The sequence below is a fragment of the Nansenia antarctica genome, assembly GCF_963989245.1.
Source record: "Nansenia antarctica genome assembly, chromosome: 1".
Lineage (NCBI taxonomy): Eukaryota > Metazoa > Chordata > Actinopteri > Argentiniformes > Microstomatidae > Nansenia > Nansenia antarctica.
The window spans coordinates 44,093,302-44,164,239 of NC_137674.1; the positions used below are offsets into that span (position 1 = coordinate 44,093,302).

Consider the following 70,938-nt stretch of genomic DNA (forward strand, 5'->3'; position numbering starts at 1 on the left):
AACCCCCCCCACCCCATAGCCCCTAAGCCAGACTGTAACTCAGCCTCCTGAACCAGATTAGGCCTTTCAGCCACCAGTTACTGGCTACTCCCCCTTTATCTATTTCACACAACAAAGACAGGGAGACAGCCTGTAAAGGGTAGCAAAACAGAAGTCAGACCAATAAAATGTCACCATGGTTACAGGTGCACACAGAGCGTTTGCATTTCAACTCTCACTTCTTAATAGAATACAATAGGGTGGCGTACTCTCGACAAAGGAATGTGGTTTACAACCTGTGACAATGTCAACTGCATGTCAGTTGAATGTTATCCAATGTCTATTTCACTTTACCCTCAAAGGATGCTGTCTTTTTCGTACCTTTACATAATAACAAAGCACATTGAGAGATGCTGTCACTGGTGTAACAACAACAGCTTCAGTACTGAAGGGCTAGCAGTCAGTGAATGGAGGGCCTTTGTATATGGTCCTCTATGAGAGGCCTGTAGAGAGCACCAACACTGGCTCGACATGAGCGATCTCTTTGTTTGAGGCCCACGTGTGCACAGACACAATTGTTGCCTCTGTCAATAGAAAGGAAGGCTTGGTGTTCCCATCCTCTCAATTTTATCATTAAACAACAATACAACTAGTAAAACGAACAGGCGTGGCCCCCAAACCCCCCCCCCCCCCTTCCACGCCGCAACCTTGACTGTACACCATAACCATTCCTTTGACTCACAGAGATCAAAGGGGTCTATTTGGACTGAAGTACAAGAGTCCGCTGACCCTCTTTCCTGGCGCGGTCGTTCCTCTTTTCTTAAGGCATTTCCTGCTGTCAGACTTAGCGAGCTGGCAGAGGTCCTCTGGTATTGTTCTGTCTCCAACAAACACAATCTAAAGACGGACGAGATCTGCTCGGTCTGGAGAGGCTATGCATCACCTTGACCGATGCTCAACACACTTCCTGACGATGTTATGTTCCTATTTAAGCATCTATTCTGGTCCGACATCATGTCTGAGACATAAATACATCTTTCAGTGGAGTTTTACTGAGGACAATGTCATTAGTCTTCCTAACAAAGAAACTCACTGTGTTTCTTTTCACTGTGTCACAATGTTTCTATGACATTCTTAGTATTGTAAAACAAATATGAACATTAACGTTACATTAATTTTAATGGTAAGATGTGCTCAGACATTTGTTTATAAATGTGATTCATTCATTTTGACGTATTAACACAGCAGCTGTTTATTTAATGTAGACCTGAATGGATCTATCATTATAAAAGCTTCATCTCATGTTTTGACAGGCAGCTTGGTGGACTTCCTCAAAACACCCGAGGGGGGCAGTTTACGCATCACCACCCTCATAGACATGGCAGCTCAGGTAACTACTACCCTACTGTCAGTATCTCACTGGGGCTCATACATTGTTCTCAGTCTCTATTCCATATTCTCTCTATTCCATTTTCTCTCTATTCCATATTCTCTCTCTCTCTCTTTCTCTCATGATCTCAGCATTAGACATATAGACAGGAAACCAGCTCTTGTTAGTATAAGACTTACACTCAGCTATCATCTTAGAATCAAGGGAGACCTATTTGTAAAAAGAGGGGTTTAATAAACAAATTATGTGTCTACACAAATACAACTCTGTCACCACAAAGACACACCTTAAGTTGCTTCACACACATAGTGCAATGTTACATGCATGTTAATACGTACTGTATATGACACTCATAGTGACAAATACACTGATACTACCCTGTCATCACAGAAACATGTAGTTCATCATAGTTTGTGTAACACAATCCAACAGTCAGACGTGCACATGCCCCAAGCACCATAAGATCATAAAAACTGATTTGTTGTTACCTATTGCAATGGAAGGAGGAAAAGCATTACTTGTGTGTGTTCTTTGACTACCAAATACAGGGTTAGGGTTCCGTTAAGGTCCACAATAAACATCATTGGGAACATCTAATTACACAAAAATCTAATTATTCTAATGTACTAATGAAATGTTATGCTTAGATTATACCACTTAGAGTAATTGATGGTAATAAAGACACAACCAGGTGTCCAACTTTGGGCCAACTCTCAAAGCCACCTTAAATCCTACCCTGACAGATGAAGAGTCCACACTGTAGACACTCTGTAGCGGTATTACGGAGGGGAACGTTCCAGAACACTGACACCATTCAGCGTCGCATATGTGATCGTTGCCATCATGTGATTGGGATTTAGAATTCAAATGAGTCCTGGACAGAAATGATTCTCGCCCCAACAGTGGAAACTCTGTGTAGGGCCTTATCCTGCTGAGAAACAAGTACTCTATTTCACATCATCTGAACATGAGAGTAGATGGGGTAACAACCCCCACATCAGCTGTCTCTTCCAGTTGAAGACTCTGTGTGACTGTTTGCTCTGAGTGTCTAAGACAACATGACCCCTGCAGCAAGTGAGTGAAATAGACACATATTTGAGCATTCTAGTTCAGCGTGGTGCTTGATGATGAGGTGAAGTTCATACTACACACGCACCTCTCGGTTTTCTGACAAGGGGCCCCAGGCCCCATGACGTCTACCTGTGAGATTCTTACGTCTGAAATGTGCACCATTGCCCCCACGCACGCACGCACCCATGTACCCATACACACACACACACACACACACACACACACACACACAGTCTGTACTTCCAAAATGGATGACTGTTTCATAGAACACACTCATTGCTACCACTGAAGTACATTCATCTGAAATAGCTACCTACCTCACAGATATGCTTCAGAATGTTAAGCTTCTTTCTCATGCATTAAATGAGTCATATCCGGTCAATCACATTCAGTGTCTCGGATAAAAATGTCATCAACTTTTGTTAAGTCTGAATTTCACTTTACACACCACCACAGAGGAGAATAGATAGCTAGGCCATTAGTGCCCGGAAAGAGAGTTGACCTTTTTGCCCTCATCTTCTGCCAGTGAAAACTGGGTGGAACACACAGGTGAAGAGCAAATATGTGACCTGGGAAGAGGGAACTGCCCTGTTTCAGGAATCTCCCTTTGTCTGTCTCTAACACACACACACACACACACATGGACGCATGGACACATGTATGCACACGCGCACACGCGCACACACACACACACACACACACATGCATGCACACACAAAAGACACACACAGACAAACGCGTATGCATTTACACACACACACACACACACACACACACACACACACATTCCCACAGCACCTACACAGATTGCATGGTCGGACACACACACACACAGGTCCATTGCGTTTTACCATTTACCTAAATGCAGGTCGTTTGAACACTTGTAAACAATTGTTACATAAATAATGATGGTTTGTCATTGAACAATTGTAAACAATTGTTACATCTTTATGGTGATGAAGAAGACCCATCTCTTCAGGCTACATCTTGAGTGTTCCTCCTAGTCCTCTTTATCCCCACTACCCCCTTGTAGTTTCTCTACAGTCATTTATTTATTTCTTTTTAAAAGTAGTTTTTCCTTCTTCTAGCATTGTGACTGCCAATGTTCCTTGGTTCTAGCATAGATTTGTTGTTCTTATGATGACTGATGTATAAGTGATTCACTTATAATAAGTACAAATGTACTTGTTGTAAGTTACCTTTAAAAGGCATCTGCTAAATGTCTAAAATGTAAATGTAAAAATGTAACATACACACACAGACGAGGGAGAAAGAGAGAGTAAAAGGAGGGAAAAAGAGAGTACAACTGACCCCTTATCATGTACTGCCCCCTGTAGGTGGCGGAGGGAATGGCCTTTATTGAACAGAGGAATTATATCCACCGGGACCTGCGAGCCGCCAACATCCTGGTGAATGCCGAACTCATCTGTAAGATCGCTGACTTTGGACTCGCACGGCTCATTGTGGACAACGAGTACACAGCCAGAGAGGGTAACATGACATAACTTTAGGCTGCAGACATTATTGTTCCTTTTATATCATCATAAGCAAGCAAAAAGCAAACCTACTATTTCCATCCTTCTTATTATAAGGTGCTAAGTTCCCCATCAAGTGGACTGCCCCTGAAGCCATCAACTATGGTACCTTCTCCATCAAGTCAGATGTGTGGTCTTTTGGAATCCTGCTGACAGAGATAGTGACATATGGCCGTATCCCATATCCAGGTATTTTCATAAATCCCAATATATCCAATATATATTAAAAAAAAATCAAAGCTGTCTGTATCCAATTATATACTACATTTGTAAACAGCTGTCAACAAAAACACTACTGTACAATCAAATCACAATTAATAATGAATAATATTATTGCATATTAGGAGATAATTAATAATTTGCAAGACTACATATCCATATTTGTTGTTTCTTCCCTTTGTCAGGCATGAGTAACCCGGAGGTCATCCAGAACCTGGAGAACGGCTACCGTATGCCCCGGCCCGAGGACTGCCCCGAGGGTCTGTACAACGTCATGAACCTGTGCTGGAAAGAGAGCCCAGAGACCCGGCCCACCTTTGAGTACCTGAGAAGTGTTCTGGAGGACTTCTTCACTGCCACAGAGAGGCAGTACCAAGAGCAGCCCTACTGAGACAGACAGACAGCACAGAATATAACCCTCTGTACTCCAGTGGGGGAAAAAATGTGTTGATGTTGTTGGAAAACAGTTGCCCCTAAAGAATCCCTGAAGAACTGGCTTGTGTACAAACATGACTCAGGTAGAAGCAGTTCAAGAGACATTGGGGACCAAAAAAGACATGTTAATGATACTGAGAGCCTACTGAGAAACGCTGTCAATTCCAAATACACAGACTTTCAATTATTGGGTTGTCACAAGACAAATATACAACAAATGATTTGAAGAATCTGTAAAGGGAAGGCAATGTACAATGTTTAAAAAATGTAGAGCTCAAGCAATGTATATATATATATTTAGTTTTGTATCTTCTACATTATTATCTTAAAATGTCATTTCATATTCTTTATTGCATTATGTACTGTAACCGTGATGTAGGTTGCTATTCTATTTGTATGATTTTTTTCGCAATGCATTTTGAATGATGATAACATGAAGTGTGGCTCTGATTTCAGTATCACTTATTCAGCAATAACACAATTGTCTGTCTATCGTGTATATGTTGATGTTCTTTTAATAAATACATTTTAAAAAACGTATTGTGACTTTATACCAATTGAGGGTCAGAAATGATAAGGTGTGTGTCACTGCCTGCTCCCTACCTGGGTGTTGTGGCTGATGGCGGGATCTCTCTGCCACGCCCTCCAGATCACAAGCTGTGTTCTCATTGGTTCAAGTGACGTGCGACAAAGTATCCGATTGGACCGTTTCTGATACTTGAAGCACCGCCGCCGCTGCTCGCCCACTAAAGGAGCTAAAATGGCGCTGAGTTCTCAAGGAACAAAGAAAAAAGTTTGCTACTATTATGATGGTACGTATTCATTTGTCTATTCGTTGAACTAAACCGTAATGTTTAGTGAATGTGGTCCAGCTGGTCCAGGACATGGTCCAGTTTATTGTCTGTGTAGCCGTCTGCTAGCGAGGTTAGCGTGACGCGCAGCATCCCGTGTCTGGCTCTGGAGACGAGTGGGACAGGGTGGTTGTTGGTGCTCCACTAAATATTTAGTCATTTTCTGTTATCGTTGAATAATGGCAATTAATGTCTAGTTGCGTGTCAACTATCGCTATGTTTTCGATAAACTAAGTGGGACACAAGGAGAGCTCGTTTGCACGAGCCAATCTTAAGCTAATGTCAGCTGAGCTAGCACCCTTAGCAGAGTTAGCGAGATAGCCAGTTAGCCAGCTACTTGCTAACATAGGCGATCTCAAGTCGGATGTAACTAGCTACAGTAGTAGCTATTAGCTTACTTTCGTATGTGCATTCAATTGCATAACTCAGTCAAGTCTAGGCTATTGTCTCTCACTGCAAGTGGTCATCCATCCATTCTGCTGATATCGCTTTCTCGCTAGCTAGTCAGATTTAGTGTTGTAGCTATTGTTTCTGCAATGATGCATTGAGGGCTCAGTCATTCATAGCCTTGAAATGGGCAAATATTCAGAACAGTTAGATTATTTAAAAAGACATGTTAATGGTTGACCGTGCATTCAGTGCCTCTAATGTCCGTTTTTGTCGCTTATTAATTCAAGGTGATGTTGGGAATTATTACTACGGCCAGGGTCACCCCATGAAGCCACACCGCATTCGCATGACACACAACCTGTTGCTGAACTATGGCCTCTACAGAAAGATGGAGATATACGTAAGTAAAATAGGAAAGTTGAAATGTATTGTGAGATTGTAGTCTTGTCAACTGAGTAGGTCACAGTTGAAACGTTTTGTAATGTAGTTCTGTTTGTAGGGTCTCTCAGTAACTAACTCCTCTTCTCCCCGTCTCAGCGACCTCACAAGGCCAATGGAGAGGAGATGACCAAGTATCACAGTGATGACTACATCAAGTTCTTGCGTTCCATCCGGCCAGACAACATGTCAGAGTACAGCAAACAGATGCAGAGATGTGAGTATGGGTCAGGAAATATGCCACAGTTGAAGTATGTGTTATCTGTGTCCCTACCAATACATTGGCTATTAGTACAGTTTCCTCCCGCTTTTTACTGGCTTGTGTTTTTGGGGGGGTCTATGGTTTGGTGTTTAGTTATTTGTATTGTATTTATTGTTGTTTATAATGTTTAGTGTTCTTGTTGTGAAGCATGTTTGTGACATTTGTCTATGTAAAAAGTGCTATAATACATTTGACTGATGGAGAGGATTACATTCAGAAGAATATTTAGGAAATCTCAGGTGTTAGTAATCACGCACATTGGCTTTGATTGAACCTTGTGTCCTTTTTTTATTTTTTTAAATGACTATTTTTCTACACAGTCAACGTCGGAGAGGACTGTCCAGTGTTCGATGGCTTGTTTGAGTTCTGCCAGCTCTCAACAGGGGGCTCTGTTGGTAAGTTTGTGCACTATCACATGTAGGTTTGCCCAGTTTGATGAGACATTGTGTATTCAAATACAGTTGCATAAGAAGCATTTTGTAGCCACATGTAGCCACAGTTCTGTGATAGAGCTCAGGTGTCCTCATATTGATTATGTTCTGTGTCATCTGTACTCCAGCTGGGGCTGTAAAGCTGAATAAACAGCAGACTGACATTGCCATCAACTGGGCTGGAGGCCTGCATCACGCCAAGAAGTCTGAGGCCTCAGGGTTCTGCTACGTCAATGACATTGTGCTAGCCATTCTCGAGTTACTGAAGTAAGTACTACAGCCCTGTCACAAGTGCATGTTTCAATACATTTTGGGACATGGTGTATTGTCACCACAGATTGAGGACATTGTAAACATTATGAGAATAATCATTTCTTCACCACCACCAGATACCACCAGAGAGTTCTGTACATAGACATTGACATCCACCATGGTGACGGTGTAGAGGAGGCTTTCTACACGACAGACCGTGTCATGACCGTGTCGTTCCACAAGTACGGGGAGTACTTCCCTGGAACTGGGGACCTGAGGGTGAGTCTGTTCTCTGATGTCAACAGAGGACTATTACTGTTATTTGAGTGTATTGTCTGACTCCATCTTTTTCTCTCTCCTCCAGGATATTGGTGCAGGGAAGGGCAAGTACTACGCTGTGAATTACCCTCTGAGAGACGGGATAGACGACGAGTCGTATGAAGCCATATTCAAACCTGTGAGTCTACACACCAGTCATTTTCTATGTTGTATCTGCCATGTCCTCAAACAGACCTGGTTATAAAAACCTTTTGTCAGCCTCCATTTCTACAATAATCTGTGTGGTGTGTCTGTATAGATCATGGCAAAGGTGATGGAGATGTACCAGCCCAGTGCAGTGGTTCTTCAGTGTGGAGCAGACTCTCTCTCTGGAGACAGACTCGGCTGCTTTAACCTCACCATCAAAGGTAAGTTCACATCCACATCCACCATGGGGGAAAAAGTGCATAGATGCTGTGTATATAAAAGATGATTTGAGATTGGTCTGCATATACTTTTCTTTCTTCTTTTTTTTTAACATGAATGATATGCCCTGAACATTGTGTGTTTGTGTGTTTTTTTTTCAGGCCATGCTAAGTGTGTGGAGTACATGAAGAGTTTTAACCTGCCCCTATTGATGCTGGGCGGGGGAGGGTACACTATCCGTAACGTGGCCAGATGCTGGACCTACGAGACGGCCGTCGCCCTGGACAGCACCATCCCCAACGGTGAGCTCTCCCAGACGTTTAACTGTGTGCGGTGTGACTGGCTGTGTGGCTTAAAAATGCAACTTTCAACATGATGTTGTACATTCAAGTTAGGATAGGTTGTGGGACTAGAAACCACATTCTTTGGTCTTGGTTGACCGTATTTGAATGTTCCTCTCCACAGAGCTCCCGTACAATGATTACTTTGAGTACTTTGGGCCCGACTTCAAACTGCACATCAGCCCCTCCAACATGACCAATCAGAACACCAACGACTACCTGGAGAAGATCAAGTGAGTCCTTCACCTCTGTCTTTGTTCCTCCCTCCCTCCTTCCTGTCATTCTATTTATTTAGTTATTAGAAATTCTGGTGACGGATTGATTCCTTGAGATGCATCATCTCATGTGCTAGTGTCCTTTTGTTGCTGTGCGTCTTAACATCAGGCGTGATGAGGTCAGGTTAGATCAAGTCAACGTATAGAGAGTGACAGTTATATCAACATGTTTTAGATATGGAAGATTGTTTCCCCCCCGTCACACAGGTCATATGGCAGTGGTTTGGTGTTTATAAATGAGTAACCTAGTTGAAGCCTATGCCATATGACAGCATGTATCTCTGCACTGGGACTGTGGTAGTGTTCAGGCATGTCATGTGGCTCCTCATTTAGTGTTTTTTAAATTTATTTAGTGTTTTTTTTTTTTTAAATTTACCAAAAATGCTGATGCTTTATTTTGTAGCCAATCCAAGTATTGTTGCTAGGTAAACGCCACATAAAACACTATGCACTCTAGGCGGTGAGTGCTCCTGAAGTTTTTGTTAGTTGGTGAGTTAATGTGAATGTTGTGTGTTTGTAGGCAGCGTCTGTTTGAGAACCTGCGCATGCTGCCCCACGCCCCGGGGGTCCAGATGCAGGCCATCCCAGAGGACGCCGTGCACGAGGACAGTGAAAATGAGGAGGAAGAAGACCCCAACAAACGCATTTCCAGTGAGTATCCCAGCCTGACCTCCCCCCCTTCTCTCACACACACACAGGTTGTAAATAGACTTCATATCTGCCTATATCTGCATACATCATATGATGAAATGGCTCCTGTGCTCTGGTTCAGTCCGTGCCCACGACAAGAGGATAGCGTGTGATGAGGAGTTCTCTGACTCTGAGGACGAGGGCCAAGCCGGGGGCGGACGCAGGAACGCAGCCAGCTTCAAGAAAGCTAAGAGAACCAAGACGGAAGAAGAGAAGGAGGGAGAAGAGAAGAAAGGTGAGGAGAAAAAAGGTATCTGAAATCAATCCATTCGTTTTTCTTTTCCTTAAACCAATGACCATCATTGTACATCCCTCTGACTTTTGAGGTGAGAATTACTTATTTGTTTTGTTCTTCTTTGTTGAAGTAGAAGTAAAAGAAGAGGAAAAGGTGCCAGAGGAGGAGAAAATGGACACCTCAAAGGGGTGAGTAAATGTTCAAATGTTAATAATAAAGGATGTTTATTGAGTAAAGGCTATAGCAGAGTAAATTCCTCCTCCTGTCTTCATCCAACAGGCCAAAAGAGGAGTCCAAGACGCCCTGAGAAGAACCTAGCCCCGTTAACACCAATGCAACTGTTCAGAATGGCTGTGAAAAAGTTTTCGGACCAGTCCCCTTACTGGCTGCTGCAAAGGAAATCCCTGAAGGACAATACATTTTAATGACCGATTCTGCCCCTTCAGATTTGATATGTGTTTTTTTAAAACATTCAAATATTGCTGTTCAAGGACTTAAGTCAAATGTTTTTTTACAAGTACTGCTATGTTTTTTGTATGCTTTGTTAGTGTTTTGTTAGTCTCATTTGGTTCTAAATCTTTTTTATCCTATGAAACCGGTTTTCTCTTACCCAAGCAATTCTGTAGTCTATATAAAACAGGCCGGCCCATTTAAGCTTTTTATACATCTCTTGGATTTAATTTATTTAAATCATGGATTTGTTTGCATCGTCGTTGTACCCCCCCAACCTGTTTGTTGTGTATTTAGTTCCACTGTTGTCCTGTGCCTTTGGACATGTACGGTAGTTGAAGCATGACATTTAGGTCCCCTCCTCCCAGGTGTATTTGTTATGTACCGTATTACTGTTCTTCCCTGATAAAGCTAGATGAGCGATATGGTCTTGAGGGTTAAATAAATACCGCTCCTACAGTTTGTGATACAAGTACACATTAACGTATGGGACTTCCATCCATGTATTGTAGAGTTTTGTATTCCCGGTGGGCCTTGTCCAGTCCCTGTGTCCTTGCAGAAGGAGATTCAGTTGAACCAGCTTTCCTGGATTACAGTATTTCACTTGAACAGGGTTTTCATATTTGCCAGAGTTTTTGGTAGGGGCATGAATTCCTTTTTAGTAGGATGTTTACATGTCAATGCTACTCTATTGTAGTAAAATGAGAACTAGGCACAAATGTTATCATATCCAGTGATACTTTTGGTTTTATTCTGCATACACAACAACATTTCTCCCCAGGAGTGCTTGCAAACGTCATACAAATCTGTGAAGGACCACACAATCTCTAAGACTATACTTTTAGACACCAATAAAAACATAATGCTATGAAAATCTATGCACATGAACTCTGTCTTATTAACATGCATCAAGATATATACAGATAGATGTAGGTAGATTGAAGTCGAAAGTTTACATACATCTTAGCCAAATACATTTAAACTACATTTTTCACAATTCCTGACATTTAATCCTAGTAAACATTTCCTGTCTTAGGTCAGTTAGGATCACTACTACATTTTAAGGATGTGAAATGTTAGAATAATGGTAGAGTGAATGATTTATTTCAGCTTGTATTTCTTTCTTCACATTCCCAGTGGGTCAGAAGTTTAAATACTTACTATTTGGTAGCATTGCCTTTAAATTGTTTAACTTAGGTCAAACATTTCCTGGCTGATACATTACATTTTATGCATTTAGAAGACGCCTTTATCCAAAGCGACTTTAAGTGAATCATCTATCCACCAGTCATCGCAATAAAAGTAATTGCTTAAATTTTTATTTATTTTTGTTAATATGTAGTAGAGAAACTGAACAGGGGGATGGGGAGGTTTCAGGAGGGACAGTTAAGGTGTAGCCTGAAGAGATGGGTCTTCAGTCTACAGGGGAAGATAGGGAGAGACTAACATCCTGACAGCAGTGGGGAGCTCGTTTCACCAGCGGGGTGCCAGGACGGTGAAGAGCCATATTGATATTTAAACAATGAACAGAGGAAGAAGAAGAAAAAAAAAGTAACAGACAGCATTACTTCTTGGCTACAGGTGTAACAAAGTCCATATTGACTTAAGTGGTGAATGTCTGACTAGACTAGTATGTGAAATTAATCTTGTTTAGATTGTGTGTTGGTGTTAGTTATCCTGCCAGAAGCCTAGGGTGCTAGTTTCTGTTGAGAATAGACCATGTTTGAATCATCATCACAGAATCTGTACTTCTATCCTGGCTGTCTGCGCTGTCAAGAGCGACTGCCTCTGGACACGAAGATGCCTGACAAAGACAAAAGAGTCCATCAAGTATGTATTTACCGCTACTTGCATCTCATATTGCGTACCATAATGTGCTTTTCCATGTGCTTTCCATAATGTGATTTCTTCCCATTCCTGTTATTTCATCCCTTAGAAGGCGCTATACACCCCCCCTCCTCGCAACCCATCTAATCTAGTTTACCCATCATGCTCAACTGGCCACGACTTTGCAACTGGTCTGGAAAGCAACATCTCAGCCTGCTTCATGTTCCTGGCTCTCACCGAGACATTGCATTGTCACCTAATGTCCTTCACCTGTCACACCTGTCCATGTTACACCTTCGAATTCCATGCTGTTTCTGTTACCTTCCCTGTGTTGTAATTATATATATATTCTATGTGCCTAGGGAAAGGGGGGTGTGGGACCTGTAGCCTGCAAGGCCAAATTCCATTGCAAGTCTACATATTTTCTCTGGGAGATGAGATTTTTCCCAGAGAGAAAGATAGATCATTTGCTATCCTGAATCATTTCTTCGTAACATTGAATAAACCCTAACCCACCTCCCTTCCTCCCTGTCTGCTCCCTGTCTACTTTGAAAAGAAGGTTGACATCAGCAGCTCCTTCACTCAACCAACCGCCAACACTGCCATGCACAAAGTACATTTGCTAAAGTAGACTTGCCAAAGCTATAGTTTGTTAACATGAAATCCGGAGTGGTTAAAAAATGTGTTTTAAAGACTTCAACCTAAGTGTATGTAAACTTTCGACTTCAACTGTACATTTATAGAACACAGGTCCAGGTGCAGTTTGTCTTTGGTTTTCAGTAATGCACAGAGCTTCAGAGAACATACATGGGACCTCACACAATTTCCTCACACAAGTTGTGAACAATATTTGGCAGATTGAATTCTAAAACATGATGATGCAGCACCCAGACTGCATACATACAATCTCATTACTACTCAATGATTGGTCAGTCTAGCAGAACTAGAAAAATATTCCTTTCATTCAAAGGGAAATCATGTAACAATATTGTACATGTTGTGAGGACATCTTGCCAAATGCCTAGTTATCAGATATTTGATAACAGTCTTAGATACAGAAATATCTTCAAGCCAACATACAGAAACCCCCCACCTGCCTCTTGAGTTGGAAGAGTTCAATGTTCACATGAGGAGATCCAATAGCTTCAGACCCAGTTAGGTTTGCTGGTTCAGACCCAGTCACTTCTCACTGTTGGGTCAGTTGAGTCAGGCTCCAACAGTTCATGTCGCTCTGCGGGCTCTGACTCAGACTCAGGTTCTGGTTCTGTCTCTGGTTCTGGTTCAGGCTGGGGTGTAGGGGGAGGCGATGGAGACCGTCCCCCCCTTGGACCCTGAATGCGCACCTGAAACAAACGAAGCCCACCGGGTGTGAAACATGATCCGACACAGACACACACCCTAGTGAGCGATGTCTGACCAGCACACTGCTAGTGAGGGAGATGACCTACCCTTCTGGCGTTGATGATCCGCCTCCTCCTTCTGCAGGGACAGAGGCGGAGGAAGGAGGTGCAGGCGGCAAAACAGCGGCCTGAGAACACCACCTCTACCACGGACATCAGGATGAGGAGAACCCACAGGATAATGGCTGTTCCCTGGGAGAGAGACATGCCAGAAATGGTGGTTATGGGATTGACCAGAGATTATTGCACTTTACAGATTATTTATTATGGATAATTAACGACTAATGTTAAATCTAAGTCTACATTCTGATTCACATTTAAGGGTATGCCATCCAACTGTTGACAGTGGGACCCTATTCCAGTGTTTTTACATTCTCCCTTACATAGATGCGTGTGGGATCAAAAGGGCACTCATTGGTGATGCTGGAGTAGCCAATAGCATCAGGGAACTTGCAGTGCGTCAGCAGGCTCCGGCCTCCATTGATAATGGCTATCACCACAGAAACGCTCAACCCCACGGTCGAGGCAGAGGACAAGAGGAACGACAGCAAACTGAACGTTAACAGGACCCACATCTGGAGGGTTCAAAAGCAGGAGTCAAAAAGATACATATGCATCTGTGATCACAGATTTATTTCTATCAAGATCATTGGAGAATTGATAGCTACACCATGTACAGTAAGTTACATTATTAGACCATTTTATGTCAAAAACAGTTATGTTTTGCTTTGGGGATATTGAGATTTGTCTGACAAGCAAGTTGGAAGTACCGGTATGTCTGTATATGAATGTGTAGGACAGAATGAAATAATGTGTGTAAAGAGGGGGGGGTCCTTTTAATTTTGCATGTTTGATGTCTATTATTTGTATGTGCATTCAATATATCTGTGAAAGCAAGTTTACTTGCTTGACTTGTTCATCAATGACACAACTTTGCACACACGCACTAACACACACACACACGTAGAGGGGCTGATGGTGCAACTTTGGACATGTTTTAACAAGAACCAAGACAAAACAGCATTCATGATAGGAGGAGAAGGAAATGTTGTCCATCTAAAGAGAGAACAGGCAGAGGGAACAGGGAGGGAGAAACTGAAGCAACACTTACCAAAATCCTGTTTTTCTTGTTTTTGGACAAGACAATGGCCGCAATTCCAGCTATAATTCCCTAAAAGGACACAGGGAGTCACATGTTTGGTTATTGGTTGATTGTCTAGAATTGAAAAACAAGTTTACTGTACAGTATGACAGCAAACATGATATACAGTGTCCTGCATAAGTATTTGGACAGTGAAGCATTTTCTCTTCTTTTGCCCCAAAAGTTTGGATTTGAAATCAAACAATTAATATGAGGTTAAAGTACAGAATGTCAGCTTTTATTTGAGGGTTTATGTGTAAATATTGATTTCACCATTTACAAACAGTCCCCCTGTTTCAGGGCAGCAAAAGTTTTTGGACAATTTGACGTTTCTAATGAGTCAGGTTGAGGGGGGAGAAACCAAATAGTAAGATAGTGGTAGAAAGCTTGCTGCCCACGCACAAGCACATGACTAAATGAATGAATGAATCCGTTTATAAGGTGTGTTCTGTCGCTTTGTGCAGGCTAAAGAGAGCTATCAATGTCTAGTGTTGATTCTAGGCATTGCATTTGATTCCAGGCTTTGCATCTGAAGCCTTGGTGTCAACATGAGAACCTAAGAGGTCAATAAAAGGTCAATAAATCCATTATGATGCTGAAAATTCAGAACAGATCTATCAGAGATAATAATACATCACTGTCCAAATGCTTAAGCAGGGCACTGGAACACTGGGTCACATGATGCTACAAAGTATTTGTAAGGCAACTAAATGAAACAGTGTAAACATAGTCACAGACTGATATAGTATTGTCATTGGGCCCAAAACGGACACAAAGTTAGCCTTGATCATAAACAGACAGGTGATAGGCCTACTCTAAACATGGTCCAGCATGGAATGACCTTCCAGCCTCCACGACTCAGACACTCACCACTAGCCCTGCCACCAGGGCGATGACGTTGGAAATGGCGTAGCCCTGGGCCCGGGCCTGGGCGTGCACTTGGATGTGCCTGAAGACTGCACCGTGCACCAGTGCCCCCAGCAGGAAGTTGACATGGCCCACCAACACCAGGCCCAGGCCGATCTTCATCAGGGCCTTGTTGTCCTTCAGGTTGGCACAGCACACACCTGGAGCAGAGTTTATCATCATGCATAAACAACGATACATTGTTGTGTAGTGGCCACAAATTGACCCAACATTCCCCCCACTAATCATATTTTCAGACTAGTTTAATAATCAGTCTTTCTTCAAATCCATCTACAGTTGTGACCTTGACAAGACATTTCAATTGTGATAAATGTTCATTTGATTTCACACTTTCATCTGTTATATAATGCCCAAACGCAGCTGTTATAAGTATTGTATAACACACTCACAGTGTTAATTTTGATTTATTCGTGCTTCAATAAGTGGTTTCATTAACATATTAAATATCCTAGGGCAAACACATTTGGGTTGGCAGGTTAGTATACTGCCTAAGGTGGGCCACTGGTATTGCATTGAGATACGAAATATGACACATCTCAGATGTATAATGAAAGCTGTACTAAATAAATCATGCCGTCTCATTGTGTGTGTATTGTAATATGGTGATGTCAACGTACAAAGAAGAAAATCAGGTTCAGTGAGTGGTGGTACACTCCCTGGGCAGCAAGACGGCGTGGTAGGAGGCCAGGTGAAATTACCACAACAACTCCAGGATTTCAAAACAAGGTAATGTATTGTGTAATCACATTCAACACATGACTATCCCAGACCTGAACACTGCAGTTGTTTGCCATGAAGAACATAGCATAAACCATGGTATAGGCTAGGTGCACGATCTCACTACTTCCTGAAAGGCAACTGGCATGAACATATCCTGTCTCACTCTATTGGTTTAATTGATTAATCAGCTGTGCACTGTGTGTTCCAACGGTTTACCGCACAGCTGATTAATCAATTAAACCAATAGAGTGAGACAGGATATGTTCATGCCAGTTGCCTTTCAGGAAGTAGTGAGATCGTGCACCTAGCCTATTACAATGAGTTAACAAGAGTGAGTTAGAGAGGGTATTTTACACCTTCCCTGAGGCAGATAAGGAGCACAATGGTTAGCCCTCACCCACCTGAAGAGAAAGGCACTAAGGTTAGGGTGGGCCCCGCTGATGGAAGGGGTCAAGTGTCATATTCAAATATTTACCCCACACAAGCCTGAGGGGACGAGATTACATCCTTACAGTGTTACACTTACAGACTTTACAACACACCATAGACTGTTTTAGTTGTTTCTTGAGAGAATTACACAATTCTGCATTTGTTCTCTACTAATAAGGTATCTTTGATTTAAGTCTAGTGCAGTTTTCCATAGCATTGCACCTTGGAAGCAAATTTTCTCCAAATCCTCTAATACCTCCATCATTATTATCCTCCTTATGGACTGTCACTGACAAAACCACCGGTTCCTAGGACCCAAATTTCATAATTACTTGTTGCAGGTTACAACAACAACATCAATGTGGGCAGTCTCCATTCTGTTCATTAATCTCTACAGTAGAGAGTCCAGGACCAATACTGTTTGTTCAGTAGTCCTTTAGTAGGCCTATTAAACACTGGAATTAATCATTCAGGAATAACCCGATTTACTGAGATACCATGATGTTCATGCAGGACTGTGCATCACTCCAAAGCAGACTGAACTCATCAGAATCACATGGCAGTGAACGACAGGCAACTGAATAACTCCGACCCCACCCCGAAAAGTTGCGGTTCACATTTCGCATTTCATCATTCACTTGCTTTATCGTTTCCAATAAGCCGTGATCAACAAATACACTCACCTAAGTTTACCATCTTGAATTTTTGGATGTTGCTCAAGTCATTTTAGAATCACTTTTGTATCGCCATTTTGCTGAAAACTTCGCCACCCGTCGCCTTTGTTCGCGTTGCCTTCTTCCCTTTCCGCTCACCTGTACGCGGCATAGCGGTGGAGGAGCAGAGGCAGACTGCGCGACGCCCCGCCTATTACCTACTCTACTCCAACAAGCCTATGACCTACTCACACAAGTTCACAACTGTATACAATGGAGTAGCCTATCATCATAGTGGCATTATAATGGTAAAGTAGCCCAATGCTAGGCCATTAAACAAGCCTCCATGCAATGTGGTAGTATGTAGGCAGGCTTACATTGAACCAGATTTGATGAATGAAATGAATGAATGGTCTTTATTGTCATTTATATAGTACAGGTACCATACAACGAAATTTGGGCGGGGGTAGAAAATCACACAGCTTACCACATTTGAAATCCCCTCCACTGATGTGATGTCACCTCATGAGAGTGATGTGATTGAGAAATATGGTTTTCTTTTAAAAGGGACATTAACACAGCATAACAGGGTGGACAGTGATCGCAGGGACAAGCAATATTGTAAGCAAAACCTTAATTTTTTTGTACTTTTTTTTTTTTTTAAATGGATAAAAACTATATTTGATTTCAATAGATATTGATCAGGAAAATGAAATAATAATAACATATTTGGAAATGTATATGTTTTTAATAGTTATTTTTGGGATTGAAGTTGAATGAACAACACTGGGGACATCCCAAATCCCATGCAAAATCCAATTTACATCTTTAACCAAAGCTTTTAAAATGTAGTAAACAACAACTTAGAAGCCCATATCATTGTATTCATAATAAATAACAATTGACTATACATGAAAAACCTAATGGAATTAGTATTTGTCCAAATTTAGACAAAATACAACATGTCATGATTTAGTACTGGGGACGGAAAAGGCACCGTATAAAAAAAATGACCCAGCTGGTTTACATAAATAAAGGCTATAATTGGCTATAAAAGGCTATAATTGATCTAATTCAACACAATAAATTAGACTATTGATTTTATATTACAAAGTGTATGTAACAATGTTAGGGAGTGTCCACAGTCCAATTCATGTTCAATGGTAATTTCTCTCTGACTTAATTGTGATTGTCCACACCTGTGCATGGCCATCAAGAGGCATTAATAGATGGTTTCTTCCCACAGGGTCTTTCATAGCAGTAGGTGGTTACTTATAGCTGCTAGTAGACTGTTTCACTTGATTATTTTGTAACATTGCTGACATCTTAAGATGGATGTATTGGGGATGTTGGTTGTGTGTATTATTATAGGGACTTTTCTGCCCGTTATATCAACTTTAGAGGACCAGGTTACAAAGTTATCTGAGGGTTTCCTTCAGATGTCATCCGCCGTGGGTGGTCATGACATCCCATATGACACAATGTTCAGTTCTTGGCAAACTGGAACGCCAGAATTTCACTTACTTACAGAACTACCACCTCAAATGATAACCCCCCAGATTCTGGTCAAATGTAATGGAACCTCGTTGACCCTGCATGTGGATAAGATATTTAATGGCGTTCTATTGAATGGAAATGATTTAGTACTTGGTGAGGGCTGCTTTAGCAATGGAGATTCAGAAAACCGCCTTGTCTTCAATTATCAAGTCTCCCATTGTGGAACTCATCGTGTGGTGAGTGGCCTCAAAGAAATGTTCAATTGCTGTACATGCTTAACAATATCTTGCAATTTTAGGATGTGACCAAGTTTTATTCCGTAGACACATAATGGATTGGATGTATTCTCCAACTGGCTCCACTTCAAACCCAGAAACCCTCTTTACACCTGGTGGCTGGCCCCATTTACTGTGCCCATTTCCTGCACACCACAAAGGTTTGTCTTAGCGGTCAAAAATGTATGTTTTAAAATGCTGTGTGATGGATAGCACTACGGTGTTACCATTTATTTATTTGCACTATTCCAGGTCTGGAGTGGCACCCCCTATACCTGCCTCAACATCACCAAAGAAGGACTGGGGATTTTCCATGAAAGCAATGCACCGTGAGTAGTACTGTCTTAATGTTATTTGTTTTGTGTTCCATTTGACTCATCTCCTTATTAAAAAAAATGTTGCAGCGTCTTGGACCCATGCAGCAGAAACCAACATCTATCAGCGAGGCCAGGTGGTCCACCTCCAGGTGACAGCTAGACCTGGCCCTAACCAGCACCTGTTCATTCAGTCCTGCTTTGCTTCTGCGTCGCCTGACCCAGAGGCCAGACCCAGGCATGGAGTCATTGTAAACAAAGGGTACGTTGGGACAGTGCATCACTTCCACTTATTAGAACACACACACCTGAGCATTTAATTTAGTACATGTTCTCTACAGGTGTTCAGCCTCTGTAGCCTCCCAGTTTGTGGCCTTCAGAAAGGAGGATGCAGTCAACTTCATCCTCAATACATCTCATCTGCCATTAGAGGTGAGTCATCTTCATGGTCCAGCTCAAGGTTCCTACTTTACTATATTATATTAAAGGTCTTCCCTCCCCAAGGTATACCTACACTGCAGTCTGGTCATATCTGACCAGGGTGTCACACCAGATTCTAAATCCTGCAATTACAACAACATAAAATCCAGGTAATTTTACTTTTGATTCTAACAAGACATGTTCTTAGCTGTGTTCGGAATGGCAATAACATATACTATTCATACTAGATATGACGTAGATTTTGTGTATGCAGTGCGTTCACACTGTATAGTATGTGGAATTTGAGTATGTGAGAAATCTAGTATGGATAGCCTACTAGATTTTCCTGAATCTCTGAGTACGCGATGAGACCACACTATTCAACTACTCAATCCCCAAAATGCATTGCACGTCTCTTCAGTATTGTCAAACTGCGTCATACAAACTCGTCATACACCTGTTGTTTACATGGTCCGAGAGCCTGGAGACCGAAAGCTTGCAATAAACATAGTTTTTTTGCACTCTATTTCATACTCTTCAGCTGCTGCACCCCAGCTAAGTTTGATCACGGATGAGCAGTGGTATTTTCACTATTTGGGGAATTTACATGGTGAAATGCATTCTTAGACATGACTACGTCGTCATGATTACAAAGATGCCACTTGAAATGCATGAAATCCAAGTTTATTTGTGTCTTACACACACGTTCGCCTAGTATTTGACTGCCTGTAGCCCAGTCACGAATGGTCCCAGTATTGTAGCTTCAGACGGAACGGAAGTTGGGTTGTATTACGATAAGTTATTGCTCATATATTTATTTGAATCCTGTTCTTTTACCAATTGCTAAGACAACAATAAAGTAAGCTAGTTACTTTAGCTAGCTAAAGATATTGGCCGCCAAATAATTTTACGACTTGTTTAGCTGATATCTTGTCAAACCCCACAGTGAAGGTATCTAAGCAACGTAATGTAGCAACGAACAGAAGTGGGTAAACATCAGATATAAACAGGTTATTTTGATAAACTGGACTCGTTTTGGGAATATATGGTTACTTTCTCGCCTGAAAACATATTAAAACTTCATAAAATGACATGTTAACACTTAGAGCCAAAATTACAGCTTTTAGCCCTTGAAGGTTTAAAATGGAGGATTTAAAATCCCCGCTGCAAAATGCATTCTGGGATACTGAGATGCGTTCTGCAGTGTGAATGGGTGGCTGATATTGGCATACTTATTATGAATTTAGTATGCAGTATATACTCATTGAGTATGCTAGTAGGCCATTTCAAACACAGCCCTTGTTTAATTTTGGCTTTAACCAAATCTGTCATAGGTGGGAGGAGCTCAGTGGAGATGCTCAGGTGTGCAGCTGCTGTCGTTCCAGGTGTAAAGGCTCTACTCTTAAGAACCTCCCCATCAGTCAGTATGCCCTCACAAATGCTACCATTTGTCATGCAATTTTAACATTAGGGACATTATTTCAGGCCTTTTTTTCATCACAAAAATATTTTTTGTCTTTTCAGACTCAAAGGCTGTTGTCAGCACTGGTCCTCTAACGATTGTGTATAGAGAGCCCATGGCCAAACCTCTACCCTCTCACCACTCCTCTAGCCCTCCAATGTCAAAGCATGTGCAGTCTGATTCCAGTAATCCGGAAGTGTCTGAATACAAGACTACCACAGCCACGAGGTCCCCTACTGGTCCCAGAGGCTGGATGGCATCAGGCAGAGCCATCACTGGTAACTCCATCCCAGAAGCCCCCTGGCTCTACCCCCCAGTAATGGACAGGCTGATGGTCGTTGGTCAGGACCAGGAGGGTACCCTGACCCTGTGGATGCCAGGACAGGTGCAGGTCAGTGCTGATCTAGGCCTGGAATCAGTCCTGAGTTCCTCCCTTCAAAATGATTTTCAAGAAAAGAGACAGTTTCCTGAGCTACACCCTGTTGTTACAAAGCAGGAGAAGGCCTCACTTTTTAATTCCCCTGTGACTGGAGCCTGGAGCCAGGGGCTCAAAGGTCCAGGAAGTGATCATCCAGTGAAAGGAATTGATTTTGTGACTGACACCTGGTCAATGCCTCAATATCTACAGAGAGCTGATCTCTTTGAAGAATCCCAAAGAAATCTGTGGGGCGGTAAATCCAGGAGACCTCAGACCAGTGCTCCCTCTTACAGGATGGGGTTCCTGGGGTACAATGAACTGCCACTGGATTACATGCTCAATGAGCTGGACCTGCATGGGGATGTTTTGAACCGTGAGATTAGCGAGATGGGTCTGTCTCAAAAAACTATAGTCCACAAACCAAAAGCGGGAACTGCTGATGGCTCCCGGTCAGTTGTCCGCTCCAAGCTGCAGGTGTCCCAAGCCATGGACGGGTCTCAGACCATGAGTTATGAGGAAGAGGTGATGAGGCCCAGAGATAGGGAGGGAGAGATGGGGCCCAGAGATGAGGCCCAGCAGATGGGGAGGCTGGGGACAGGCAAGAGGAGTTTGGTGTCATCACTCCATGATCTGCTGAGGTAATGGCTGTGGTTCTGGCTGGACATTTTGATTTGGAGCCCTATTCAGATAATATATTACAAATGGAATATTCATTAATTTGGTTCAACATTTTCCCTGATTTCAATTTCATTAACATGTGTTTCTCTTCTCTCTTTAGGCGGCTGGACATGGCAGAGTAGTTTAAAGGAAAAGTGATGCTTTTTTATCAAATAAAGTCTGTGCACTCTAAATTTTCTGTCACTTATTTTATTGCAATGTACATTTTATGACCTGTCAAACCTGACCATAGTTTCTGAACCTTCAGGCCTTGTTAACTGCACGTTTACATTTTTCTAATGGTTTGATCCTATAAAATTAAGCAATCTAGTGATGTTACGCTCCACGCAGAGGTCAAAACATCTATGTGATGGCGTTCCATGCATACCCCATGCAATTTGCACATAGCCTACATTAAAATAAATGTTGGCTGTTCATGTACACGAGCAACAATTTTATTGTTCACATAAGCACATCTCTGTCTAGTTCCCACGATATAGCCTTGTTTTGCACTCTTTCCCTGTTCCACGAGCACTTCCCAACACTGTGGCCCCTGTTATATTGTATATTGACCATCTATATCTGCCCCAATTGTCACACAGCCATGTCCCACACATGCCTAAATGTCGTTCAGATTTTTATCTTTACATATTAGAAATGTACACAACATTCACATTTATTTGTCGTCATTCATGCCAATCAGAATGACATAATATTGACTACAGACACATTTATGACAGGTCATCAATTCAAATTAGCTAAACTTTCTACTAGGCTGCAGTCTACTAGACACACGAACATTTAACACCGTATATATGGCCACATACACATCGACACAATTTGTCACAGCACCTTTATTGAACAAGACATCACAGATGACGGTGGGCTTATTGTATTTTGCCCCAAATTCCTGATTTGTCAATCAGTCGATACAGCAGCTATAGCCTACTATGAATTGACCAGCAGATGGCATTATGGAGCTGCTGTATCGAATGCATCGATAGATCGACACTTTTTCCGACACAATTGTGTTGAATGTGTCAATGCGTCGGAAAGCCTCGTTTCCCCCAGCAAAAATTACACACTGTTATTCCAAAGCCTCACATCGATAGTCATGATGATCAGACATTACTCGAAATGTGTGCGCCCCCCACCACCTTCCTCATCACCCCCGTGTAGTCACACCCAGATGTCGCTGTAGGGATCTTAGTTGAGTAGTTGTGACAGTAGCTTAGCCCGCATGCTCAGTATTTTGAAAGTTTGACCCTGTCTAGTATTTCCTCTGCACTGCACTGTCTATAAAGTGCCCATGCTTTTCCCACGCCGTCTCTTTCCCCGGCCACAAAACCACCGTGAGTGTCTAACTCACTGTTATTCAACAACTTAAAAAAGAAAAAAATCTATAAAAAAATATAAAATACAAAAACCTGAATAAAAATAACTACCGTAATATTCTAAATAAAAAAAAATCTTCAAAAAAAATCGCAAAACCTTTTTTTCTTTTTCTTCTTTTAACTAAAATAACAGGAGGCCTCGGGCTTAACCCGACGTTAAAGGCAGGATTATATACTTCGGAAGACGCCCAATTCTCTGCTTTTCAGGTTGTCACTTCGTTCCTTTCTATTCAGCGAGTTGTGGAAAACTTCTGTAAATCGGAACAGGTCAGTGTCTGTCAATAGACTTTCTTTATACGTGTCGTTTACGCACTAATTCGGCCCAGGTGTACAATTCGTAGTAATAATATCCGTGGCTATTCTGTGGGAGGAATTGCGTTCATCCATTCTGTGAAATTCGAGTTATGAACACAGCGACTGGGGGGAGTTATCCGATGGCTTCTCTCTATGTTGGCGACCTGCACCCTGATATCACGGAGGCTATGCTGTATGAAAAATTCAGCCCAGCTGGACCGGTGCTTTCTATCCGAGTATGTCGTGACATGATCACCCGACGTTCCTTGGGTTATGCCTATGTGAATTTCTCGCAACCCGCAGACGGTAAGAAATAAAGCATGCATCCAAAATGATAAAGGCGTCTGTTTGCTGTGCAGATAGAGGGGAGACCTCAACAGTACCGGGTGTTACTGCTGTGTGCACTTATGACTGAGAGACATAGCCTAGACCATTTAACTCAATAATATTTTGGTTCTGATACATGATTATGTGATGGAAATTGTAGCATAACCTATATCACAGTTAAATCTAGACAAGGCAAGGCAAGTTTATTTGTATAGCACATTTCATACAACAGGGGCAATTCAAAGTGCTTTACATACATTATTATCTACACTACACTCAAATCAACAGTCCACTATAAAGACACAGCACTTCAACTTCTACAAATCCTTTCACATTACATGTACCAGTGCTGAATGCATTAAATAAATACATGTTTACACTAAATCCTTACTTTGGACTCCTTATGAACTTGCAGTGGGACACTCATTTAGTGTACTAATGCCTGCTTTTACGGTAAAATACCCTGCATTTTGCTCTGAATTGACTAACTCCGTAACAACAGGTTAATTGTGGAGATGTAGCCTACAGATATGGAATAGGATCACTTGACCCATATAGAAGGAGTGGCCCAGTTCCACCCTGCAGTTCTTGCATGCGACAGTGTTTGAGGCATTGGCCAGGGTTTGCTGTGTAACAACTCATTTTCTTTCTCGGCATGCAGTTTGGCATCCTGGTATTGTACAGGACTCATGTACAGCGATTGTGTCCTGCCTCTACTTTAGAATGAGAACAGGTGCAGAAGACCGATTTCTGCTCAACACTGCCTAACCCAAAGAGACCCATTTCTGCTCCTATTTAAAGGCCCACCAGGGGACAGTTCTGTAGTGAGATTCATTCTTACTCCCTGATGATTTACACACCGAGATGAAAGAGACAGGACAGCTGAGCAATAACCCAAGTGTGTCTGCTTTGTGTGGTTCATGTCATATCTCAATGTTGATTGCTCTTGTCTTGAATACGCACACACACGTTTTTATGACTGAAATGTCTTTATTATAGGGTTGAAGGTGCTTGAGTTAAAGCATGTCATTCACGTCTGTACATATGTATGAAGGGTACTTCCGCATGTAGGTCTCTTAAGTAGCCTACGGTTCTCTCCCAATGTCATTCCCAAATCCACTCCCAACACCATGCAAGGATGCACATTTGAAGCAAAGGGCAATTTCTATGGGGAGTCCATGATTCTGGTGCTATTGGAAGTCAGACATTGAAGATCAAACTTCAGCCTCAGATCCAAATTCAGTTGTGAGCAGTTGCTTCTCTTGTCAGTGCCAGAGTCATGCACTAAGTAGTAGGGACTATGATATTACAGGGTTGAGCAATTATGGTTTATGTTATGTTATGTACAAGGGAGTGTGACCCCCCCAGGAAGCTGTTTACCCAGTGTGCACTTTTTTGGCAGTTGTGTCAACATTAAACACCTGTCACAACCTATCTGGTATTGTGAAAATGCTGTCATTAAGGAGATAGTAGGCACTAGCCAGTTGACAGGTCTTGTGAGCTTCTCACAGTAATTATCTGATAGGAATACCTGTTTTGAATGAGAGGGGAGGGGAGTTGGAACCATGATATTATGCACAGGGAACAAGTCTGCCAAGAAATGCTTTTTTAAATTTAATTTTAACATTATCATAATGCAATCACCTGAAGAGTGTGGGATTCAAACAACAACGAAACATTCTCCTTGCCACCTTTTTTGGTAAACAGCTTTGGGATGATTCGGGAAAAATCTAATCACTCAAATTCATGGTATGCGCTATGGATCCAAAGACCGACCAAGATCAAAATGATAGTTATAACCATGTTTTAAAGCTATAGAGTGTTTGCTTCCAAACAATAGAGTAAAACAAGCTTATATTTGGGGTTCTGGTTCTTGGGGTAAGACAGTTGAACTAAGTTATATTCTTTATAGTAGTCTTAGATGACTATCCACTCTTCATTATTTCACAGCTGCATTTGTAAACAGTTGTGAGATCTGGTGTTGCTCATCTGAACATTCTTGTTTGAAATTGTCTCTCCTACATCAATGGCAGAGAATACTCAACTCACACTCCTTGCCAGCACATACCTCTCAGGACCCCAATCTAATTATAGACTCTTTGAGGCAGCCCAAATTTTGCCTGCCCATAATATCTAAAATCATAAATGTTCATATGGGGTGAATGTTTGACAGTATCAATATCCGACTCACCAAGAATACACAGTCCGGTTTTCATTCATATGTATAACAATATATTGCCAGATTAACCTGTACATTTTGTCTCAAGAATGTATTGTATTGTACAGTTACATATTACAGTTTATGCACTGTACAATTATTTACTTGCTCACTGAGCCTAATTTTCAGCTACACACACGGGCCAATAATGCTGCTGTTTATTTGATCAAGAATCCCCATGGGAACCTTCTAGAACGAGACCCACACAGGAATCACATCACACACACCTTCTCTGGGCCCGTTTGTGAAGTACAATTACAGAGCAAACTGCTGATGCCAGCAGACGCAAGGCAGCTCCGTTTTGTTTACCAGACATTTTTAGCTCTAAAGCCCGGGGTGTGTGTTGCTGTGGAGTGACGGGAACAAAGGGAAGCTCTCTGGTTGGCATGTGTGCTCAGATGGACATGAGAGGGGACATGATAGGGTGAGAGAGCAGGCCCAATGGGAACAAGCATACCAGTCCGAAAAATACTAGAAAAATAAACAGATCCATTACGTTGGGGAAATGGTGTGGACAAATAAAAAAAAACAGAGACATGAGGTAAACAACATCATGAGAGTGTGTCATATTCTTCAAGAGTTGCCCTTTTGAGTTAGTTGACCTTATGTGTAACTGTTTTGTTATAGATGCTATAACTGCAGAGATGATATAACTACACAGTCGTAGCCTGTGCTGCAGCATGTGGCCCTACAATGCACTTCTGTTCCCATCTGTCTCCATCTGTCTGAATGTGAGCACCATGTGCTCCGTCCTGGGCAACTGGAGCTGCCCCCTACACTCCCAGCTGTTCAGAGTGCTTTCTGGCATGAGACTCCTCAGCCACATGGTGTAGCCTACTCACTACAGTGCTGTAGGACACTCCTTACTGCCACATAGAGCAGTAGTAAGGAAACTAGTGGTGTTGGAATGCTCCGTAACAATGGGGTGGGAACGTGCATGATTGCGATGTGTAAACTGCGCAGCATGATGTGGTGTGTAGGGTCTGAAGTGTACTGTACAAAGCATAATAATAACAACAACAACAACAACACAACGTGGTGTGGTGTACATGGTCGCTGATATGTTTTGAGGCCCTTTACTTGCAGTAAGTAAACACCACCTGACCCTGCCGTTTTGACCTCTCCAACCCCAACAGCCGAGAGAGCCCTGGACACCATGAACTTTGACGTGGTGAAAGGGAAGCCAATCAGAATCATGTGGTCCCAGAGAGACCCCTCCCTCAGGAAGTCTGGGGTGGGGAACGTGTTCATCAAGAACTTGGACAAGTCTATTGACAACAAGGCTCTCTACGACACCTTCTCTGCCTTTGGAAACATCCTGTCCTGCAAGGTAGGATGGGGATGATGTTTGCTCTGGGATTGGAACAGTAGAGACATAGGCCCCTTCTAAATGGTTAGAAACTCAATTGCCCACATCCCCTCCATCCTCCACTCGTTTCCTTCTCATAAAGCACCGGAGTAGAATGTGTAAGGGGAGGAACCTAGATCTCCTCCTCTAGATCTCTGTTTTGAGTAAGTAGCAAGTGGAGGACAAAAGACAAGATGCAATGAATCAAGTTCCTAACAATTGAGAAAGGGCCACAGTCTGCACACATGAATGTGCAAAACTGTTTATAAGAGTGTCAACTGGGAAAGGATTTGTACTGTACTTGTCTTGCAGTGGGACACACTCCTCAAAAAAAGTTTGGAAAACGTTATTTCAGTCGATTCTTCCTCCCCTTTAATAATACCAATTGGTATTGTATTTTATATTGTTGGAAAGCCTGATTGGTCACCTTTACAATGAGGTACAACTTGTAAGGATCATACATTCATGGAATGAGTAACACAGCTAAACGTGTGGGTAGCGGCCCAAAAATGTTTGCCCAAATCCCCTGCAATATTCTTCTGTTGATATTCACTCTCGTTTTGAGCTGGCAAGTGCTGGCAGGTGTATGTCAGTCACAGGTGTGTGACTGGCACCTGAATGGCACCTAATTGACAGGAATGATATTCTGGGGCCAGTGGCGATCCCATATCTCCAGAATCTGGGACCTAACTCCATCCTACATGATGACAACGCTCGCCCCCACAGAGCCAGGATCATCACAGAGCACCTCCAGTATTTGGGAGTGGAGAGGGTGGAATGGCCTGCCGTGAGTCCAGACCTCAACCCAATTGAACACTTGTGGAATCAGCTTGGGCGTGCTGTACGTGCCAGAGTGACCAATACAACCATGTTGGCTGACTTGCGGCAAATCCTAGTTGAGGAATGGGATGCTGTCCCACAGCAGTGTGTGACCAGGCTGGTGACCAGCATGAGGAGGAGGTGCCAAGCTGTTGTGACTGCGTATGGATCTTCCACACACTACTGAGGTCCCTGACAATGTAAAATTAATAAAGTGTAAAAATGGCCAATACGTGTTGTTTTTTCCTTATTACTGTGGGAGAGTGCAATCATCCAATCCACCAAGCAACTCAAAACGAGAGTGAATACCAACAGAAGAATATAGGGGATTTTGGCAAATATTTCTGGGCTGCTACCCACACGTTTAGCTGTGTTGCTCATTCCACGAATGCATGATCCTTACTCGTTGTAAAGGTGACTAATCAGGCTTTCCAACGATATAAAATACAATACCAATTGGTATTATTAAAGGGGAGGAATAATCAACAAAAAAAGCGTTTCCAAACTTTTTTTGAGGGGTTTAGTTGTTGCATGGATTGTCTTTATGATTCAGGGATTGTAGGTGGGGTTTGGGATGTTTCGGGATGGTCATGTTTGCAGAACAATTTTTTTTATCAAGTGGATTGAGAAAAGGCTCTGTTTAAATAATTGTGTTATCTTATACTCTTTTGCAACACTATGCCCTACTGCTCACTGTCCTTTCGTTGACTGTGTGATCTATGAGGTAGCCCTCCCGATGTAGAACAATAAAAAAATTACTGCATTGAACAAGAGGCCATGAATTCTTGCAGTTTTATTGAACAGACTATGCCTTGTCTTCATCAGGTGGTGTGTGATGAAAATGGATCTAAGGGCTACGCCTTTGTGCACTTCGAGACACAAGACGCCGCTGACCGTGCCATCGAGAAGATGAACGGCATGCTTCTGAACGACCGCAAGGTGTGAGTGTCCGATCAACACAGCGCGGAGAGAGGGGGTCTGCAGAGGTGGTGTGGGGAGGAGGCTGGGGAGGAGTTATGGCTGTGGCAAGAACGATAGTCTATTTCAAGTAGGAAAGGCTAGAACAGTGTTGAAGAGTATTGGTGATGCCAAGGGATGGTTACGGTATTCATAACTACAGTTGTTGAGTTACAAGTAGCCAGGGAGGCTGACCAGTATACCATGTACTGTATATGTATATTCTATAATCTCCATAGTATTGAAGGGCCCAAAACAGGTTTCACAAGAACCAACGAAAGGCTTATGATAGTGATGTTGAAGCTGAATGTGTATGTTTGTGAGGTGTGAGATGAGGAACAGCAAATTCTTTTCCCCACTCTCAGTCCCCATGCACCCTGTCTTGTCTGTTCTACACTGGTGTGGTCTGTGTGAATAATACAACTAACAGTAACATGAGAGTTTTTGCAGTGCTAAGAGTGTAATGAACCCTTTAAACCCACACAACAACCCCACACACTCCCCTGCCCCCCACTCCCTGTGCCAGTTCGTCCATTTGTTCGCCCATCCATCCGTCCGCCTGCCTGTCTGTGTGTGTGTAACCACGCTTGTGTGTTTTAGTGATGGAGCGAAGGAATGCAATACTGGAGCACGGAATGGGAGAGGTCTGCGTAGCAAGGTATATAAACATCATTTGGTCCTCAGCTTTACTCTGTATGGACCGCTGTCCATCCACCCCCCCCCCCAAGTCTTGGACCAGGAAATGTGATTGTTTCTGTACTGTATTGTGGGTGTGTAGCATGAATGCCTGGTTGTGGTGCTGTAACTCGTGCAAAAAGGTTTTTCAATGTGTGATTCTGAAAGGACCTTGAGAAGAGAATACTCTGTGATTAATGGTCTTATATGATGTACTCTCTCTCTCTCAGTGATCTGGTCTGGTCACACTTCATGTCAGTACTGTGAAAATCTGCCCAGAAGCCTCATACCACATCTCTCAGATAAAAACAAGACAGAGAGATGGATCACAGTCCCCCAGGAATGTTTTACAAGAGTTGTATCGCTGCTCTCCCTCCATGTTTAGGTTCGTAGGACGGTTCAAGTCTCGGAAGGAGCGGGAGGCAGAACTGGGAGCCAAAGCCAAGGAGTTCACCAATGTCTACATCAAGAACTTTGGGGACGACATGGATGATGAGCGGCTGAAGGAACTTTTTGACAAATACGGTACGGTGTGACACGAATATGGGAATATATAAGCCTAAAACTTCCCTAGTGGGGACACTTTGTGAAATGAAATGTAACCTATTTGAGGACCTACAGAAATACTTGATTTTCTTGAAACTCAGATGGGTTCTTTTGTCCCCTTTGACTTCCTGTAGGTAAAACACTCAGTGTGAGGGTGATGACAGATCCCTCAGGCAAATCCAGAGGCTTTGGGTTTGTGAGTTACGAGCAACACGAGGATGCTAACAAGGTACTGTCACCCTCATGACTACAGCAGAGTCTGTGTGTGTGTGCGCGTGTGTGCATGCGAACACTGACTGGAATAACTTAATACACAGGCGGTGGAGGACATGAACGGCATGGAGCTCAACGGAAAGATGGTGTTCGTCGGACGCGCTCAGAAGAAGATGGAGCGGCAGGCGGAGCTGAAGAGGAAGTTTGAGCAGCTGAAGCAGGAGAGGATCAGCCGTTACCAGGTCAACCACAGCTCTGCCCTCCTCACCTGACACCATTTATACCTCATAGAACACTTATTACAAACAAATGGCGTCTTTTTTTTTTTTATCAAACTTCCAATCTTGTTATATCATTATACCATCAGCCTACTATGGGCTACTTCAATAAGTGCGAAGAGGCTATCATAGCTTTGTGTGAGCATATTCAGTATTGTGGCTTATGAATTTTTGCATATTTCTGGTTTCAGGGTGTTAACCTTTACATCAAGAACTTGGACGACACCATTGATGACGAGAAACTGCGCAAGGAGTTCTCTCCATTCGGGTCCATTACCAGTGCCAAGGTGAGAGAGTTCAGCAGAGGTCAACACAGTGCACTCCATCAGCCTTTCCTCTCACGGTGACCCATTTGAGTTGTAACTTTACATGTTGCTATACATGTGTGTCATAACAATGTCATTACTCCATTCACATCATTGTATGAACATGACATGTTGTTCCCTACAGTCATACTTGTAACACAGTTGACTTCTTGTGGCAGGTGATGCTGGAGGAAGGGCGCTCTAAGGGCTTCGGGTTCGTCTGCTTCTCCTCCCCGGAGGAGGCCACCAAGGCCGTGACGGAGATGAACGGGCGCATTGTGGGCTCTAAGCCCCTCTACGTGGCCCTGGCCCAGCGCAAAGAGGAGCGCAAGGCCCACCTCACCAACCAGTACATGCAGCGCATCGCCGGCATGAGGGCCATGCCAGCCAACACCATCATCAACCAGTTCCAGCCTGCCAGCGGCTACTTCATGCCAGCTGTGCCACAAGTGAGTGACAGGGAGAGGGTGGAGCTGAGTTTGAAAGAAAGATGTGGAAAGTCGAAAGTGAACTAAAGGTTAAATACTGCATACTTCCTGTCCCTGTTACTGAAGTCAGTTAAGGTTTAACTTGAATAGGTTGGACAAATAAAGCTGCTTGTGTGAGTCATGCAATGCTTTGGTGCTGGAGCATTAGTGAATCTGTGTAGGTGTAGAACAATAGCATCATTAGTCTTGTTATGAACAGGTGTGTATGTCTCCCAGGCCCAGAACAGGACCACCTACTATGCGCCCAATCAGATGGCCCAGATGAGGCCCAACCCCCGCTGGCAGCAGCAGGGTGGCAGAGGCCAAGGTGAGTAGGGTTTCAGATGACATCACACCCAAAGATGCTATCATTCATCGTGAGGCTATAACACCAACATCCCAAACAGTAACTGCCTCATACTGTATCTATGCTATATTTATTCATACACAGTACACTTTTTTTCTGATGTATTATATATACTGTATTATATATTCAAATTTTTCGTTACCTTACACTTGACATTGTATTACTATTGTTATTATTGCAACCATTACTGCTGCTACTTACACAGCCTATGCACTACTATTGCTACTGTTTTATCATTACTATATTATATTGTATTGTTGATTCGCTGATTGTTGTTGACTCTTGTTGATCAAGGAGCAAGATCCCAAAGCATTTCACTATGTCAATTACAGCTGTATACATGCATGTATATGTACATGACAAATAACATTTGATTTGATTAATTTGATTTGCATATACAAATGGTAAATGGACTGACCTTATTCCAAAGCGCTTTACAACGGCGTCTCATTTACCCATTTACACACACATTCACACACCAATGGCGGCAAGCTACCATGCAAGGCGCCGGCCCGCTCATTGGGGTCATTAGACGCCGGCTCTACCTCCTGCGTCACAGCCGCCTCACCAAGTATACCAAGGAATCACTGTCCCTCTATGCTTAAGTACGACCAAAACAGTCCACAAACAGACTGAAATCCTCCATCCATCTCCTCAGTGAATGCCCCAGAGTGAGCGTTGTGTGTGTTGACTGTGCTCTCTCCTTCTCCCAAGGTGGGTTCCAGGGAATGCCCAACTCCCTGCGTCAGCCTGGCCCCCGCGCCAACCTGAGACACCTGGCTCCTAATGCCAGCGGCCCCCGCGGCATGCCCTCCGGAGGACAGAGAGTTGGTACGATTGATCCACCTCAGAGTGCGACTGATTGGAAATAGCATTTCCAACATTTCCTCATGATTCATTACGATCTACATATATCAGCATTAGAGAGTTCATTCTAACTGACCATTCTCAATGGACAGTGCTCTCATTCTGATGTTATTTGAGTAGCGTTTGGTCACCGGTGTAATGATTGTTCCGTAGATTCTAATTCCGAAACAATTACATTGTCGTTGACCCCGGAGTGAACCGCATTCATTTACACTGTGCTAATGATCTGGCAAGACCCGACAATGAGTATTTAATCTTTACCACTAGGAGGAGCTGGTCAGGCGATGGGTCCTCGTCCCTCCATGGGAGTCCCCGCCCCTCGTGCCATGCCACCCTACAAGTACGCCAGCAGCGTACGCAACACCCAACCCCAAGTAGTGCAGCCCATCGCCTTACAGCAGGTAAGACATACAAAGTCCTGCAATAGCCATGCAATCAATTTGAATGTGGTAATTTTTTGGGCACACATCCACACACACATGCCCTGCACCCCCCCCCCCTCCAAGACAACACATGTGCACACCCCCAGGGTGAACAGAGCTCTGGGCACAGGGTCAGACATCTTCAGCGCCCCTGGAGCAGTTAGGGGTTACTAAGTGCCTCACTCGAAGGCACAACAGCTGTTTGTAGGCACCTTTAGATGATGATGCCAGCAACCCTCCAGTCACCAGCTCAAATCCGGCAACCTACTGATTGCTGGCCTAGGCTAATTTCCACCCATGTTGACACACACACCCCATTAGATAAACACTGAGCTATACTGTATTATCTACTGTTTCCTGTGCTTTCCTCTTTTTAACCTGTTCGTCCCCTGTGTCAGGCTCAGCCAGCAGTACACGTGCAGGGACAGGAGCCTCTCACATCCTCCATGCTGGCCGCTGCCCCCCCTCAGGAGCAGAAACAGATGCTGGGTGAGTCCTAAAGCAGATTACTGTGTTATGTGTCATCACCCCCATGAAATGACAGAAAAATGGGTGGAATAAGACAATACCAAGCTCACAACATTTGGAATTGAACTTCATTGCACAATGTGATTTTTGTATTCTTACTGTGTCATTCTCCTTCACTCACCCCACCCCTCTTCTGCCTCTCTCGCTCTCCCACCCTGTCTCTCTCTCTCTCTCTCTCTCTCTCTCTCTCTCTCTCTCTCTCTCTCTCTCTCTCTCTCTCTCTCTATATATATATATATATATATATATATATATATATATATCGCTGTCTCTCTCTCGCACTCTCTGTCTCTCTCTCTCTGTCCCTGTCTCTCTACCAGGTGAACGCCTGTTCCCTCTGATCCAGGCCATGCATCCCAGCTTAGCAGGGAAGATCACTGGGATGCTGCTGGAGATTGACAACTCTGAGCTGCTGCACATGCTGGAGTCCCATGAGTCCCTGCGCTCCAAGGTAGCACTCTCCCTACAGACCTAACTAGACCTAACTACAGACCTCACTTATAAATGTCATCATGTCACGCATCCATGGTTCGGATTCTCAGATATCCTCTTTAGCCAGCCATTGTTTACTTTTTCCATGTTGGGAAATAGAAAGTATAGAGCTTCTTTTCGGCTCTGTTCACAATGTGTGAACCCTAACCCTAATGTGACCCTAACGTGATTGTAACCGTTAAATCTAATAGTTGATAGTCGCTATGCTGGTTGCCCCACTCTACTCACCATTAAGGTGTGTGTCACTTGCTCACTTGTAGGTTGAAGAGGCTGTTGCCGTGCTACAGGCCCATCAGGCGAAGAAGGACGCCACCCAAAAAGTGGGTGTCATCACTACAACCGCCCCCGCTGCCACCTCTTGACAAGTAAGAGAGATGATTAGATTCATATGAAGACTTTATAGCATGCCTGCTAGAGAACTGCCTGCAGTTGTACGATTTTATTTTCTGCATGCAATATTGATGAAAGTGCTGAATAGAAGTCTGAAATGGCAAATAATTAAATGTTTTTGTTTGTTTGTTTGTTTTCCAGGGTGCAGAGAACTGAGCAGAGACGGGGAGGGATCACTAGACTGCCTGGGTCATCTCTACAACATTATGCAAGAAAAAGAATCCTGAAAAAAAGAAAAGAAAAATGAATTCAAAAGCATACTTGAACATTTTGAAAAATATTACAGTACTTAATTTTTCTAGTTCTGTAATAATTTTAAACTGAACACCAAAAGCGAAAAAAGCAAATGAGGGAATTGTTTCAGTTCAAGGCCCTTCATGTTGTGGTCATGGACAGACCCTTTTTCTAGAAGGAAAATGAGTTTTGCTCTATTTCTTTGTTTGAAAGTTTTGTGTTTGATGATTTGATTTGATCTATTGGATTCCTCCATCCCATCATGTTATCATGGGTGGTGTGGTATTCTCAATAAAGGGATGAAAATATCAAGTTTACCATATTATTTATATTCATTTTGCAAAACAATAAGACTATTGTACATGATTGTCAACGTACCTGCGAGGTTCCATTGCTGGAGCTAAGTGAAGTATTGTAGTTTGCACCAAGATCAATGAAATATTAACCTACATGAATAGCTGCAAGAAAACTCAAACTGTCTGATATCACTGGCTCTGCTGGGCCTCCCTTTCGGGCCTCCCTTCCTCTGCACAACTACTCTATGGCAAATGTTGTAAGGCCTACCATGATAGAAGTATCATTTGGGATTAGTGAATTTAGGACAGACATTACAGTCATACAGCTTCAACAACAGTGACTGTGGCAAAAAAGTAATTATTCTGATGAGTTCTGTCTGTATCCAGAGAACCTATCAACGTTTGTAGTGATGAATCATACCTGTCAATATTGGGATTTGAAAATAAGGGACATTTTCCAGCCCCGTCCTGGGCCGTCCCACCACCCCCATATTTAAACGGGAGCACAGCGGGAAAGAAAGGGAAAATATGTGAGAATCCCAGTAAAAACAGGAGGGTTGACAGGTATGGGCTGGAGAAATGCAAGGACCATTCATAACATCAAAATGATCGTTTTAACCATACTTTGAAGCTATATGTCTCATGTAAAACAGTTTCTGGGTGATTGTGGACAGTATTGAACACTTTGTGTGGACATCAGACAAGAAGACATGCATAAAAACATTATTTAACATGGGCGTCAAGGGGAAATTGTGGCATCACCAGTTTCAGTATTTTTCAATACTTTCCACCACTTGGATTTCTTTTGATATGTTATGAAGGACATATCCATGAGACTAGGACAGTTGAAAGAGTTTCTGTTGCAATTTGTCTGAGGTCATATTGTATAATGCCTGTACTATCAACCCACTTCTGTTCTCTCTCCATCTGTCCTCTTTTCACTCTGTGTCTTGTCTTGCTGTCTGTGTTTTGTCTGTTTCTGACTGTGACATGGCTGTTACTGTCTTCATTGTCTGCGTGTTTGTACTGTCTGTGTCTCTCTCCATGATCTACTCTTCTGTTTGCATGGCTCCCTTGTAAAAGAGACCTTGGTCACAGCTCCCCAGGCTAGACAGTAAAAAAAAGTACATACATACATGAAAGCGCACACACACACACACACACACACACACACATAGACACACACAGACACACGCGCACATGCACACAAAGACACACGCACACACGCACACACACACATGTCCAGACACGATATCCAAACCCAGAAGCAAAGGGGAAAACAAAAGTAGTGAAAAAGATATATAAGTCAGAAAATATGCAACCGTGGCCTGTGGTGGTCCAGTGGTCTGGCACCGCTGTCTACAGTGCACACATGTGCCCATGTTGGCATGGGTTCGAGTCTGGCCCATGCCCTGCTGACATGTCCTCTCTCCTTACTTTCCTGTCTGTCTTTACTATATCTGTCCAATAAAATGAAATGTGAGTGGGACAACCCAACTCAGAAAAAATGACTTAAAATGTTATTTATTTTTTAAAATATGCAACCGCCTTGAACCGACCTGAAAATGTGTGCGTAAAATGACACCAGGACACCGGACGTCCCGCTACAGGTTAACTCTGGCACATCTGAGCTCTTATGGTCTCTGAGCTCCAGAATGGCGTGGCGTGGGCGCTGGCCGTCCTCTGTATGCACTGGCTGGTGGTGAGGGCCTGGCTCGCCCTGTGCTGGCTGGTGGTGAGGGCCTTGCTCTCTCCCTGCCATTGTCCAGAGCCACTAACAGCGGCTTGGTGGCCACGATGCGGCCATTCATGCCAGCCATGGCCTTGGTGGCCGCCTCAGGGGAGGAGAAGCACACAAAGCCATAGCCCTGGCTGCGTCCACCCTCCGTCGCCACCTTGGCACTGGTGATTGTTCCGAAGGGGGCGAACACCTTGCGCAGGGCCTCGTCATCCATGCTGTCGTCCAGGTTCTTCACATACAGATTTACACCCTGGTAGAGAGAGACCCTGTTTAGTGAGATGATTTTTCAACCCCTCAAATACATAGACAATAATTACAAAGTACATCAACTTCTATGTTAGTATTAATGAATTCACAAACCTTGTATGTGGTCGTACGGTCCAGCTTCTCGCTGTCAAACTGGCGCTTCAACTCAGTCTGGCGCTCTCCTCTCTTCTGGGCGCGGCCCACATAGACCCGCCTCCCATTGACTGTTTTACCATTCATGTCGTCAACGGCCTGAATAATTACAAAGTACATCAACTTCTATGTTAGTATTAATAAAAACTAAATGAGAGTTTTATTTTCTTTATCCCCCATTTGGTGTTTGAACAGAGAACTTTTTTTTTTAGCCCTAAACACCCACCCAGCCCAAACTCTCAAGTGAGAGACAAAACAAATTGAAAAAATAAAATAAATAAATAAATAAAAGACAAGCACAAAAACGTAATGTATAATTTAAGTAAATTAAATAATTATAATAAATTTAAAAACACATAGAAAATGAAATGAAATTAAACAGGGAGAAAAGTACAAAAGAACAGATACACTGGGTGCTCAACTCAAACAATAAACAAATTAATCAATTGGGATCCAGAGAGGAAAGAGTATTTACATAAGAAATGATAGGTTGCCATCTTTTATAGAAATTCGCTATCGAGCCTCTTAATGAATATTTCACCTTTTCTAGTGACAAAAATTAGATCAAGTCGTTTAGCCAGGTCGTAGCAGAAGGTGGAGTTGGACTTTGCGGGATGCTTACCTTGACCACATTGGCATATGAAGCCTTGGGTTGGTCGTCCCCGGAGGCAGCCACGGCCGTCCCCGGAGATAGCCACGGCCATTCCTCAGAGGTGGCCTCGGGTTCTACCTGGACCTCTAGGAGGGGGGCTGCTCCCTGGACCTGGTTGTCCTCGGGGGCGGCCATGATGGGGGCAACCGTGGCCACAGAGGCATTGGTGGCCTCGTCACCCGAGCAGACCTGCTGCAGGAGCAGAACAGAGGAAGTGTGGCATCATTCATGGTATATTCAAGAATATACAAATGCAAATTATACACTTGACTTAATAAAAACTAAATGAGAGTTTTATTTTCTTTATCCCCCATTTGGTGTTTGAACAGAGAACTTTTTTTTTTTTGGCCTTAACACCCACCCAGCCCAAACTCTCAAGTGAGAGACAAAACAAATTGAAAAAATAAAATAAATAAATAAATAAAAGACAAGCACAAAAACGTAATGTATAATTTAAGTAAATTAAATAATTATAATAAATTAAAAAACACAGAAAATGAAATGAAATTAAACAGGGAGAAAAGTACAAAAGAACAGATACACTGGGTGCTCAACTCAAACAATAAACAAATTAATCAATTGGGATCCAGAGAGGAAAGAGTATTTACATAAGAAATGATAGGTTGCCATCTTTTATAGAAATTCGCTATCGAGCCTCTTAATGAATATTTCACCTTTTCTAGTGACAAAAACTAGATCAAGTCGTTTAGCCAGGTCGTAGCAGAAGGTGGAGTTGGACTTTGCGGGATGCTTACCTTGACCACATTGGCATATGAAGCCTTGGGTTGGTCGTCCCCGGAGGCAGCCACGGCCGTCCCCGGAGATAGCCACGGCCATTCCTCAGAGGTGGCCTCGGGTTCTACCTGGACCTCTAGGAGGGGGGCTGCTCCCTGGACCTGGTTGTCCTCGGGGGCGGCCATGATGGGGGCAACCGTGGCCACAGAGGCATTGGTGGCCTCGTCACCCGAGCAGACCTGCTGCAGGAGCAGAACAGAGGAGGTGTGGCATCATTCATGGTATATTCAAGAATATACAAATGCAAATTATACACTTGACTTAATAAATTCACAAACCTTGTATGTGGTCGTACGGTCCAGCTTCTTGCTGTCAAACTGGCGCTTCAGCTCAGTCTGGCGCTCTCCTCTCTTCTGGGCGCGGCCCACATAGACCCGCCTCCCATTGACTGTTTTACCATTCATGTCGTCAACGGCCTTCTGGGCGTCCTCGTGCCTTTGGAAGTCGACAAAGCCGAAACCTTTGGACTTCCCGCTGTCATCAGTCATGACCTTGACTCTCAGGGTCGGGCCATATTTCTCGAACCTCTTCGCCAGCCTGCGGTTGTCCATGTCCTCTCCAAAGTTCTTGATGTAGACGTTAGTGAACTTTTCAACAAAAACGTCCTTGTCATTGAGCGTGCCGTTCATGAGGTGGGGGGCAGCACAGGTCTGGGCCTTGGGGATGCAGAATGGCAGAGCTGCAGGCTGGTTGGGGTTGATGACTGGGTTGGGCACGGCGTCAATGCTGTCCATCCTCTGCATGCACTGGCTGGAGGTGAGGGCCTGGCTGGGGGTGAGGGCCTGGCTGGAGGTGAGGGCCTGGCTGGTGGTGAGGGCCTGACTGGTGGTGAGGGCCTGGCTGCTGCGGAGAGAGGAAATGTCCTGCTCCAGCCTTGACTGTACAGCTAGGAGGTCCAGTTTTGTCTGTAAGTCCTGTACTTCTTTAGAGAGGGCATCCTTAGCAGAGGTCAGTGTATTTTGCTCATTGGCTTTAGCCTGCAGCTGAGATTCAAGAAGCTTCTTTGCCTCTGCAGATGATTCTGCCTGGCCTTTGAGCTCCTTAACCTGCAGAAGTAGATCATCTTTGCCCTTCTGCAGGAGCTGTAGGCTCTTGTGAAGCTCAGCTTCAGCATTCTTCAGGCTTGTGTTTTTGACCTGTGCCTCCTGAACAACAGCTCTCAGATTCTCCACCTCTTTGGACAGTTCAGCAGAAAGAGACTGAGGGAAAAAGTTGAAAGAAAAAGGGGAAAGGTTAAGTGAACACAACCAAAAATGAGGTAAAGCAAATGAACAAAAGTAATAAAATGCAACTGGAAGGGTTAAGCTGGTGCAAGCATAAACATTATGGGGAAAAAGATACCACAGCAGACACCACCCTGAACTTACAACAAATACATTGAAAACAGGGGTACAGCAATCAAACATTTTCAATTGAGAGTATGGGTTTGTGTGTGAATTATAATTGTGATGGCAACTCTTTTTAGGTCTATGTTAGTGATTTCTCAAGGACCAAAGTGTCTACTTTTCCATTACTTACATTTTGCATGTAAAACAGGATAAACACTGACTAAACCAGGAGAGCAGTTCATGGGTTGAAATATCAATTAGCCTTTTCATATGGCATAATGCATACTGCATCCAAAACACTATGCTAAATGATCAGAGCAGTTCCATTCAATCAATCAAGATTCTTAAGAAGTTGAGGTACAATTACAAAACAAACTCACAAGTCACACATACGTTTATCAAACTCCATCTATAAGAGCAAGGTGGTAAACTAAAACCACCACCAAGCATCAGTTTATAGTACCCCTGCTTTCAAAGTAGCCCATAAAAAAAAAACATAGCCACACAGAAAATGCTGAAATGAAGATGAATATTAGGACCATAATTTGCTGGTTGTTAATTGTAACATAAACATGAACATTTATGATTACTGCTAGGGCATTTGAAGGGACGAGCTGGGTTCCAACATTCATAAACATTTTCTCACACCCATCCTGACCAAAGGCACATTTTCTTACACACATCCAAAAATATATCTACACAGCCTACTGGACACTTACAAAGTGAAGTAAAGACCTGTTTGCAAAGGTCTACACCCCCCTTGCTGGGGCGCTCCTAAAATTAGCTAAAATGCAAACATTTATTCAACAATTTATTCAGATGAATTGAGTCCATCTGAGTGCAAGGATAATAGTTCATGTGATATCGGAATGAATATCATTGTCCTTGTAGGGTCCCCGATTTTAATAGAAAACAATTACACACTGTGTAGATTAGGATGTCACTACCAACTCAGCAAATTTCTCAACTTTCTCTTGACCCCTGATCAAGTGACAAGCACACCCATAACATGCTGCAGCTACCACTATTCTTCACATGGGACAAGGTGCACCAGTGTGCTGGGTTTGCAATAAACGTAATGCTTTGTAGTAAAGCCAAAGAAACACATTTCTAGCATCACTTGAATTCATTGTTGCAAACACAATTATTGATTTGCATTTGAGCCACAGCGAGGGGGTCTTTTACAAACAGGTATTTTTTTTATTTTATTTTATAAATTACTACTACAAATATTTAGAATTTGTATTTCTGTATTGCTGTCTAGATCAGTGAAACAAAGACAATAAAATCAGATTCCAGGCTCTGAGGCAACAAAATGTGAACATCCTGTATGTCTATAGCCACTACATGTGGGAATCACAGTTTGCATTACAACAATCAAACATTACTTAACAGTAATTAGCAGCCGCGCGCCTGTTGAGAGCGCCTGTTGAGAGCGATTCAGTCTCGATTGCAGTGCGAACACAAACGACGAGGTTAATTGCAACATTGTAACATATTGTAACTAACTACGCCCTAAATCGTAACGAAATGTAGGTGTGGAAGCGGCCTAAATCTAGCTTCAATCTGCTTTTTTTCTGTTCTCCGGTCATAATAACTCGCGGCCCGCCACGAATAAATGCATATAGAGGAAACACTGCATTGGTGGATATTTGGTACTAAAAGGCAGCACCTCCACAGAATCTGTGATTCTAATACACTGGAGACAAACAATATGATGCTATGATAAGTTGGTGCTTACCTGGGCCTTCTCCTTATAAGATTGCAAGTCAGATACCAGCCTCTCCAGCTCCTGGGTTTTCTCCCTGGAGATGCTCAGTTCCTGCCTCGCCTTGTTAGCCTGACCCTGAAGCTCCTGTGCATGGCGCTCTGAGGCCTCAGACAGGCCCTTCTCCTGAGAGGCCTCAAGCTCCTTGGCCTGGGTCTCACACTGCTGCACATGCTTTTCCTACACAATGCATAAGAAGAGAGACATTTTAACTAATTACATCACCAATTGTTAGGAAAGGGACAGGGAGGGAGAGAATGATCAGGAAAAGGTCTGGTCAAGTCCCTATAATTTATGTGTTATAGGTTAATATGTGGCAGCACTCAAGAAAAGGCATTTCTAATAACATTCAAAGCCATTTCGGTAGTCTTCACCAACCTCTTATTGTCCCTGACTTTCAATGTTTTATCCAGATCATCACTCACCAGGTCAACAATTTTCTTCTGCAGGCTGTTTAGCTGACCCTGATGTTTGTCTGTGATCTCCTTCAGCTCCTGGTCCTTCCGGCCCAGTTCCTGCTGGTGTTGCTCTTCAGAACGTGCCATCCGTTCCTTCTCCTCTGCCAGTTGGGTCTGTAACTCCTCTAATTGCCTAGGAAAAGGAGGGGGAGAGGGGGATAACTAAACTACTACTACAAACTAGAGGCTCATTCTATGGGACAGTTTTAAAGAATGATAGACTGAATATTGATCATATCGATGGCCGAAACGCACAACCTCCTATCTGCAAAATGTTCTGATTTGCGGTTTTCACTTTAAATTATAGGCCGATTTAAAGTTCTGCGTCGAATTTACGTGCGTAGCTTACGTAATCTACGTAAGGGGTCTCGCACTTTACACTTCTGCGTAGGCCGCGCTGCAATTACACCATCACATCGCTAGGTGGCAGTGTGTTTTCTATGCCCCTGTGCTGTGCCTCTTCCGGTTAGGAACTCAACGGAGCTCAAAGCTCAAAGCGGCATAATGGCGATCTTTTTGTTGTTATGCTTGTTGTAAATAAAAGTTCTATGATCCATTGAAATGACACTAAACTAAGATAATACGATGGTTATCATACTTTTTCAAATCTTTATTAATGAGTAATTACAGAAAAAGTAAATGACATTTCTGTCATGGCTTCCGCATTTTGGCCGACGAGAGAGTCGGAATCATGTGCTACCAAGCGGACCAATCACAGAGCTTATGGTTGCGTAGAAACTGACGCGTTCTTACATTTTTGGAGATGTGCGCGTCAAGCCTCTCCGTAGGCAAGGCGGGCCCACGCGGGCCGACGCAAGGCTACGGTGTCGATTTTACGCAGAAGTTTAAATCGGCCTTCAGGCTGCACATGATAAGTCTGTCTGTGAAAAAGTGAATTTTGCAGATAGAAGGTCTGAAGTGTTGAAAAACCCACTCAATATAACAAATAACAGTTTTAGAATCACTAAATACTTATAATTTGTGAATTGGATTCACTGTATCGCCAGCCGTCCTGTTCCTAGGCTACTGGGTTAGAGATACATGGCTTTTAAACAAACATGTTTTAAAATGTTCATGTTCAAAAGCAAGGACTGTGTGATCATCTAATTATGTGTAGTTATGTTGATGTTCTATCAGCGTGTTCTGATGTGCTAAACATGCAGTTACATGTCAGTATAGCGATGTTTTCTTTTTAGCTGCTAGGTAGCTCAACGAGATGATACCAACATTCAAATAAGCAAATCTTCTTCAACTATTTTTCAATGTATGACACATCCTTTGAAAGCTTACAATCTGCACTTTCATAATCTCTGAACTGAAAAATTACCTTGCCCTACTTGGGGACTTTTTCACCAGACCATGTCACATATGGAGACAAAATTAACCTCAGTAAGACCTGATAAACCAAGATAGAAATATGGTGAGACCTACTTTGATTTAGCAACTATCATGCCCAGCACATCCTCCATCTCCACCAGGTGCTGCTCCTCAGCGCTCTCCACACTGGTCCGCAGAGACTCATCCAGATGCTCCTTCTCTTCTGACACAATCAGCAGCTGTGATTTTAGCTCCTCTGTCTCCTGTGCCAAGACTGCAGCCCCTGCCCTGTGCCTGGCCCCTGCCTCCTCCAGCGCTAACTTGTGGTCCACCTTCAGCCTCTCCAAGGCACTCTTGGTCTCTACTAGCTCTGTCGCCTGGGCACCTTCCCCTTTGCTGAAGGACACCTTCAACCCCTCCATTGCTTGTTGGTGAGAGGCAATGGCAGATTCCAGCTTAGAGAGAGAGAGGTCCCTCTCCAGCTCCATGATGCGGGACTTCTCGGACACCGTGGCAACCTATAGGACAGGACAACTCTGGCTCAAAAAGAGTGTGTTCTGTATACACTTGCAAGACAAGGTAACTGCTGAATATCCCAGGCATCGCGCAAGTCTTTGAGGAAGGGTCTGTATTGAGTTTAAATAGGGCCCTATACAAACACGTGGCAAAGAGGTCCATCATAGCAGTAGTATAAGTACATCAAATGACACTCTAATCCCACATTTGTAATACAGGATGCCTGTTCCTAATGTATTGCGCTGCCCTCTAGTGGATATAGTTTGGTGGTACCATATCAGTTCTCACACAGCACACCTCTGGTGTTTTGAACTTCACCCCCCAGGAGCTGCAGTGTCTCCTGGTTTTCATACTTCGAATTAGATCTGGAAACCCAGACGTGTACACTCTCAGTGATTCATTACATCAATTGAAAAAAGAAAACCAGCAGAGACTGTGGCCCTTAAGGATTGCAGTTGAATGCCCTTACCATATTGGTTGTGATACACCTAAGGGAGGAACACATTGGCTAGGAATAGGAGCAGGAGAAAGACTTGCAAGAGATGGGGAACCCCAGATAAGCAGGCTGGGAGGGTCAGGTGTCTGAGACACAGGATAAAGAATACATTTACATTTTGAGTGTTTATTTATTTTTTATTTTTTTTACATTTGAAAGTGTTTTTTGTTTATATATACTTCATATTATAATATACCAGTCACATTCTGGAATGTGTCTGAATGTTAAAGTTCCATAAGTATTTAAGTAATAGTTTGTAAATATTTCTTTATTTATTTTTTTCCGAGGTTCATACCGAACTGGACCGTTGCTGCCCTAGTGTCTATGAATGTATTTGGCAAGACAGAACCCGTGTCTTTTCTGAGAATAAAACCATTCCGGAAACAGGAGATAGGCTCCTGCCCTAAGGTCCATTAGGCTCAAGGATCATCGGTTGTCAAGGCTACGTACCTTGTGTACAGTGGGATGTCCATGTCCGCCCTCCTGTAGTAGCTGGATCCAGAGAGTTGACTTTACCACGGAGCTGTTCTGCTCTGCGTGCGGGCCTCCCTCATCTGTGCTGGGATCCAACGCAGCAGCATCGTCCTTTGACACAATGACAGATACAATATTTTTGTTTGTTTGTTTCTTTTTATTATTAGTACTGGATCTTTTCAGTTTGTAAAGCATCTTTGAGTGTCTAGAAAAGCGCTATCTAAGTCTAATGTATTATTATGATTATTATTCTTATGATTGCATTTTTAAATATATATATGTATATGCATGTATACTGTATGTATTATATTATATTAATATTCAACACTTTGACACATTGTTTACAATTTCTATAAACAGTTCACAAGGCATATACACATTAGTACATTGTATAGCTGTATTATAGAACATCAAGTATCTTTACAGTTTCATTTACATTAAACTTCACTCAAGTGTCAGTCTACACGCCATGCAACAGCATACTTCAAGACAATATCTTCATTAAGATGCATTGCTCTAATGCCTAACCTGTACAACATACCGTGTCACTGTCCGAGTGAGACGAGAGTGAGATGGTGGTCTTCTCACTGTATTCATCACGGGATTCCTCACTCTTTTTTGAACATGTGAACATAAGAACATGTGAACACGTGACGTTAGAATTATAAGGTTCTATCTCAATTTTTGGTCAGAATTGAGTTTTTTACATAATCTGATCCATTAGGTGTTTATTAACGCCTGTGTGGTGTTATTTTTAAAATGCTGACATTTTTGAGTTAGTAATTAATAAAATACAAAGGTTCCATCTCACAAAACATAATGGAATGTAAAAACTTTGACGCTCAATATCTCTGAACTGCCCTAAACGGAGATAGAACCTGATCATTCTAAGCTCACGAACATAAGAACACGTGAATGGCTCATGAATAAAACTAGCAGCAGCCTGTCCTTACAGACAATAACACACCATTGAATCTGTCTCATTAGACTTGAAGGGGCAATCTGGGATTGGTACATGCAGAATTATTATTATTATTATTATTATTATTATTTATTTTATTTTTTACATAAAACTTCCAATGAGTCCCAGATTTAATTTAACCTTTATTTTAGCAGGGAGTCTCTTTGAGAGCAAGATCTGAGTTTACAACCATGCAGAATACAAATACAAAATTACAACATTATAAAACAATCAAGACAAAAACAAACACATAGAGGTCCTCAATCAAAACGTTAAACTGTTAGCTTCAGCACAAGAACAACCCACTGAAACGCTCTCTGCAGATTGGCCCAGCAGACGTGCATATAGATATCCATACTATATATACATCTATATGTTACAGTACATGTGGGAAAACGAGGGTTAGGGTTAGGTGCTACGTCGACTTTTGGTACATGCTGGCATGTCTAACCCTAACCCTCGTTTTCCCACATGTACCGTAACATATACATATACAGTAGTGGCGGCTGGCCGATAGAGGGCGCTGGGGCGCCGCCCCCACCTTCACTTCCTAGTTAAGTTTTTTAAAAATAAACATTGTTTATTCACAAAATGCGGCTGATATTCTCATTAAAAATCCTCATTTATATACATTAAACTTCACTCAAGTGTTAATCTGCACACCATGCAACAGCATAATTCAAGCCAATATCTTCATAATAATAATAATACTTATAGCAGACTTATATAGCGCTTTTCTAGCCACTCAAAGACGCTTTACAAACTGAAAAGATCGAGTAGTAAAATAAAAAGAAACCAAAAAAATAGATAAAATAAAGTCGTTTTTGATGACTAAATCGAAGTGTCTTTGTAGGACAATCTACTCTGCATACTGCAATTACACCTAGTAGATTTCGGGCGGAGAAGCGGCGAACAAGCAACGGCAGCGTCCGGCATTTCTTTCTCTACATGATATCATACTATAATTGTTAGATGACTATATATAATATCGTTCTGTATTTATCAGAAATGACAAGAGTAGAACATACCATGTCGGAGTCTGACATTCTGGTCTTTGTCTGTCAGTCACTCTCTATCACTATATATCTCTAATCTTCTCTCTACTCTTCTCTTCTCAACAACTACTAGAATGGTGATAGAATATCATATCTGGCGTCTGGAGATTCCACGGCGTCATAACCCCTCTGTGACGTCATAACGGGTTGCTAGTATTCCGACATGGAATGTCTCTTCATTTGCATACAAGTCAAATCCTTCTTATTTAATGTGTCATATAATAATAATAATAATAATAATAATAATAATAATAAATCATACATAATATAATATATACCTGTGTGTATATATATATATATATATATATATATATATATATATATTTGTGTAGCGCTTTTCTTTGCTAGCATATCAGCCCAATAGAGCTCTCAGGTCTTCTGGCGCTGGTTTTCTCTGTGTACCACATGTACAAAAGAAGAGATTTGGTGAGGCTGCATTCTCATGTTATGCACCCAAATTGTGGAATGCACTGCCAGTTTACATTAGGGATGCAACCTCAGCACATAATATGTTCAAGTCAAGTCTAAAAACCCATCTTTTTAATATTGCCTACCTGCTCTCCTTGGTTTCCAATGTAAGAACTCAAGAAAATGTCATGGTTACAAAGTTGTGTTAAAGGCATTTTCACCAGTATTTTCACCAGATCAAATTTCCATCGCCCAAAAACAAGTTTTCCTTGTTTTTTTTCCATGTTTTCTCACTTTAAAGTGCTCTATAAAGTATCATGGTGTGGGGCTGTTTCTCCTCTCGTGGTACTGGCAGACTTCATATCACTGAAGAACAATGAATGGAGCCATGTACAGAGAGATTCTTGAGATGAACCTGCTGCCATCCACCAGGGTGCTGAGGATGAGACGTGGGTGGACCTTTCAGCAGGACAACGATCCAAAGCATACAGCAAAGGAAACTCGCAATTGGTATCAGAGAAAGAAAATCAACTTGTTGGAATGGCACAGTCAATCACCTGAATTAAACCTAATTGAACATTTGTGGAAGCATCTGAAGATCCAGATTCACAATAGGGCCCCCCGCAATCTTCAAGACTTAAAGACAATCTCTGTCTTTAGAAGAGTGGGCCAAAATCACACCTGAATACTGCGGGCGATTAGCTACTTCATACAGAAAAGCGCCTTGAAGCTTAGCTGTCATTACAAACAAAAGCTTCTCCACTAAGTATTGAATTAATTTCAGTTAGTGTGTTCAATACTTTTTCCCTGTTTCATTCCACTTTATTACACAGAACTTTATTTACATATGGACTTTAAGGTTTACATTTTTTGTCTGGATTGTTTGAGTTAATGTGACCCGTGCGCTCCTTGATTGATTGATTGATTGAAAACTTTATTAGAAGATTTGCAGAAGTAGGTACATGAAAGTACATATTACATACAAGGTCAACTAACAGGATAAAAACCCAAGAAAGCCACTGGCTTATTTCAATTGGGGTCCTTGATTCTCAATTCATCGTTACATGTAAGACCGACAAAAAAAACTAGTACTATCTACAAGATAATACAGACAAATAACTATTACTATCTACAAGATAAAAATACATCCATCATGGGAAGAACAATACAACAAAACATCAGGTATGTACAGGGGATTACGGTTAACAGGAGGGCGGGGGTTAAAAGGAGGAAGTGGAGCGCCAGTTTGGGAAGTCTGAGGTTCGGTGTGCACGCCGAGTAGCAGTCACAACACCGGCGCATTATCTCAGTAGCCACTGTCACTGTTTCCTTTGAGTAAGAACCTAGCACGTAGCACACAGCATCTGCTGACTGAGAACTACGGTGGCCGACAAGGGCAAACGCGCTGCAAATACCGGAAACGCGCTACATATAGAGAAACGCGCTGCAAATACCGGAAACGCGCTACATATAGAGAAACGCGCTACATATAGAGAAACGCGCTGCATATAGAGAAACGCTGCAATTCAGTTCACAACACAACGGAAGTGTTCTCACAACGGAAGTGTTCTGGGGGGGAACGATAAGTGTAACGGACCGGAGACGTGTTTTTGAAGAAGTTCCGAAAAGCAGTTCTGAAGAGGTTGTGGAGTGAAGAGGCGACATAAAAGGTACATATTATATTTCTTATTTATGTCTGCAGATAACATGTGCTGTATTGCAAACCGAAGGGCTCATTCTATGCCTACACCCTACGAAGGGTTCGTAGAAGCTTGTGCAGTGGAGGGATTCTTTATTGGGAATTAGCCGTTGGATCGTATTCAGACATAACGTAGGCTGGTTCTGTCAAGATATTTGTTGGCATTATGAGGAGGACAGGTGACTTCCTTAAACCTGTGAGAGGGAAGTCACTTCCCCTTGATGTTCAACCACAATGGTCATCTGACCAACTGTTGGATGCTGCTTTAAAGAAGCTGAAAGATTTTAACCAGGACATGAAAGATGTTGCCTATGTCTTGCTGTACCCCGATGGTCAGGAAGTTCGAAACTTTCCAGGAACAGACACCGCTTTCACAGTGGAGAAATACAAGGAGGCCATTGGAAAGGCCTACCAAAGAATAACACTGTACATTTGCCCAGGTGAAAAATTCACAAACAGTTGTAAGTGCAAGTTTCCACCTTGTTTTAAGCTCCACTCTGTAAAACTGAGGCAATGAGTGAAATTCATCTTTATACCCACATCAATTATGCCAATTATTATTTTTCAAAGGTTACAGTGGACAGTCTTCAAGTGAAGATGATGACGGTGTGGTTCAAATGGTTAATTTGGCATCTGGAGACAGTCCACTTTCAGACACCGTGGTCAGTTTGCATCATGGCATTTCTCCTTAAATGAAGTGAATTTACAATATTTTGATAATATTTTCATTTGATCTAATCTGTCATTTGTGTGTTGTATGCAGGTGTGGGACGGTCCAAATGAAGTGAGCACTCCAAATGAAGTGAGCACTCCAAGAATGGAGAACGTTTTGCAAGGGTAAAACACAGCAGTCAACATGAACTTTTCTTGCACAAGCAGCACAATACAGTACAGCAGTTTAAATTGTTGTTTTTTTCCAGACCTGCCAGACGCTTACAGACAGCATCTCATCAAGTAAGAAAATCCATATCCTCTAGTGTTGAATGTGTGAACCTGAAATTATGAAATGCCTGTAAATAATTTCATTAATTCACCAAGCCAAACTACATGTAATGTGTGCTGTTTTAGTTACTAAGCCAATAACACTGTCATTAAATTAACTGCTAATTTTTGGGGTAAAACTAGGATGGAGGACAAACCGCAGTCCAGGAACAAGACAAATGTGCCCGGGGTCAGAACAACTTCTACAGGTAAGCTGTGTTGACAGATGCAACCTTTACACATTTGCTAGTTTACTCAGAATTGTGTGGATTTTCAATTTATTTCTTGCATCTTTGTCAAATGTTTACAGGCAGTGTGCACCAATATGCCAAATGTGCTGGTATTGTATGTTTTAAACCTAATGTTTTTCAAAGAAACCAGACGAGGATTGACATCTGAATTTAAGCCGTAGGTATTTTTATTTTTCAGCTCAGTGAAGCAGGGTGCACAAGGCGACAGGAAGAAACCTGTGTACTCGGATTCTGGAGAGACTATCTTCTTGACACAGAAGGTTTATTTTAATTATCTCATCATAAACACACTCCCTACCCTGCAGAAGACCTGAACAGTCCCCAGATCTTTTAATTATGTCATCTTGATATCATCTTCTATTGCTGGCAGTTCCATTGAAATATTATATTTTACAACTAAACTAAATCTACTTTTTTCAGAGAAACAAACAGGAATCTTCCTCCAGGACATCCTCATGTTCGCCACAGGACTCGACGCACTGCCTCCCTCTGGGATCCAGCCACCACCCAAACTGCTTTTTCTGCGGACATCACGCTTCCCAATGAGCAGAACCTGCGCCAACACAATAGAGATACCGATGGCCATGAATTACAATGAGTTTCAGAACAACATGGACTTTGGGATACAAAATTCCCCAGGGTTTGGACTACAGTAAACTAAACTGGCTTAACTAGATTTCAGTAGTTAAAGGGTTAACTTTGTTCTTTGAAATGTGTACTCACATATCATGACATATCAGCCATGTTCTTCAGTCTGATATAGTTCTGTACACCAGACTGCCAGGTCTGCATCAGACCAAGCCTTCTCTGCAGGTTCTCAAAGTGTCCCTGGAGATGCTGATCTCCACATGGACTGTAGGTAGACTCCGAAAACAAACTGGCCCAGTTCGTGTGGTGGGACTTTGAACCCACAGTCAGTTCCGCCAAACCTGTGGGTAACAGTTAACTGGCACACTAACTGTACTGTTTTCATTAAAACATGTTGTTATAAATGTATCATTGTATCAAAGAATCATTTTTTAGAGAAAAGTATTTCAATTGAAAGCTACTCAACAGGTAACTACAGTTGATTGCATTTTAGACAATTAGAAGTACATGTGAATTGTCAATGTAGAAGTACAAGAATGAAAAAATAATTTTAATTGATAGAACCAAACCTGTGAGGCAGGTTGTACATGACATCTGGTTTCCCAGATGGACAACGAGACTGGTGAACAGGTCTGATGGTGTGTGTGTTCCACTTTTCCCTGCATTCATCAAGGTCCCGCTGTAGCACACCCATGAACACAAACCGCACTAGGCATGTGTGCTCATGACTGCCACTGAACAAATCTCTCTCCCTCAGGTCATTCATGAGGTCCATCCAGAATTGAGATCTGAAAAAACACTCAAATTAGAGATGTAGTTTGTTGTAGGTGATGCATTTCCATGTAATGGATTTAGAATTAGCATAATGATCATCAAACAACAGAAAACCTGCAGTGCCACAAAAGGTATTTACTAAATAGAAGGGGTCCCTCTGTGTTTTAAGGTGTTTCTGATCAGTTCAGTGGAATGGAAATCAATGCTCCAACAACTAGATGTACCACCAAGTAATCAGAACGAATGAAATTCCATGGGTATTTTAAGATATACTGTGTTCCCTACTAGGGGTGTAAGTGTTATGGTAGCACTAGCAAAAGAGTCAAGTGTGGCAGAACCCCAGAACAGACGGACACAAGAGGCAAACTAACAATAAAGGATTTATTAAAATGATGGACAAAAGAATAACCTACTCTACCGGGGCCTAAGTGGGGGGAATGTGTGGATGCCAGAGAACTGGATAATGTAAATGAGGTGTGAGTGGGACTGTAATCTATGTGTCTGGGTGTGAGTGTCTAGCGTGCAAAACTAGTGTGGTGTAGATATGTAGATGAGTGAAGTGTTGAAATATGTACGTGTACTAACCAGTCCAGAGCAGAGAGGGGGAATAGTCGGCAGGCAGGCAGACGGGGGGGTTAGGCAGGAGGAGTAGGCGGCAGGCAGGCAGGGGGTTAGGCAGGAGGAGTAGGCGGCAGGCAGGCAGGGGCATAGGCAGGAGGGGTGGTCGTTAGGCAGGCAGGGACATAGGCAGGAGACGTAGTCGATAGGCAGGCAGGGGGTCTAGGCAGGGGGAGGCAGGTTCCTTTGGGGAGCGAGGATCAACAAAGAAAACAACTAAGGTTAGCAAAATAACAAACAAACAAAACTCTGAAGTGAAACTACTTGAACGAGAATAGACAACAGGGAGAGCCAAACAACTAACCACATGGGTCAAAATGATCAAGCGTCGGAGGAAGGTTTCTGGGGCTTCTTATAGGGCTGCCTCCTCCTGAGTTGATAGCTGGACCCAGCTGTCTCCACTTGAGCCTGATGAGGCTCAACGAGCGCCAACGAGGCAGGAGGGGGCGGAGCCGATGAGGGATTCACAACAGTACCCCCCCCCTTAGGGGAGGCACCTGACGACCGTCCTAGAGCGTCCGGGTGGGCCTGATAGAAATCCTCCAGGAGTGTGGGGTCGGCGAGGTAGGACGGGGGCACCCAGCTCCGGTCTTCGGGGCCGTAACCCACCCAGTCCACCAGATACTGGAACCCCCGTCCCCTGCGGCGGACAGCCAGTAGGCGGTCAACCGTCCACACCTGGTCGCCATCCTTCAGGACCCGGGGAGGTGGGGGGGCTGGAACGGGGGGGGACAGGGGGCTAGTGGAAACAGGCTTGAGGAGGGACACGTGAAATACTGGGTGGACCTTGAGAGCAGGGGGAAGGTTTAATCGAACCGCTGCAGGGTTAATAATCCGGTCAATAGTGTAGGGCCCAACATAACGGGGATTTAGCTTACGGGAGGAGGTCTGGGCGGTCTGGAGGGGCAGGTCCCGGGCCAACAGCCAGACCTTCTGGCCGGGACGATAGGCCGGGGCTGGCACCCTCCGCCGGTCGGCACAGCGACGGGACCGCTCAGTGGCCCGCAGCAGAGCGGTCCGGGTGGTCCTCCAGATGCGCCGACACCGGCGGAGGTGGACCCTGGTGGACGGGACTGCCACCTCCAGCTCCTGTTGGGGAAAGAGAGGAGGTTGATAGCCCAAGGAGCATTCAAAAGGGGACATACCCGTGGCGGAGCTCTCCATGGTGTTGATGGCATACTCCACCCATGGTAGGTACTTGGCCCAGGAGGCGGGGTTGCTGGTGGTGACACAACGCAGGGCTGCCTCCAGGGCCTGGTTGGTCCGCTCGGCCTGTCCGTTGGACTGCGGATGGTATCCAGAGGTGAGGCTGACCGAGGCCCCAATTCCCTTACAGAAGGCCTGCCACACCTTGGAGATGAACTGGGGGCCCCGGTCGGACACAATGTTGTGGGGAATGCCGTGAAGCCTCACCACATGGAGCGTGAGGAGGTCAGCAGTCTCGGCCGCGGAGGGGAGCTTGGGAAGGGCGACAAAGTGGACAGCCTTGGAAAACCTGTCCACAATGGTTAGGATGGTGTCCTTACCCTTGGATAAGGGGAGCCCCGTAACGAAGTCTAAAGCGATGTGGGACCAAGGACGACCGGGGATAGGGAGGGGACATAGGAGGCCCGAAGGAGGACGATGGGAGGCCTTACTCCGGGAGCAGATGGTGCAGGCACCCACAAACTCCTTAACGTCCCCCCGGAGTGTGGGCCACCAAAAACGTCGGCTGATAAACTCCGCTGTCCGGTGGGAGCCAGGGTGGCAGGCAAAGTGACTAGAGTGCCCCCACTCTAGCACTTGCGGCCGGACAGTGGAGGGAACAAAAAGTCTGTGCCGGGGTCCGGTACCTGGGTCCGGCTCGGCACGCTGGGCCTGTCTGACCACCGACTCGATGGCCCAGGTGACGACACCTACCACCCGGGTAGGGGGGAGGATGGTGTCTTGGGTCACCGGCATATCCGGGGACTCCCCCGGGAACAGCCGGGAGAGGGCGTCCGCCCTGACGTTCTTTGACCCCGGGCGGTAGGTGAGGGTGAAGTCGAATCGGCTGAAGAACAGGGCCCAGCGTGCCTGTCTAGGGTTAAGCCTTTTTGCCGTCCTCATATAGGTCAAGTTCTTGTGGTCAGACCACACAAGGAACGGCAGCTTAGCCCCCTCCAGCCAGTGCCTCCACTCTCCGAGGGCAGCGTGGATGGCCAGCAACTCCTTGTTGCCCACATCGTAGTTCCTCTCGGCAGGGTCAAACCGGCGAGAGTAGTAGGCACACGGGTGGACCTTCTGGTCCTCCTCCGACCGCTGGGTGAGAACGGCCCCGACGCCCGTGTCTGAAGCGTCTACCTCCACGATGAACTGCCTGGCTGGATCCGGGTGGGCCAACACCGGCGCGGTCGTAAAGAGGCCCTTCAGGGTGGAGAAGGCCGCCTCAGCCTCAGGGGTCCAAGAGAACGGGCGAACAGTGGAGGTACAAGCAGTGAGAGGGGCCGCCACCTGGCTAAACCCCTTGATGAACCGCCGGGTAAACCCGGCGAACCCGAGGAAGCGCCGGAGTTGTGTTCGGTCGGTGGGTCGTGGCCACTCTGCCACCGCCTTAATCTTAGCCGGGTCGGCGCGCATTTGCCCTTCTTCCACGACGTTACCCAGGTACGTCACAGAGGAGGAGTGGAAGACGCATTTCTCCGCCTTGACGAAGAGACGATTCTCCAGGAGCCGTTGTAGGACCAGGCGCACGTGTTGGTGGTGTTCCTCCATGGTCGGGGAAAAGATCAGGATATCATCCAGGTAAACAACCACGAAAACATTTATCATGTCCCTCAGCACGTCATTGACCAGCTCCTGGAAGACTCCGGGGGCATTGGACAGGCCAAAGGGCATGACCAGGTACTCGAAGTGACCGAGGTGGGTGTTGAACCCGGTCTTCCACTCGTCCCCCTCCTTGACCCTAACCAGATGGTAGGCGTTGCGGAGGTCAAGTTTAGTGAACACCCGGGCGTGAGTGAGTGGCTCGAAAGTGGAACTCATAAGGGGGAGTGGGTATTTATTCTTAACAGTGATGGTGTTTAAACTACGAAAATCTATACAGGGCCTCAGGCCACCATCCTTCTTCGCCACAAAGAAGAAGCCCGCCGCGAGGGGGGAAGACGATGGTCGAATTACACCCGAGGCTAGGGACTCGGCTATATAATTGCGCATTGCCTCCTTCTCCGGGACCGAGAGGTTGTAGAGACGACCCTTGGGAAGGGCTGCCCCGGGAAGGAGGTTGATGGGACAATCATACGGCCGGTGAGGAGGAAGTGAAAGGGCGCGGTCCTTACTAAACACCATGGCCAGGTCAAGATACGTAGAGGGGACACCAGTGAGGTCCGGGGGAGAGACTAAGGGCCTGGGACCGCTGGACGGAGAGAGGGCGGAGCGTAGGCAGTTGGCATGACAGGGGATGCTCCAGCCCAAAATCCGTCCAGTGGTCCAGGAGATGTGGGGATCGTGTCTCTCCAACCACGGCCTACCTAATACTAGGGGTGCAGTGGGGGCGTGGAGGACAAGAAAACGTGCCGTCTCGACGTGATTACCGGACATGGTGAGGGTGAGGGATTCAGTGCTATGCGTGATCCTACCTAAGGGCCTCCCATCGATGGCTTGGGGGAACAAGGCATGGTCGAGGGGAACGAGCGGGATGCCGGCCTGACGAGCGAGGGTGATGTCCATCAAGCACTCGTCGGCCCCGGAGTCAATGAGGGCGCCGGCAGAAATGGACTCCTCACCCCAGGAGAGGGTGGCTGGGAACAGCCGGTTGTGGTTCTTGATGGGTTGGGGGATCGAGGCACGGCTCACCAAAAACCCCTCCTTTAGCGAGCCGGGTCTTTTGGCCGCGCCGGGCAGGTTCGGAGGACGTGTCCGGGTCTTCCGCAATACAGGCACAGTCCGCCCCGCATTCTCTGCTCTCTCTCTTCCTGAGAGAGGCGGGACCGGCCGACCTGCATGGGCTCCTCCGCTGACTCAGAGGTGGACGGGGCTGGGGAGAGCATGGGAACCCGAGGGGGCAGGGCCGAGTGGGCGGCCGCAAAACGGGGGAGAGAGGACGTGCGGCTGGGGACCGAGTGAGGGGGCCCCACGGCGCGTTGGCTGCGCTCCTGGCGGCGCTCCCGCAGGCGCTCATCCATTTGTAGGGACAAGGTGACCAGTTCTTGAAGGGAGCCTGGGCGGTCCCGGACGATAAGGTCCTTCACCGCCTCACTCAGACCCCGCCGGTAGGCGCAAAGGAGCGCTATGTCTCCCCACCCGCTGTCGGCGGCGAGGATCCGGAACTCTAGGGTGTAGTCCGCGACGGTCCTGGAGCCTTGCCGGAGTTCCAGCATCCTGGAGGCGGCGTCCGCGCCGTCAGAGGGGTGGTCAAACAAAAAGGAAAACTCCCGGCGGAACGCCTCGTAGTCCTGGGCAAGATGTGGGTCTCTGCCCACCACGGCTATGGCCCAGTCTAGAGCCTTGTCCACCAGGAGGGACATAACGAAGGCTACTTTAGCCTCTTCTGACCCATACTTGGACGGTTGGAAAGCAAAAAAAAGTTCACACTGGGTCAGGAACCCTCTGCCCAGCTCAAAGTTCCCTCCAAAGGGTCGAGGGGTAACCAGGTTGGGCTCGGGTTGGGCGGGAGCTCGCCCTGGGGGGGCTGGAACCCCCGGTGAATCAGCAGGGGGAGCAGGGACTGCAGCTCCTCCAGGGAGCGTGTTCAGCCTCAGCTGGATGGAAGTCACCGCAGAGGCAAGAGTGCCCATCTGGACAGCAAGGGAGGCGAGAGCAGCTGAGGCGGAGGTGGACGACTTCTGGAGCTCAGCGATGTTACCCTGAACGGAGGGGAAAGCCTTACTCAACTCCGCCTGGAGGGACGCGAGCTCGGCCGCGTGGGCGGAAACAAGCTCGTCAACTGAATGGGCAACTGGGTTGGGCTTAACTGCGGGCGTCTGCCCCGAGGTGCTGCCTTGACTCATAATGGCTTGATCATTCTGTTATGGTAGCACTAGCAAAAGAGTCAAGTGTGGCAGAACCCCAGAACAGACGGACACAAGAGGCAAACTAACAATAAAGGATTTATTAAAATGATGGACAAAAGAATAACCTACTCTACCGGGGCCTAAGTGGGGGGAATGTGTGGATGCCAGAGAACTGGATAATGTAAATGAGGTGTGAGTGGGACTGTAATCTATGTGTCTGGGTGTGAGTGTCTAGCGTGCAAAACTAGTGTGGTGTAGATATGTAGATGAGTGAAGTGTTGAAATATGTACGTGTACTAACCAGTCCAGAGCAGAGCGGGGGAATAGTCGGCAGGCAGGCAGACGGGGGGGTTAGGCAGGAGGAGTAGGCGGCAGGCAGGCAGGGGGTTAGGCAGGAGGAGTAGGCGGCAGGCAGGCAGGGGCATAGGCAGGAGGGGTGGTCGTTAGGCAGGCAGGGACATAGGCAGGAGACGTAGTCGATAGGCAGGCAGGGGGTCTAGGCAGGGGGAGGCAGGTTCCTTTGGGGAGCGAGGATCAACAAAGAAAACAACTAAGGTTAGCAAAATAACAAACAAACAAAACTCTGAAGTGAAACTACTTGAACGAGAATAGACAACAGGGAGAGCCAAACAACTAACCACATGGGTCAAAATGATCAAGCGTCGGAGGAAGGTTTCTGGGGCTTCTTATAGGGCTGCCTCCTCCTGAGTTGATAGCTGGACCCAGCTGTCTCCACTTGAGCCTGATGAGGCTCAACGAGCGCCAACGAGGCAGGAGGGGGCGGAGCCGATGAGGGATTCACAACAGTACCCCCCCCCTTAGGGGAGGCACCTGACGACCGTCCTGGAGCGTCCGGGTGGGCCTGATAGAAATCCTCCAGGAGTGTGGGGTCGGCGAGGTAGGACGGGGGCACCCAGCTCCGGTCTTCGGGGCCGTAACCCACCCAGTCCACCAGATACTGGAACCCCCGTCCCCTGCGGCGGACAGCCAGTAGGCGGTCAACCGTCCACACCTGGTCGCCATCCTTCAGGACCCGGGGAGGTGGGGGGGCTGGAACGGGGGGGGACAGGGGGCTAGTGGAAACAGGCTTGAGGAGGGACACGTGAAATACTGGGTGGACCTTGAGAGCAGGGGGAAGGTTTAATCGAACCGCTGCAGGGTTAATAATCCGGTCAATAGTGTAGGGCCCAACATAACGGGGATTTAGCTTACGGGAGGAGGTCTGGGCGGTCTGGAGGGGCAGGTCCCGGGCCAACAGCCAGACCTTCTGGCCGGGACGATAGGCCGGGGCTGGCACCCTCCGCCGGTCGGCACAGCGACGGGACCGCTCAGTGGCCCGCAGCAGAGCGGTCCGGGTGGTCCTCCAGATGCGCCGACACCGGCGGAGGTGGACCCTGGTGGACGGGACTGCCACCTCCAGCTCCTGTTGGGGAAAGAGAGGAGGTTGATAGCCCAAGGAGCATTCAAAAGGGGACATACCCGTGGCGGAGCTCTCCATGGTGTTGATGGCATACTCCACCCATGGTAGGTACTTGGCCCAGGAGGCGGGGTTGCTGGTGGTGACACAACGCAGGGCTGCCTCCAGGGCCTGGTTGGTCCGCTCGGCCTGTCCGTTGGACTGCGGATGGTATCCAGAGGTGAGGCTGACCGAGGCCCCAATTCCCTTACAGAAGGCCTGCCACACCTTGGAGATGAACTGGGGGCCCCGGTCGGACACAATGTTGTGGGGAATGCCGTGAAGCCTCACCACATGGAGCGTGAGGAGGTCAGCAGTCTCGGCCGCGGAGGGGAGCTTGGGAAGGGCGACAAAGTGGACAGCCTTGGAAAACCTGTCCACAATGGTTAGGATGGTGTCCTTACCCTTGGATAAGGGGAGCCCCGTAACGAAGTCTAAAGCGATGTGGGACCAAGGACGACCGGGGATAGGGAGGGGACATAGGAGGCCCGAAGGAGGACGATGGGAGGCCTTACTCCGGGAGCAGATGGTGCAGGCACCCACAAACTCCTTAACGTCCCCCCGGAGTGTGGGCCACCAAAAACGTCGGCTGATAAACTCCGCTGTCCGGTGGGAGCCAGGGTGGCAGGCAAAGTGACTAGAGTGCCCCCACTCTAGCACTTGCGGCCGGACAGTGGAGGGAACAAAAAGTCTGTGCCGGGGTCCGGTACCTGGGTCCGGCTCGGCACGCTGGGCCTGTCTGACCACCGACTCGATGGCCCAGGTGACGACACCTACCACCCGGGTAGGGGGGAGGATGGTGTCTTGGGTCACCGGCATATCCGGGGACTCCCCCGGGAACAGCCGGGAGAGGGCGTCCGCCCTGACGTTCTTTGACCCCGGGCGGTAGGTGAGGGTGAAGTCGAATCGGCTGAAGAACAGGGCCCAGCGTGCCTGTCTAGGGTTAAGCCTTTTTGCCGTCCTCATATAGGTCAAGTTCTTGTGGTCAGACCACACAAGGAACGGCAGCTTAGCCCCCTCCAGCCAGTGCCTCCACTCTCCGAGGGCAGCGTGGATGGCCAGCAACTCCTTGTTGCCCACATCGTAGTTCCTCTCGGCAGGGTCAAACCGGCGAGAGTAGTAGGCACACGGGTGGACCTTCTGGTCCTCCTCCGACCGCTGGGTGAGAACGGCCCCGACGCCCGTGTCTGAAGCGTCTACCTCCACGATGAACTGCCTGGCTGGATCCGGGTGGGCCAACACCGGCGCGGTCGTAAAGAGGCCCTTCAGGGTGGAGAAGGCCGCCTCAGCCTCAGGGGTCCAAGAGAACGGGCGAACAGTGGAGGTACAACCAGTGAGAGGGGCCGCCACCTGGCTAAACCCCTTGATGAACCGCCGGGTAAACCCGGCGAACCCGAGGAAGCGCCGGAGTTGTGTTCGGTCGGTGGGTCGTGGCCACTCTGCCACCGCCTTAATCTTAGCCGGGTCGGCGCGCATTTGCCCTTCTTCCACGACGTTACCCAGGTACGTCACAGAGGAGGAGTGGAAGACGCATTTCTCCGCCTTGACGAAGAGACGATTCTCCAGGAGCCGTTGTAGGACCAGGCGCACGTGTTGGTGGTGTTCCTCCATGGTCGGGGAAAAGATCAGGATATCATCCAGGTAAACAACCACGAAAACATTTATCATGTCCCTCAGCACGTCATTGACCAGCTCCTGGAAGACTCCGGGGGCATTGGACAGGCCAAAGGGCATGACCAGGTACTCGAAGTGACCGAGGTGGGTGTTGAACCCGGTCTTCCACTCGTCCCCCTCCTTGACCCTAACCAGATGGTAGGCGTTGCGGAGGTCAAGTTTAGTGAACACCCGGGCGTGAGTGAGTGGCTCGAAAGTGGAACTCATAAGGGGGAGTGGGTATTTATTCTTAACAGTGATGGTGTTTAAACTACGAAAATCTATACAGGGCCTCAGGCCACCATCCTTCTTCGCCACAAAGAAGAAGCCCGCCGCGAGGGGGGAAGACGATGGTCGAATTACACCCGAGGCTAGGGACTCGGCTATATAATTGCGCATTGCCTCCTTCTCCGGGACCGAGAGGTTGTAGAGACGACCCTTGGGAAGGGCTGCCCCGGGAAGGAGGTTGATGGGACAATCATACGGCCGGTGAGGAGGAAGTGAAAGGGCGCGGTCCTTACTAAACACCATGGCCAGGTCAAGATACGTAGAGGGGACACCAGTGAGGTCCGGGGGAGAGACTAAGGGCCTGGGACCGCTGGACGGAGAGAGGGCGGAGCGTAGGCAGTTGGCATGACAGGGGATGCTCCAGCCCAAAATCCGTCCAGTGGTCCAGGAGATGTGGGGATCGTGTCTCTCCAACCACGGCCTACCTAATACTAGGGGTGCAGTGGGGGCGTGGAGGACAAGAAAACGTGCCGTCTCGACGTGATTACCGGACATGGTGAGGGTGAGGGATTCAGTGCTATGCGTGATCCTACCTAAGGGCCTCCCATCGATGGCTTGGGGGAACAAGGCATGGTCGAGGGGAACGAGCGGGATGCCGGCCTGACGAGCGAGGGTGATGTCCATCAAGCACTCGTCGGCCCCGGAGTCAATGAGGGCGCCGGCAGAAATGGACTCCTCACCCCAGGAGAGGGTGGCTGGGAACAGCCGGTTGTGGTTCTTGATGGGTTGGGGGATCGAGGCACGGCTCACCAAAAACCCCTCCTTTAGCGAGCCGGGTCTTTTGGCCGCGCCGGGCAGGTTCGGAGGACGTGTCCGGGTCTTCCGCAATACAGGCACAGTCCGCCCCGCATTCTCTGCTCTCTCTCTTCCTGAGAGAGGCGGGACCGGCCGACCTGCATGGGCTCCTCCGCTGACTCAGAGGTGGACGGGGCTGGGGAGAGCATGGGAACCCGAGGGGGCAGGGCCGAGTGGGCGGCCGCAAAACGGGGGAGAGAGGACGTGCGGCTGGGGACCGAGTGAGGGGGCCCCACGGCGCGTTGGCTGCGCTCCTGGCGGCGCTCCCGCAGGCGCTCATCCATTTGTAGGGACAAGGTGACCAGTTCTTGAAGGGAGCCTGGGCGGTCCCGGACGATAAGGTCCTTCACCGCCTCACTCAGACCCCGCCGGTAGGCGCAAAGGAGCGCTATGTCTCCCCACCCGCTGTCGGCGGCGAGGATCCGGAACTCTAGGGTGTAGTCCGCGACGGTCCTGGAGCCTTGCCGGAGTTCCAGCATCCTGGAGGCGGCGTCCGCGCCGTCAGAGGGGTGGTCAAACAAAAAGGAAAACTCCCGGCGGAACGCCTCGTAGTCCTGGGCAAGATGTGGGTCTCTGCCCACCACGGCTATGGCCCAGTCTAGAGCCTTGTCCACCAGGAGGGACATAACGAAGGCTACTTTAGCCTCTTCTGACCCATACTTGGACGGTTGGAAAGCAAAAAAAAGTTCACACTGGGTCAGGAACCCTCTGCCCAGCTCAAAGTTCCCTCCAAAGGGTCGAGGGGTAACCAGGTTGGGCTCGGGTTGGGCGGGAGCTCGCCCTGGGGGGGCTGGAACCCCCGGTGAATCAGCAGGGGGAGCAGGGACTGCAGCTCCTCCAGGGAGCGTGTTCAGCCTCAGCTGGATGGAAGTCACCGCAGAGGCAAGAGTGCCCATCTGGACAGCAAGGGAGGCGAGAGCAGCTGAGGCGGAGGTGGACGACTTCTGGAGCTCAGCGATGTTACCCTGAACGGAGGGGAAAGCCTTACTCAACTCCGCCTGGAGGGACGCGAGCTCGGCCGCGTGGGCGGAAACAAGCTCGTCAACTGAATGGGCAACTGGGTTGGGCTTAACTGCGGGCGTCTGCCCCGAGGTGCTGCCTTGACTCATAATGGCTTGATCATTCTGTTATGGTAGCACTAGCAAAAGAGTCAAGTGTGGCAGAACCCCAGAACAGACGGACACAAGAGGCAAACTAACAATAAAGGATTTATTAAAATGATGGACAAAAGAATAACCTACTCTACCGGGGCCTAAGTGGGGGGAATGTGTGGATGCCAGAGAACTGGATAATGTAAATGAGGTGTGAGTGGGACTGTAATCTATGTGTCTGGGTGTGAGTGTCTAGCGTGCAAAACTAGTGTGGTGTAGATATGTAGATGAGTGAAGTGTTGAAATATGTACGTGTACTAACCAGTCCAGAGCAGAGAGGGGGAATAGTCGGCAGGCAGGCAGACGGGGGGGTTAGGCAGGAGGAGTAGGCGGCAGGCAGGCAGGGGGTTAGGCAGGAGGAGTAGGCGGCAGGCAGGCAGGGGCATAGGCAGGAGGGGTGGTCGTTAGGCAGGCAGGGACATAGGCAGGAGACGTAGTCGATAGGCAGGCAGGGGGTCTAGGCAGGGGGAGGCAGGTTCCTTTGGGGAGCGAGGATCAACAAAGAAAACAACTAAGGTTAGCAAAATAACAAACAAACAAAACTCTGAAGTGAAACTACTTGAACGAGAATAGACAACAGGGAGAGCCAAACAACTAACCACATGGGTCAAAATGATCAAGCGTCGGAGGAAGGTTTCTGGGGCTTCTTATAGGGCTGCCTCCTCCTGAGTTGATAGCTGGACCCAGCTGTCTCCACTTGAGCCTGATGAGGCTCAACGAGCGCCAACGAGGCAGGAGGGGGCGGAGCCGATGAGGGATTCACAACAGTAAGAAATATTTTAAAAGTTGAGGACACCTCTGTTTGCGGTATGACCACGGTATGACCACCAGCTTTCGATTCGTTGGTTTGCTGTTGAGGAGCCATACATATGACTGGCAGGTAATATGGTTTATTATTTAATATTAACACAATTATAGTATTAACATTAATACTAACACAATTATAGTATGGAACCCCAGCCAGGCTGATAACCCTCCGTCGCGGGAGGGGAGAGTGCCTCAGTCGGCTGTGAATTAAGGACAAAACATGGCAGCCTGGAAGACAGGCATCGATATGGTTTATTATTTAATATTAACACAATTATAGTATTAACATTAATACTAACACAATTATAGTATGGAACCCCAGCCAGGCTGATAACCCTCCGTCGCGGGAGGGGAGAGTGCCTCAGTCGGCTGTGAATTAAGGACAAAACATGGCAGCCTGGAAGACAGGCATCGATATGGTTTATTATTTAATATTAACACAATTATAGTATTAACATTAATACTAACACAATTATAGTATGGAACCCCAGCCAGGCTGATAACCCTCCGTCGCGGGAGGGGAGAGTGCCTCAGTCGGCTGTGAATTAAGGACAAAACATGGCAGCCTGGAAGACAGGCATCGATATGGTTTATTATTTAATATTAACACAATTATAGTATTAACATTAATACTAACACAATTATAGTATGGAACCCCAGCCAGGCTGATAACCCTCCGTCGCGGGAGGGGAGAGTGCCTCAGTCGGCTGTGAATTCCCAATAAAGAATCCCTCCACTGCACAAGCTTCTACGAACCCTTCATAGGGTGTAGGTGTAGGGCATAGAATGAGCCCTTCGGTTTGAAATACAGCACATGTTATCTGCAGACATAAATAAGAAATATAATATGTACCTTTTATGTCGCCTCTTCACTCCACAACCTCTTCAGAACTGCTTTTCGGAACTTCAAAAACACGTCTCCGGTCCGTTCCACTTATCGTTCCCCCCCAGAACACTTCCGTTGTGAGAACACTTCCGTTGTGTTGTGAACTGAATTGCAGCGTTTTCTACACTTCCGTTGTGTTGTGAGAACACTTCCGTTGTGTTGTGAACTATATGCAGCGTGTTTCTCTATATGCAGCGCTAGCGCGTTTCCGGTATTTGCAGCGCGTTTCTCTATATGCAGCGCGTTTCCGGTATTTGCAGCGCGTTTGCCCTTGTCGGCCACCGTAGAGAACAACCTTTTAATACAACTGTGAAATAAACGTGAACTTTTTATAAGACGCTCTCAGTGCCTCTTTATTGAGGGGAACCTGGATTACTGGAGGTTACATTAATACCAAAGTCTGGTGCAAATTTCACTTGAATAGGCTCATTGGAAATACATTTACTGGACAAAATGTTGATGTGTTCAATACTTATTTCCCCCACTGTACCTGTGAAATACATGAATGCCTTGCATCTGTCTGACTAGAATCTGTATTTGAATTTTACCTACTTATTTCAAGTATGTTTACTCAGCATAGTCTTGCGAACACGTCATACAGCCGACAAACATTATTGGACATCCGAACCCTGCACAAACGGTTAATTTTCGCATTCCACCCGCTCATGTGTGTTATAGTTAACTAGGTAGTAGTGGGGATTACTCACCGCATTCATTGCATTGCAATATTTTGGCTTGACTAGCGAGTGTGATTGAGTGTCATTGATTTTCAACAACGTTGAAATGTATTTACATTTTTCAGAATAAAAGTCTGAACATTTGGATTGGTTGCCGACTTGTTCCCCTTTTCACCAGCTGCCATCACACATGATATATAGTTATAGAAAAAATAACAATAACGACAATGATTTAACTAATAGCCTACTTAGCTTATCAAGTGAACAAACAACACAATTAAGATCGGACCAATAACCTGCATGCACAGGGGTCTGCTGGAAAGACATGAGTGTATTGGCAGTCCACATAACACCATGGGCCATAATTATCATGAGCATGAAAGCATGGAGAGTTACTGGGACTGTCCACCTGGTTCAGGCTAAACTGCAACACAAATATCTGTCAATACTTGTAACACTTTTAGACATGGCAGATTGGTTGTGATTAAATAAGACAAAATCAAACCAACCAGAAATTACTTCCCCCAACCCCGATCTGTTACTCATCTTCATACTTCAACATTGTAAGAAACCTCCAGAACAGTCGCTTGCTAACTCAAAAACAGACAGACAGTATCATTGATCATCCGCTCAGGATGCACCAATCTCGACTACACAAAAGGAATGTAATATATATGCAACTCAAAACTGTACATTCTATAGTAGGGAAATCTATGACTTGTATTAAATGACTTATTGTTGTATTAAATTATTTCTTAAAAATGACTTTTATTGAATTATCCTCATGATATCTTTCTAAGTATCACTGTTTACACTTGTGTTGACCTGCATTCATGTAATTGTACTGTATTGCTCCGGATATGAGAAAAGGAATCTTGTTGATCCAAATAAACTGATCTTGGTGCAATAGAAACTTCTGTTGAGTCCTCTACTAAGACATGTAGACCAAATGCAGCACAGAAAACTGAATGATTACAAAATATGAATTGTATTTTAATGTGAACAAATGTCATACACATTGTTGAGGTACAGACTGTATATGCTATCAACAATATTGCCATGACAGCCACTCTTTTGACTGACACCGATAGTGATTGAATTCCTAAAATGTAATAGCATACTGGAATTTCATTAGCTTTTTGGCATGTAGTAGAACACTACAATGATTCACTGTGTACCAAAAAGTCTATAATATCATAAGTCATATTGACATGGTATCTACAATACAGCAGTGTTTGTTACTTTATTTGTGACAAAAATAAAGGCACTAGTATTTATTACTTAGTACCTTAGTAACAAAAGCTCTAAGTGTCTTAGTTGATTGCACCCCTAAGGCCTGTCGTGTCCTAGGCCTAAGGCCTGTCGTGTCCTAGGGATGCACCGAAATTAAGGAAACACTTGGCCGAATCTCGAATGCATACTGCCAGTTTTTCATTTATTTTCCCAATTTTTGTACCATTGCATGAATTAAATATATTTAGCTTTTTATTCATGCTTGTATGCTTATTCATATAACATGATAATTATCACAATTACATGTTTTAAATTGTATATACTTTATGTTACGTAATATTTCCTCATTTCATGAAAGATGTAAAATACTGTGATCCCATCAGTTTCCATGATCGCTTAGCTTATCGATCGCTTTTATTTTGAAGTCAAGAAAACCAAAGTCTCATGTGCCTCTCGTTGTCGTTCAGAGAACAGACGCCAAACTGCCGACATGTTTGCTGTACTTATGACCTGGCAGTAGGCACTAGTAGGCAGTCACTCAATGCTCGTCTCATTCACAGAACAGCATGGGTTGCTTGCACTGTTTGATCACGTCATCAAAAAACATCTTGTATTCGGTAAACCTTTTCAGTCTTTTCACTCATTCGGCTGAACACCGAATGTGCTTTTTAGCTATTTTCGGCCGAATAATTTTGTTTGCCGAAATGTTGGTGTATCCCTAGTCCTAGTATACATATATTCAGTATAGAAATCAACTCTTTTAAGCACATTGAAGAGTGTTCATATACTTCTTGCGAATGTCAAAATCATCGGCAGGACGATTGTAGGCCTTCCACACGGGCTCACCAACGAACAGTCTCATAGCCTTCGTGTAATTCTGCAAAACAAAGCGACAATGATCAATACATTTTCTCTGAAATGCCTGATTATGGTGCACACATAGGCTCAGGTTGGGTCCCAATGGCCTTTCCTCTAGTCATCGTTGCCTTCTCAAAATGTATTGGTTCAATTATCAATCAATTATCAATTCTCTCCTCTGTTTAGAGGATGCATGTTGCAAGCAACAGAGGACAGACCATAGGGACACACACCCAGTGTATACAAATAAATGACTACAGAGTCGTACAGTTTCATCCATAGTGAATCTGTGGTAGATCCCAGCTGGCAGAGTGATCAAGTCTCCCTTCATCATAGCGATCCGTATCCAACGGTCCTCTTTGTCCCTCACGTCAAAGTAGGCCCTGCCGTCCAGGATGTAGCGGATCTCATCATCCAGGTGCAGGTGCTCCTCAAAGAACATCTTCAGCTGGGAACAGAGTGAGAACAAATATGAAATCCACCTATATAAGACACTTTTACAAATGAGTCACCAAAATAGGTTACAGCCAGACATCATTAGAACTGTTGCGGGTGTGTCAGTCTGTGTAGCTCCAGGTAGGTGATGCAAGTGAGCAAGGTTATGCATCAAACTATTTTCTAAAAGGTTTTTGCTGGTGTCATGTAAAACAGCATGCATAGCTACCCAGAAATGTCACCATCCATGCACTCTCAAGATGGCTATGATACCTTTTCCTCATAGTTGGGTAGTTTATCTCTGTGGATGGTTATGATGTCCGTGTAAGAGTAGCCCTGGTCCTTACGGATCTTCTCCAGCTCAGGGTCTGTCTCATATATATCAGCATTTAACTGGAAGACAGGGCAGTATAGTCAGGGGCAAACAGCAAGGTGAATACAGTAGTGCTGCAAAATTACAGTGTCCATTTGTAGTCATCCACCTAGTCATTGCAATGCATATTTGTTTAGGTAACATATTTAGGTAATTGCAAGGCATGCATATTGTCCTTGCATTTACAATACTCTACAATACGCATTGAACACATTTGAGCCATGCAATACACAGTTTACAGTGTCATCTAGTCATTGCATTAGACATTAATCTGCATTAATTAATGCATTAATGCATTAAGACAAGGTATTCACATAATATACAGTGCCTTCGGAAAGTATTCAGTCCCCTTAACTTTTTCCACATTTTGTTTTGTTATAGCCTCAATATAAAACTGCTTAAATTATAACAATTTGCCATCAATCCACACACAATAGAGTAGGAGGGAATAGAGGTGAGGTGAATCATTTTCTAATGTCACAGACAGATGGCGCCAGACTTCGCCGAGGACACGAAGAGATGCGGGCTTTGGTTGTAATGCACCAATGAGGAGTCGTTGGGGTGAGGGGTCATAGTTGAACATCAAGATGGCGTCCACCAAACGAGTGCTTTATGTCGGTCAGTAAATGATGATTTGTTAAACTTTTATTGTGTAGTTGTGGCTCGGCTGAGTAGTTGAAAGAAAACGATGTATAATGTTGTCACACATACGTTTTTGCGAGTTTACATTGAATATAGTTGTACATCAGTTAGCCAGTTAGTTTTACTGGTTTGTTTCTTGCGACAAGATGATGATGTGGGACTCAGTGGGACTGAGATTGAGTGTGTGTTGTTTGGCAAAACAAGCCAATTGCAATTACCGTACTAGCTATCAAAATGCTATAAAAGCAATGACTGATAATCATTAGCGACTACTGCTAAAGCAAATACTGTGTTTTTGAACATGTTGTGCTTTTCACAGGTGGTCTGACAGAGGAGGTGGATGAGAAAGTCATGCATGCGGCGTTCATTCCGTTCGGGGATATCACAGACATTCAGATACCGTTAGATTATGAAACAGGTAAAACAACGACCTTTTGTGTAGTATAAAGTTCAGTGTTGTACTGGGAAGCATGTGGTTCAGCCGCCTTGGCGATGTGTAGGCCTAGCTGGCATGACATGAAATCCTATGAAGTTCAGATGCTCAATGACTGTTATGTTACTGTCTACTTGCAGAAAAGCACAGAGGATTTGCGTTCATTGAATTTGAAATGGCTGAGGTAAGATCACACAAAGTCTTTATTGATGATGGTTGAAGTCAACCCATTGTGTTGGTTCCACTTACCTAGCACAGATTGCCATCTAGTGGACCATATCATTATCTTTTTTGTGTTGCATATAATTATTTTCATGGTGTTCTAATGAGTTTTGCTTTCCTTCATGGCGCTCATCTTCCTCAGGATGCCGCTGCTGCTATTGATAACATGGTAAGTGAAACCCTTTCCTAGGTGGTGTGTGTCTGTGTCTGTGTCTGTGTGTGTGTGTGTGTGTGTGTGTGTGTGTGTGTGTGTGTGTGTGTGTGTGTGTGTCTGACTCTGTGTCTGTGTCTGTGTGTGTGTGTGTGTGTGTGTTTTAGTTTCTGACTCCTACAAGAAGAGATACATTTTGAGTGAACTTCTGTCTTGATGTTTGGGACGAAGTATGAAGATCCTTCCAGTATGGTCCCTTAAAGACTATTGATAACTGCCAGATTTAACACAGCTGGTGATGTGTTTCTCCTGTGTGTCGTTGGCAGAATGAGTCAGAGCTGTTTGGAAGAACTATCCGGGTCAACATCGCCAAACCAATGAGGATCAAAGAAGGTTCTTCTCGTCCAGGTGAATTATGTCTATTGGTCTTACAGATAAGCTCACTGTGGCCTATGTAGACCATACGGTTGGATAACTTGGCCTGTGTCTGAACTCCATCCGATGTTGACAATTATAATTATACATTATACATTATGTATTATTAATAATAACATTACTGTGTTATTCCTCCACAGTATGGTCTGATGATGATTGGCTCAAGAAGTTCTCTGGAAAGACCACAGAAGAGGGTGAGGTGACGGAATCTGCTGCTGGTGAAGAGGTCAATACAACTACGCAGGAGGTAAGTGTGGTTGTTTGAGTGGAGTTCTGCGTGTACGAGAAAGAGAAACATTTACACAACACACAGGAATGTATACATTTTACAAGGTCTAATGCAAATTATGTTGTCTTGACGTTCAGGGTGAGCCCCCAGCCAAGAAGGGCAGGGTCAACCCCCAGGTTTACATGGACATCAAGATCGGCAACAAGCCAGCAGGACGCCTGCGCTTCCTGCTCCGAGCTGACATCGTTCCCATGACAGCAGGTATCCGTTATATTTTTGTTTTTATTTGCATATCAGTTTTATCTTCACATTTGTAAGCGCTTTGTAACACTGTTTTAAAAAGGTGTTATATAAATAAAGTTTATTATAATTATTTTGGATACCAAAATATTGGTATGGTAACCAGGAACTATGCAGATACTGAAATGTGGCTTGCTGTGAATATAATCATATAGAATCA

At 45.1% G+C, this 70,938-nt stretch overlaps 6 protein-coding genes across 12 annotated transcripts in view; 4 read left to right on the top strand and 2 right to left on the bottom strand.

Annotated features, from left to right (window-relative positions):
• Nucleotides 1-4,585, top strand: part of lck (LCK proto-oncogene, Src family tyrosine kinase) — a gene marked incomplete at both ends in the record, with an annotated part of 9,704 nt that extends 5,119 nt beyond the window's left edge. Inside the window, 4 exons of the mRNA XM_080534428.1 lie at nucleotides 1,293-1,369; nucleotides 3,778-3,931; nucleotides 4,033-4,164; nucleotides 4,380-4,585. Coding sequence (XP_080390554.1) covers nucleotides 1,293-1,369; nucleotides 3,778-3,931; nucleotides 4,033-4,164; nucleotides 4,380-4,585 — 569 coding nt within the window. The remainder of the gene's footprint in view (nucleotides 1-1,292; nucleotides 1,370-3,777; nucleotides 3,932-4,032; nucleotides 4,165-4,379) is intronic.
• Nucleotides 4,586-5,324: 739 nt separating this feature from the next.
• LOC308165826 (putative histone deacetylase 1-B) lies at nucleotides 5,325-10,796 on the top strand. Of its 3 annotated transcripts, none has more exons than XM_080539996.1 (14): nucleotides 5,325-5,441; nucleotides 6,158-6,270; nucleotides 6,408-6,525; nucleotides 6,891-6,965; nucleotides 7,130-7,268; nucleotides 7,391-7,532; nucleotides 7,618-7,710; nucleotides 7,831-7,939; nucleotides 8,099-8,239; nucleotides 8,403-8,511; nucleotides 9,074-9,204; nucleotides 9,326-9,493; nucleotides 9,609-9,666; nucleotides 9,758-10,796. In XM_080539996.1, exons 1-14 carry the CDS (start codon nucleotides 5,390-5,392, stop codon nucleotides 9,783-9,785), a joined length of 1,476 nt encoding a protein of 491 aa, XP_080396122.1. In that variant the 5' UTR covers nucleotides 5,325-5,389; the 3' UTR covers nucleotides 9,786-10,796. The 3 variants fall into 3 exon arrangements, with proteins under 3 accessions (XP_080396122.1, XP_080396123.1, XP_080396124.1); XM_080539997.1 differs by having other exon boundaries at nucleotides 9,612-9,666; XM_080539998.1 differs by having other exon boundaries at nucleotides 9,326-9,478.
• Nucleotides 10,797-12,924: 2,128 nt separating this feature from the next.
• tmem54a (transmembrane protein 54a) lies at nucleotides 12,925-17,178 on the bottom strand (the record flags this gene model as incomplete). Its single annotated transcript, XM_080543969.1, has 6 exons — nucleotides 17,056-17,178; nucleotides 15,167-15,363; nucleotides 14,267-14,326; nucleotides 13,539-13,730; nucleotides 13,204-13,347; nucleotides 12,925-13,098 (listed from the first exon to the last, which is right to left on the bottom strand). The coding sequence occupies exons 1-6, from the start codon at nucleotides 17,066-17,068 to the stop codon at nucleotides 12,925-12,927; spliced, it is 780 nt and encodes a 259-aa protein (XP_080400095.1). The 5' UTR covers nucleotides 17,069-17,178.
• Nucleotides 17,179-23,866: 6,688 nt separating this feature from the next.
• Nucleotides 23,867-34,947, top strand: pabpc4 (poly(A) binding protein, cytoplasmic 4 (inducible form); the record flags this gene model as incomplete). 5 transcript variants are annotated; one of them, XM_080528950.1, is made up of 14 exons in its annotated part: nucleotides 23,867-24,062; nucleotides 27,438-27,631; nucleotides 29,294-29,409; nucleotides 30,486-30,625; nucleotides 30,781-30,875; nucleotides 30,964-31,101; nucleotides 31,329-31,424; nucleotides 31,622-31,895; nucleotides 32,130-32,237; nucleotides 32,991-33,103; nucleotides 33,425-33,544; nucleotides 33,964-34,054; nucleotides 34,414-34,544; nucleotides 34,846-34,947. In XM_080528950.1, the coding sequence occupies 14 exons, from the start codon at nucleotides 23,867-23,869 to the stop codon at nucleotides 34,945-34,947; spliced, it is 1,914 nt and encodes a 637-aa protein (XP_080385076.1). The 5 variants fall into 5 exon arrangements, with proteins under 5 accessions (XP_080385076.1, XP_080385074.1, XP_080385075.1 ...); XM_080528948.1 differs by having other exon boundaries at nucleotides 31,622-31,891; nucleotides 32,147-32,237; nucleotides 32,991-33,107; nucleotides 33,411-33,544; XM_080528949.1 differs by having other exon boundaries at nucleotides 31,622-31,891; nucleotides 32,147-32,237; nucleotides 32,991-33,107; nucleotides 33,417-33,544.
• Nucleotides 34,948-66,606: 31,659 nt separating this feature from the next.
• Nucleotides 66,607-68,939, bottom strand: LOC308150281 (acireductone dioxygenase-like; the record flags this gene model as incomplete). The annotated part of the gene is made up of 4 exons (XM_080523130.1): nucleotides 66,607-67,577; nucleotides 67,827-68,006; nucleotides 68,267-68,386; nucleotides 68,871-68,939. 4 exons carry the CDS (start codon nucleotides 68,937-68,939, stop codon nucleotides 67,461-67,463), a joined length of 486 nt encoding a protein of 161 aa, XP_080379256.1. The 3' UTR covers nucleotides 66,607-67,460.
• A 7-nt stretch (nucleotides 68,940-68,946) lies between these two features.
• The window catches only part of ppie (peptidylprolyl isomerase E (cyclophilin E)), a 3,617-nt gene continuing 1,625 nt past the window's right edge, over nucleotides 68,947-70,938 (top strand). Inside the window, exons 1-7 of the mRNA XM_080531828.1 lie at nucleotides 68,947-68,984; nucleotides 69,328-69,426; nucleotides 69,582-69,625; nucleotides 69,806-69,832; nucleotides 70,141-70,222; nucleotides 70,390-70,496; nucleotides 70,616-70,739. Coding sequence (XP_080387954.1) covers nucleotides 68,954-68,984; nucleotides 69,328-69,426; nucleotides 69,582-69,625; nucleotides 69,806-69,832; nucleotides 70,141-70,222; nucleotides 70,390-70,496; nucleotides 70,616-70,739 — 514 coding nt within the window. The 5' untranslated portion in view covers nucleotides 68,947-68,953. The remainder of the gene's footprint in view (nucleotides 68,985-69,327; nucleotides 69,427-69,581; nucleotides 69,626-69,805; nucleotides 69,833-70,140; nucleotides 70,223-70,389; nucleotides 70,497-70,615; nucleotides 70,740-70,938) is intronic.

Excerpts from the sequence above, each read along its gene's own strand:
- LOC308165826 (XM_080539996.1), top strand. The coding sequence starts at position 5,390 with ATGGCGCTGAGTTCTCAAGGAACAAAGAAAAAAGTTTGCTACTATTAT. Across the intron at positions 9,205-9,325 it reads CCCCAACAAACGCATTTCCA|TCCGTGCCCACGACAAGAGG; the intron begins GTGAGTATCCCA and ends GCTCTGGTTCAG. Across the intron at positions 9,667-9,757 it reads AAAATGGACACCTCAAAGGG|GCCAAAAGAGGAGTCCAAGA; the intron begins GTGAGTAAATGT and ends TTCATCCAACAG.